Here is a 58,832-nt window from a genome sequence, read left to right as displayed (position 1 = left end):
GGATCAAGTCCCACAGTAGGCTCCCCTCAGGGAGCCTCCTTTTCTCCCTCTGCCTGTGTCTCTGCCTCTCTCTCAGTGTCTCTCATGGACAAATAAATACAATCTTAAAAAAAAAAAAAAAAAAAGGAAGCAGCTATAGCATGAGAAGGTGTCCAGACAGAAGATGAGGCATCACAAGGCCCCCCTCCCTCCTCACAGATCCCTATTTCCCGGTCTTCTTTCCTCCCTCATCCCCACTCCAGGCCACACCAGAAGAACATCAACCAGGGGCAGCACTACCTGCTTAGAAGCCTCTGGTGGCTCCTCGTCACCTTGGCTACACTTCTCAAGTCACAGGACTCAGCCTGTGGTGCCAACTCAAGGTGGCACACAGACTTAATGGCCATGCCACGTGCTGTCCTCTCTCTCTCTCCACTCATCCTCCCAGGCCAGGTGTAAATCTCCTGTCCCTATAAAGTCTGCCCTGACCCACTCCCCTGGCCCTGAAGTGTTAAATACCACTGACTGATGGAATGGGGAAACCCTTCCACTTTCCCAGGTGCAAAGACATCAAGCTCCCCTTTCGTGCTCCTGCGCCTCTTACTCCCTGGCCTGCGACAGCTGCAGCAGAGCCTGCAGCCCGACGGTACTAAGCACCGCTGTTTCCACTGCCTCTTTCTGTTCCTGTTACCTGCTCACTTACTGTAAGCAATACTGGGGTCTCCCGCGGTTACTTGTTCAACAAGCACTTCTTCATTCAACAACTGTTTGCAGAGCACTGCATTAGTTTCCGATGGATGCTCTAATGAACCACCACAAAGTCAGTAGCTTAAAACCACAGACATTTGTTCCTGTGGAGGCCGAGAAAAATTAAGACCATTGCCTTTGTCAACAGGGGCCCAGGACCCATGATTGGGTCCTGCAAAGGATCCTCTGAAAAAGGGGGGAATGTGGGACCCAGGAAATCTAACAAAAATCCTCTACCCCTGGACAAGCAGAGCAGGACTAATTCCATTTTGTGCTACACCCGCCATCTCATGTAAAACCCCCCACATGACCTGCCTGTTGCTTAAGGCGCTCCCTCACCCTAGTTTAGCTATTAAGCACACCCTTATCAGAAACCAGCACACTTAGGAATGCGGGACCTCTGACCTTTAACCAGCCAAGGAATGAAAACCCCTCTTTTGCCCGCCAAATCTGCACACCAATTCTAACCAGAATAATAGGCCAGTTCGAATAGTCACTATAGGGTGAATCGTGATTCAATTGGCCACCTGCGTGCGGACCAACATGACTGTGCAACTTTCTGCGTGTGTTACAATCTCACTGGCCGCGGGCCCCTATAACACTGCTGTGCTTCTTAGTCTCGGGGTCCAAGTCCCTGCTCTGCTGCATGGAGTATACTTGCACCCAAGCTCGAGCTTGTAAATAAACCCTCATGTGTTTGCATTGGTGTCGGCTCCTTGGTGGTTTCTCGGATTCGCAATCTTGGGCACAACAGTTCCCTCACAGTTCTGGAAGCCAGAATTTTGAAAAGAGTCTTATGGGCTAAAATCAAGGTGTGAGAAGGCCTTGCGGTCCCTTTGGATGCTCTAGGGAAGAACGAGTTTCTTTGCCTTTTCCGGCTCCCAAAACTTCATTCCTTGGCTTCTCCTGGCCCCTTCCTCCACCTTCAAAGCTGGCCGACTAGCATCTTGCTTCGATTGTCCCACTGACTTCTTTGGTTGCACCCAAAGCTCCTCTGCCTCCTTTTTATAAGGACACTGGTGATCACATCCAGGGTGCACCCAGGTAACCCAGAATAATCTCTCCATCCTGAAATCCTTAACATAATCCCATCTGCAAAGTCTCCATTCATGCCCTAGAAGGGAACTTTCACAGGTCTCGGAGATCAGGACATGGATGTTTTGGAGATGAGCACTGATGGATGTAGGGGCTGGGGATGCATCTGTGAGTCGAGCAGAAAAAATTCCCTGCCCTCGTGGAATCTGCTTACTCCTGGGGGGAGAGACAGACACAAAAATGATGAAGAAAAGAAGTAAATAAATCACATAGCACGTCAGAAAGTGAGAAGTGCTATGGAAGAAAGAAAATGTGGGGTGGGGCAGGGGGGGACTGGGAATTTACAGGGGGCCACTCGCGGTGTTATTAGGGGAGAACTTCTTGCAAATGCATCATCTGAACAGCTTGAAGGAGAACAATGTTGCAGGCAGAGGGAAAAGAGTAATAAAAGAGTATCCTCTCAAAAGACTTAAGCAATTATTTCATTAATTATTATTATATTATTTATCTACATTTATGTATTACTAGAATATATATTTATATATCTTCTATGTGTGGTTCTATATTATTTATATAATTATCCTATTTAATATAATTATTAGTCATTAGTAAAATATCACTCAACCTTGAAAAGAAAGGAAGTTACTAGTATTTTCCATAATACAGACGAAGCTCGAAACCAGTATTTTCTATAATACAGACAAAGCTTGAAACCACTGTTGTATGATTCCATTTCTATGAAATACTCCAAATCAGTGAATGCACAGGGACAAACTGGATTCAGAGTTGCCAGGGTTAGGGGAAGGGTAGAAATGACATGGCTGTTTAATGCATATGGGGTCAGTCTCCTTCGGGGATGATGAAAATGTTTCAAAACTAGATAGAGGTGAACCTACAAAATGTCACCGAACTGTATACTTTAAATGGGTTTTAACTTTATGTTATATGAATTTTGCCTCAATAAAAGAGTCGAAAATAAATCTACTTAAAGAAGAACAGTGAAGTGAAACTATGAAGAAAAGCAAGAGGCACCGACCGCGGGACAGCAGGAACTCCTGGGGGGCGGGAGTACCCCAGGCAAGTGCAGAACTGGCTAGCAACGATCAATTTCTCATCTTAAATGGCAGTGCAAACACGGCTGTGTGCTTTCCTCTTTTTTTTTTTAAGATTTTATTTATTTATTCATGAGAGATACAGAGAGAGACAGAGAGAGGCAGAGACACAGGCAGAGGGAGAAGCAGGCTCCATGCAGGGAGCCTGACGTGGGACTCTATCCCGGGTCTCCAGGATCACACCCTGGGCTGAAGGCGGCGCTAACCCACTGAGCCATCCAGGCGTCTCCCTCTTTTTTTCTCCTTTTACCCAAACATGGTGTTTTACTCTTCTATAGTGCATGATTTTGCACAATTTTTTAAAATCTCAGAAAAGGGAGAAAATGACGAGTGAGTTATAAGATAGGTATGGCGTGGACATTAACAGCATCCTAGAAGCAACACAGTGTTCCAGGAAATGCCCTGAAGAGTCAAATATCACACCGGCTCCATCCCTTCCCTCCTCCACGAAGGCAGCCCACAGAGACAGCCAGGCATCCTTCAGTATGGGTACCCTGGGAAGTTCCCCGGCCAGGCCTGGTCTCCCCATGAAGCCACTGCACCCCCCAGCCAGCTCTGGAATCATTTCACCTTCTCTCCCGGGGCAGGACCAGCCCAGGGTGGAGAAGGAGCCTGGATCAGCAAGATTCCTGAGACATGTGCTTTAATTGCAGGCTACAGGCTGAAGGAGTCTCATTGTGCCCAGCTGGAAACTGGACAGAGCAGGAGAAGGTGAAACAGAGCTGATTGTTCCAATGTTCCCTCACCCTCCTCCAGGAACACTCCTGGAGGAATCTTCCCAGCTGTCTGTTCCCTTTCTCTGGCCAGACCTGCAGGTGTTTGTTGATGAATGGTTGTGTGATAGCTGTTTGTGGACTGACTGTGTGTCCTCAGGAATCTGGTGGTTGTCTTTTTTTCCTTTTAAATAACATTATTCGAAATACAAATTTGCATTTGTATTTATACAAGAGTGATACATGTTGCATTAGAAACCTTGTCTTCAGGGATCCCTGGGTGGCTCAGTGGTTTAGCGCCTGCCTTTGGTCCAGGGTGTGATCCTGGATCCCAGGATCTAGTCTCACATCAGGCTCCCTGCATGGAACATGCTTCTCCCTCTCCCTGTGTCTCTGCCTCTCTCTCTCTCTCTCTGTCTCTCGTGAATAAAAAAATAAAATCTTAAAAAAAAAAAAAAGAAACCTTGTCTGTAGGTGCCAAAAACCTAACTCACGTTGGACTGAGAAGGAAAGAGCTACCTTTCAGCTACATTTCAGCTCCAATAACCAGAAATGTATTCCTAGCTTCAGGTCTGGCTGGATCCAGAGACTGAAATAATACGATCAGAACTCTCACCCCTCGCCTCTCCCTTGTGCTGTACTCTGTAATAATTCCATTCTCAAACACACCCCCTCACAGAGGGCTAAAGGATGATGAAGCCCCAGATGTGTATCCCATCTCTCAGCACCCCCAAAAGAAAGAAAGCCTCTCTCTTACAACCATTTAAAAAAAGAGTTATCTCATGGGCTCACATTGGACACACTTGGGTGAGCGTCTCTTCTTCTTTTGGCCAATCACTGTGGCCAAAGGGGTGAAACACTGTGACTGGCCAGATCTGGACCATATGCTTATTTCTGCATTGGAGGAATGGCCTCCTCTCCTAAAAAGCGGCATTGACAGGGAGTTAAGGAGTGATTTAACTCCAGGATCCCCACCAGGGAACTGCTATCACAAGAAGGAAGAATGTATGCTGGTTTAGTATAAACAAGAGACCTGCTTCACATTGCAGAAAATCGGAAAATTCAGAAAAGCACACAGAAGAAAATAAAGACCAGCCCTTATACCACATTGACAGGCTTCCTCGATGGATCTTCTGGCTTCTCTTTTCATACATGAGGGAACTTGATCAAGTTCAGAGGGCGCTCCAACCCAGCAACATGACAGCGATCCTAGCAAGAATATGAGAAAGAGAAGAATAGCAAAGAGGACTTTGGTGAGACAGTGAGACTAGCTACCCATGGTTCCTTGCCAACCTCCCACAGCAAGTCAGTCCCAAGTCCCCACCAACCTCAGAACAAATTGCTGCCTCCTCGAATACCTCCAGTCACCCACCCATCCATTGTCAATTCATTCATCCATTTATCCATCCATCCTACCACCCACCCATCCAACAAGCTCCAAAGCCAGACTACCTGGTCCTGGGGACTTGGTTCAAATCCAGATCCCAATAATTTCCAGCTGGGTGGCTTTGGGCAAGTACAGGACCAGTCCATGCCTCAGTCTCCTCATTTGTAAAGAGAGGCTAATAACAATTTTTACCATCTAATATTATTTTGAGGATAAAATGAGATAAAGCAGATAGTAAGTGCTTAGCTGAGGGCCAGGCTCACGAAAGATCCTCGGTAGGGTTTTCTAGTGTTAGGTTTCTGTGGTTGCTTTTTACATTAGGGATCTAATGTAAAAATGTCCCAATCGGACATTCTCCAGGCTGCCTATAGGTAGGCAGGCTAAGGTTGACCTGGGCTAAGGTCAGCCAACCACTGCCAGCTACAATTTTTCTTTCTTTGCTGCCCGAGGGGCAGTTTCTGGCTTCAAAGAACAGTGAGGACCACAGGAAAATGTCCTCGGGGACTTAGTGATAAAAGAACTGCTGTGGGCAGCCCGGGTGGATCAGCGGTTTAGTGCTGCCTTCAGCCCAGGGCCTGATCCTGGAGACCCGGGATCGAGTCCCACGTCGGGCTCCCTGCATGGAGCCTGCTTCTGTCTCTGCCTGTGTCTCTGCCTCTCTCTCTGTGTCTTTAATGAATAAATAAATAAAATCTTTAAAGAAAAGAAACTACCATATCTTGTTCCTTTTTAGAAAGAGGGGGAGAGCATGGTGTGCATTTGCAAGGGTGGGGTAGGGGGGCAGGAGGGGCAAAGGGAGAGGGGGAGAGGGAGAGAGAACTTCAGCAGGCTCCATGCCCAGCCATGAGCAGGGCTTGATCTCAGGACCCTGAAATCATGACCAGAGCAGAAATCAAGAGTTGGACACTTAACTGACTGAGTCACCCAGGCGTCCCAGAAGCTGCTCTAGCTTTAATGGGAAAAAAAAAAAAAAAAAAAGCAGTTCAGGCTTTGCAACTCCCGAGGGTTCTGAGGCAGTTGTCCAGCCCTGGCATCTGGTTTTACTGACTTAAACTTCCTGGCTTACAGCCGGACACCTGTGAATTCACCAAACTGGACCATTGGAAAACCCCTCTGTAATGTAGACCTGGGGAGAGGGACAGACAAGTGTCAGCAACCCCTTTCATATACTTGGTGGACAGTTTATGGAGATGGACAGGCTTACAGAATACCTCAGGAACCTCAGGAACCAAGAGAGTGTCCTCATTATTTCCTCCCCCTTGGGCAGAGAGAGGGGAAGATTTGGGAAGTCACTAGCTGGTTCTCCAGATGGAAAACTGTATTTGGATTTCTGGGCCAAGACTTGAGATCTTGAAATAATGTCCTAGGTCCTCACAAGTGATGGATGCAGCTCAGGAAATAGTAGGATGCTGTGGTTGCCCTGAGCCAGCCAGCTGGCTCTAGAGACTTTACACAGAGTCTGAATAAAGAGAAAAAGAACAGGATCAGAGCTTGGCAAGGGCCCCGAGTCAAGGGTCATTTCATGGCCCAACCCACAGTCAGGGTCAGGAGTCAATCTGTGGTCAGGATCAGGGTTCAACCCACATTAGGGCCAGGCCCAGTTAGTGACCAGTCTTTGCTTATCAGGTTTTGGTGGAGGCTGCTCCCTTGCTGGCAGGCATTTCTGGAGGTGCTCTTGATGTTCTCCTGGACCCTCTCTGCTACTTCCATGCCATTCCTTATTACCCCCCTCCTTTGAGGCCCTAGGCACTTGATATACCACCCTCATACATCCCTGCCTATGTCACCTCTGACATCCACCCACCCCCTAGCAAACCTATATTGCTTTGATTCATTCACATGTAAAGAGATGGGGTTCTTCTTGCCCAGCTTACGTAGATCAGACTCATCAAGTGATTCTGAATGGTCACATGCTCAGTTCTGAGCCAAGCACGGTGGCCAGAAGATGAAGCTCAACATTAGGCTGGAGGCCCAATGGAACTCACTATCCTGAACCTTGGGAACAAGCACCCCTTGAGGGCAGCTTTCCACTGGCCTCCCAATTAAGGGCTTTAGAACCCAGCTCCACAGTAGGTTTGGAGGAGCCCTAAAATGCGCTGCGCATCTCTCGGGGAGACAAGCCTTCCAGGAATGCACTTTCCAACTAGCTTCTCACATCAGGGAGTTGGAAACTATGTCCTTAGCGGTGGTGGAGGAGCAAAGGGAAAGCAGTCTACTTACCTCTGAGGACAAAGCTTTCCCTGAGGGAAGCTCCCCACTGGGCTTCTCACATAGGGGAGTTAGGCCCTACCCCAAATCACGGGGATCCCCAAAGAATGGTGGCTGCACAAACAAGCATAGATCCTCACCTTGAGCAGCTAGAATTTGAACCGTGAAGAAACCACTCAATCTGGAGACCTCCCAACTCCATGAATACCTCCATTCCAATTGCTTCCATCTCCATTCTTCTAGAGCCATCCACCCCCAAGGCCACGCCATGAACTTCCCCCCATCTGTCCACTCTTCCTATTCTGTACTCCCTCCACCCCAGCTTCTTGACCCAATCCAAATCTCCAGACACCCTCAGCCTTCCCTAGACTCCCAGCTCATCAGGCCTTGCTCCTCACTTTCTTTCCACTCTAGACCCTCTGCTCTCAAACATTTCAACCACCATCATCTTACTCTTTCCAACCTCCCAACCCTGTTCAGTTTCAATAAGAGTTCTTTCTTCGCGCTTGCGAGCTCACCACTGGGGACAGTCATGTCACTGTGTCAATCCGTCAATCGTCAATCGTACCTAGGGAGGGCAATGGGAGTTACTTAGCATAACGCTTCTAAGTCTTTGATGTGCACACAGTTCACTTACAGATCAAATTTAAAACACAACTGCTGATTTCTTAGGTCTGGAGTGAGGCTTGCAGTTCTCAGCAGCTTCCAGGTGAGGCCACTGCGGATGATCCCAAAAGTGCACTTGGGGCAGCCAGGTTTCAGAACAATTCTTTTTACTCTGCTGTTCCTCCTACTTCTCTCTGGGGAAGAACCTCCCGGGGCACTTGTTAAGTATAAAGATTATCAGGTCTCTCCTCAGGAATTTCTGATTAAGTAGGTATGAATTGAAGACCTAGGGACTTCATGATTTTAACACATTCCAAGTGCCTCTTATCTCCTGGGGAGATTGAGAAAGACTGCTGTCTCATGGTCATTTGGGTTGAATGATTCATTTCAGCTTCCAGGACTTCTGTCCTCCACAAGCTCTACACCTTCCCACCGCCCTAACCTTCAGCAGGTGAGCTGGCCCCTACCTCCCAGTGAAAACCCAGATGGGTTGGCATAAACTCTTCTGCCAGTAAGCTTTAGTTACACCCCCTCTTCTCTTTGTTCTTTTCTCTCCAGTCTTGGACAAAGAGGCATCTTGTCTACCTTAGCCCATCCCACCGGCCTGCCTCAGCCACCTTGCTCTATCCACAGCTCCCCTTCTTGCTTCTCGGCCATTCTCCTGACCCCTTCTCTGCCTGTGAAAATGCTCTTGTCCTGAAATCCCTCTCTATTCATACCCTACCTTCCTCCTTCCTTTACCATTTTGTGTGTGGGGTGGGGGTGGGGATGGTTATATCTATCTATATCCTACAATGCTATCATTTAAAAAGTGATATTTTAGTGATGCCTGGGTGGCTCAGTGGTTGATCCCTGGGTCCTGGGATCAAGTCTGCATCGGCCTCCCACAGGGAGCCTGCTTCTCCCTCTGCCTGTGTTTCTGCCTCTCAGCATCTCTCATAAATAAACAATATATTTTAAAAGATGATATTTTGTCAGGAAACATTTTTAAAAACATTTTAAAGAGAATTTTTTTAAAAAGAGAGAATTTTTATTTTAAAATCATTTTAGGGGGCATCTGGGTGAATTAGTTGGATAGGTGTCTGCCCTTGGCTCAGCTCATGATCCTGGGGTCCTGGGGTCCTGGGATCAAGGCCTGTGTGGGCTCCCTGCTCAGTGGGAAGCTTGCTTTACCCTCTCCCTCTGCCTCTGCCCCCTGCTCATGCTCGCTCTCTCTTTCTTTCTTCCTCCCTCTCAAACAAACAAATAAAATATTTTTTAAAAATCATTTCAGATTTAGAGGTGAGTCACAAAAATAGTACAGAATTCCTATATACCCTTCATTCAGCTTGCCCTAATATCAGCGCCTTACAGAACCATGGCACATTTGTCAAAACCACAAGATGGACATGGGTACCATGCTATGAGCTAAACTACAAACTGTATTCTATTTCTCCAGTTTTCCCACCAGTGTCCAAAACTAGTATATTTTTAGTTAGACAAGGCCAATCATTCCTTTAAAAATTAGGCAGTACAAATATAAAAAGAGAAAAAAAAATCATGGTCACCAAAGCCACCATCTAGACACAGCTACAGCTAACATTATATTCTTCCCCTGCCATGTTTTATCCATATAAATCTTTTTTAAAAATATTTTATTTATGTATTTACTTATTTATAAAGCAGGGAGAGGGGCACAGTGAGAGGGCAAGAGAACATCTCAAGCGGGCTCTATGCTGAGCACAGAGCCCGACATGAGGCTCAATCATACAACCCTGAGATCATGACCTGAGCTGAAATCAAGACTTGGACACTTAACTGACTGAGCCACTCAAGTGCCCCAAATCTTTATTCCTTTTTTGTAAAAATATACTCACCCTCCTCTTCAATGTATTTTTCCCACTAAATACTGTATTATAAATGGTCCTGCATGTTAGCAATGGTAGCTCCAGATCATAATTTTTATTTGATTGAAATTTTTCTTTTAACTTTTTAATAGGTAATTAATACTCATGGTTCAAAATTCAGAAGATAGAAGAAAGCATTTAGCAAAAATAAAGATACTCCATTTCCCACTCACCCAGTCCTTTCCTCTCCCAGATTATTATATAGATCACAAAATGTTGAAGGCTGAAAGCAAATTCCGGGATGAATATACCAATACTTTACTTAGTCCTTTCTGGTTTGATACATAGGCCGTTTTCAATGGTTTCTATTATAAACAATACTTTGGTTTTTTGTATGTTTTGGGTTTCTTAAAAAAGATTTTATTTATTTACTCATGAGAGACAAAGAGAGAGAGGCAGAGACATAGGCAGAGGGAGAAGCAGGCTCCATGCAGGGAGCCCGATGCAGGACTTGATCCCAGGACCCCAGGATCACAAACTGAGCTGAAGGCAGAGGCTCAACCACTGAGCCACCCAGGTCCCCTTATAAATGGGGTTGTTTGATTTAACAACCTAATAACTCTTCCTTTGCCTAGTTGTCCAATGATTTCCTTAGGATAAATTCCTAGTGGAGTGGGCAGATTGAAAAGTCAACATATTGGGGGGTGGGGAGGTCTTTTGATTTCAAATTGCCTTCTACAAGATTATGCACCACTTCCCAAAACCAAGGCCCAGCCAGGTTATCAGATGGGCCACAGCAGTGTTGCTTTAATCTGCATTTCTTTTGTAACCAGACAGGTTGGGTTGTGTCTATTGGGTATCTAGATACAGTTAAATTTCTTGGAAGATGACCTCAGATGGCTGCCTCCACTTCTCCACTCTCTGGTGACCTCAAACTCCTTACAATCTGAGATTCAACTTCATCCCTCCCACACCACAATGTTCCAGCAAAGTGGGCCACAGAAGCATCCAACCAACCGGGCCCTTCTCAGCCTCATCCTGTTTAAGTTCCCATTGTCACTGAATGGCATAGACTGGCCCATCCTTTAAAAATAAATTATGGTTGTTAGATTGAGCCTGTTTTTTTTTTTTAATCCAGCTTTGTTTATAGAATTCACAATTCTATGTATCTTTTTTTTCCAATTTTTTTTTCAATTTTTTTTTCAATTCTATGTATCTAATTCAAATTTTGACAAACATACAGTTGCAATCACCACCGTGATCATAATATAGAATACTTCCATCACTCCCAAAAGTTCCCTTGTGCTTCTTTCTAGTCAATTCCTCCCATCCCCAGTCCCTGGCAAGCAAAAATTTGTTTTTTACTACATAATTTTGCCTTTTCTTGAATTTATATATGAGTGTAATCAAATACTATTTGAGCTTTTGTTTCTGGATTTTTTTTTCACTTAGAATAACGCTTTTAAGATTCATCACTTTTGGGGCATTTGGGTGGCTCAGTCGGTTAGGTTAAGCGTGTGCCTTTGGCTCAGATCATGATCCCAGGGTCCTGGAATCGAGCCCTACATCGGGCTCCCTGCTCAGCTGGGAGCCTGCTTCTCCCTCTCCCCCTGCTTATGCTCTCTCTCTCTCTCTCTCTCTCTGTCAAATAAGTAAATAAATAAAATCTTTTTTAAAAAAAGATTCATCAGGATCCCTGGGTGGCGCAGCGGTTTGGCGCCTGCCTTTGGCCCAGGGCGCGATCCTGGAGACCCGGGATCGAATCCCACATCAGGCTCCCGGTGCATGGAGCCTGCTTCTCCCTCCGCCTGTGTCTCTGCCTCTCTCTCTCTCTCTATGACTATCATAAATTAAAAAAAAAAAAAGATTCATCAACAGTGTAGCACATATCAGTAGTTCATTCCTTTATATGTCATCCTATGGATACACCACCTTGTTTATCCGTTCCCAGGTTGATGGGCTTTTGGATTGTTTCCAATTTGGGGCTTATTTATTTATTTATTTATTTATTTATTTTAGTAATCTCTACATCCAGCGTGAGGATCAAACCCACCACCCTGAGATCTTTGACTGAACCAGCCAGGATCCCCTGGGGCTATTATGTTCCTAAGAACATTCAAATACATGCTTTTCTGTGAACATACGTTTTCCATTTCTCTTGAGCAAATTTCTAGGAGTGGAAGTGCTGGCACATTGTACTTATCTTTGTAAGACGCTGCCAATCTGTTTTTCCAATGTGACCATCCGATATTACATTCCCACCAGTGGTGTATGCAAGTTCCCATTGCACTACATCTTCACAGCACTTAGAATTGTCCGCTTTATAGCTTTAGCCATACTAGTAAAGTGATACCTCACTGTGGTTTGTTGTTGTTGTTGTTGTTTTAAAGACTATTTACTTATTTGAGAGAGAGAGAGAGAGAGAGAAAGCAAGAGATAGAGCATGAGGGGAGGGAGAGGGGCAGTGGGAGAGGGAGAAGCAGATTCCCTACTGAGCAGGGAGCTGGATGCAGGGCCTGAACCCAGGATCCCGGGATCATGATCTGAACCAAAGGCAGACGTTTCCCTGACTGAGCCACCCACGTGCCCCTCATTGTGGTTTTAATGTGCATTTCCCTAACGATGAATGAATTTGAGCATCTTTTCCACGTACTTGTTTGTTACTCATGTACCTTCTTCAGTTGAAACTTTCAACTAAAAAAAAAAAAAAAATTGGCAACACATGCCCAGGGTTTAAAAAAAAAAATTCAGAGAGTACATGAGGGAACAGTAAATCTCCTCCATGTCACTGATCATACTGTAAAGGTGACAGCTGAGGAAACAGGTAACTTTCCTCCAGTTACAAAGCTAAGGAGTGGTGGATCTGGGGTTTAAACCAAGACAGTCTGGCTCTAAGGCCACATCCTTATCCTTTTTTTACATAAATCATAGCATGTCTTGTTGTATTCTGCTTTTGACCTTTTTTCACTTCAAATATCTTGCATATTGTTCCACATTAGTACTTATTGATCTTCCTTATGTGTTTTAACAACCCCATATACGGGATCCCTGGGTGGCGCAGCGGTTTAGCGCCTGCCTTTGGCCCAGGGCACGATCCTGGAGACCCGGGATCGAATCCCACGTCGGGCTCTCGGTGCATGGAGCCTGCTTCTCCCTCTGCCTATGTCTCTGCTTCTCTCTCTCTCACTGTGTGCCTATCATAAATAAATAAAATTTAAAAAAAAAAAAAAAACAACCCCATATACTCCCCTGAAATAATGTGCCATTTGGCAACTCCCCCACTGATGGACACTTAGGTTGTTTCCAACCCTTTGCTTCCACAAATTGTGCTGCAGTGAATATCCTTGTACGTACCCCTCTGCGAGCATAGATAAGCATATCCATCCAATGGATTCCTAGAAGTGGAATTGCTAAGCCAAAGGGTGTGTGTCTTTACTCTTCTAGAGTGCCTGTTTTCCCACATCCTCTCTCGAGACAGAGTGAAACTTTCCTGTTCTTGCCAGACTGGAAGATTTTTTCAAAATGGTGCCTCTTCATTGTTTTATTGCCCATTTCTTTATGAGTGAAGGATATTTCCATGTCTTAAAAATCCAATCACAGTTCATTTCCAACAATCAAAATTCTTCTTAAAATGCCTGGTGGTATCCCATCTAGTTCCTGGTTTTGCTCTTCTTTCTCCAATTTTTCCTTCTTCCCCATCTTCTTTACTGGCTTCCCTTCCACCCTTTTCCCTCTCCAAGTGGCAGTTCTCCATGGTTTTCTCTTTGCCTCTCTATTCATTTTACTTCACACTTCCGGACTATCTTGTTCTTGCTCCTTTGTAGCAGCGGTCATCACCTCCTTATTTGCAGTTTTAATTCTATAACTTTATATGATTCTCTGGGACCTCCAGATCCACATTTTTGGTTGCCTTCTAGCCATTTCTACATCAACACCCTTCAAGCACTTCAAAAGTCCCTCTCTAAGCTCAGGGACGCCTGGATGGCTCAGTCAGTTGAGCTTCCGACTCTTGATTTCAGCTCAGGTCATGATCTCAAAGTTGTGAGATCAAGGCCTGCATTGGGCTCCATGCTCAGGGGATGGCCCCCCTCCCCACCCTCACTTGCACACACTCCCTCTCTTAAAAAAAAAAAAAAAGTTATGTTCAAAACTGAACTTGGTCCCTCTCCCTCCCTCCCCAAATATGTTCATCTTCCCAAAATGGCAGCTGGCAGCACTTCTATCTACCCAGAAAGTCAGGCAATACCGCCTGGAAATCATTCTGCCCCACCCTGATCCAATCAGTCACCAAGCCCTAAATGATAGGCAGGCTTAAAAGGAGAGTTGCCTCAGTGCATTGGACCAGAGCCATAACTTACACTTCTAAACCTGGGGACAGAGGTCTTCATCAGAGACTCTTTCAACCTCCTTTGGCCTACATTCCTCTCTCCTTGGTCCCAGGGTAGCCCTGTCATTTACCTTTTTTCCCTTGATATTTGAGACCACCTTTGATTTTGGATATTTTACTCTGAGTAAGTAGAGTTGGCGAGTGCTCAGATTTTTACCTTCTCACGGCAGCCTTAGGCCAGGCCTTACCTACAGGGGAAGCAGGCCAGGGAAAACCCAGTTACTCTGCACCACAACTCGGCCCCAGAGAAGTCTGGGAAGGCACAGGCCCAGGAAGGGGCCTTTCACCTTCTCCAGGCCGGCGCAAACCCGGGGCTCTAAGAGATAGCTGAAGCTATCCCTCCAGACTGGGGCAAAAGTTTTACTCCTCCTATCTTCCCCGAAATGCACGATAGATGATAAAAGCAAGCCTAGATGGTAATCGTTAACATTGATAAAACTTTTACTCTATGCCAGACTCTAGAGCCCATGTGCTATACTCAACAATAACTTTGTTTGGGCCCCACAGGGGCCTACGAAACCAGTCTTGTCCCCATTTTACAGAAAAGGAAATGGAGGCTCTGAGATCTTAAATAAATTTCTTTGACTGCAAAGTCCATAAGCTTAAACACTTCCTACACTCCAGGGTAGTGGCTCATGGGTCCAGAACCCCAGCCAGGGAGGACTCGGCTGCAGACGTGCTGCATTCCTCGGGCCTGGTGTTTTTTGGACAATGGCAGAGGGTCTGCCCAGTGTTCAGCCCTGGCACAGTCCTTGCCACTATCAGGCAGTTCCCCCTGCAGGCCTCCAGACCTCAGGGCACGGGCCCAGATTAGGAGAGCTCGGTTCTCTCTACCCTAGGACTTATTTTGCTCCCTGGAGCTGCAGTAAAGCCCCACCCACCAGTGTTCCACCAGTCTTGCTGACCCCCGGCCGCCATCTTTAGCCTGGTTCCCTGAAGCTGCCATTTATTCTTTCAGCGAATATTTACTAAACAATCTGTGACAGGCCCTGGGCAGGAGACAAAAACAGTGCCTAGCCCTGTGGCTCACATATACTTGACTCCCCATAAATATTTTTCGAATGAATAAATAGGCCCTGCCACGCTCTGGAGACCAAGGCTGTAGGGGAAGACACATCAGTGAACAGAGTTAAAATCCCAGGTGGTGAGGTCTGTGACAGCCGGAATACAAGAATTCCTAAGAGCACAACGTAGGGTACCCACTTGGGAGGACTTCCCGGAACATTTCCCTGAGGAAGCAGGGTTTAGGCTGAGGCCTGAAGCATGGCTTGGTGAGCCAAGCGAAGGAGGATGAGGCAAGGGGTCATGAAGTTTATCATGAGGAAAAACCACCCCACAGATGGGAAATAGGGAGGGGCCCCATTTATGGCAGGCCAGCAGCATTCAGGAATTTCCGTAAGATACAGGGAGCTTCAACCAGATTGAGGGGAGGGACTGCCAAGCCAGGCTTCATTCCAGGCAACTGAAAAGCCCATTTAAGGACCAGGTGGAAGGGGCACGAAGATCCCCATGGTCCCTGCTAGTGGCAAGCACACCAGCTAGGGACAGCGGTGGGGCCAGTGTGTGAGGGTGATGGGGGGTGGGGAGGGAACAGAATTTGATTCGGCTCATATGTCCAACCCTGTCCAAGAGATGTGCTACATTAAAAGAAGTGACCCCTGTACATGGCCCTCAGGAAGACCAGCTGGCTTTATTTAAGAAGTTGTCAATGCTCCAGTTATATCTGAAGATACAAGGGACCCCTGGGTGGCTCAGGGGTTGAGCCTCTGCCTTCAGCTCAGGGCATGAATAAATAAATTTTTAAAAATCTTTAAAAAAAAATCTGAGATACAAGAGGCCACTTTACACACAAAAGTGAAATCTTCAGTGCGTCTGTCCCAGGCTCTTTCCCTATCTCCACAGGTTGCTGACGCTTTAGCAAGCAAAGTAAAAGTACAGTAAATATAAACTTTTCCCTCCTCTCTTTGAATATTTTGATATTCAAACAGGCCGTGTAACCCATCTTATCGCCTAGCATTGAGCAAACATAGGCCTCCTCCTAAAAGAATAAACAGGAAATCATGACTGCACATCTGTAGAGATCAAGCAGGTCAAAGGGATGCTGATATGAGGGATTAGAGCAAATGTCCCAGGATAAGTTACCCTGATGGCCCAGAAGATAAAAATGTAAGGGAGAAGATCTCTAATTGGTGGTCTTGAGAGCAGAAGCTGTTGAATGTCTCAAATATATACAAATATATACATATATATATGTATATTCGTGAGACTTGAACTCACGAATCTGAGATCAAGACCTGAGCTGAGGGGCACCTGGGTGGCTCAATGGTTGAGTGCCTGCCTTCAGCTCAGGTCGTGATCCCGGGGTCCCAGGATGAGTCCTGCATCAGGCTCCCCCACAGGGAGCCTGCTTCTCCCTCTGACTGTGTCTCTGCCTCTCTCTGTGTGTCTCTCATGAATAAATTAATAAAATCTTAAAAAAAAAAAAAGATCTGAGCTGAGAGCAAGAGTCAAATGCTTAAATGAACCTCAAACAATTCTTAATAATAAAATCACTTAGAACATGACACTACTCTGGAGATGAAAAATATATCTGTTGAGTTTTAAAAGGACCCACAGACAAGTTAACAGAAGCTTGGACATTGCACAAAATCAAATCAATCAGAAGAACAGATTAGAAGCTTCTAAAATTCAGAGGAAAAGAAAATGAAGGAAAAACAAAAGATAAGCACCTAGAAGAGATTCAAGGGAAAGATGTGCATATAATTAAATCCCCAGAAGAACAGAAGAAAAAGACTCAAGAGACTCACAGAAATTGTCACTGAACAGAGGTTTCTCTCTCCCTTTCTTTCTGCCTCTCCCCTTGCTCATTCTCTCTTTCTCTAAAATAAATAAATAAGTCTTAAAAAGGAAAAAAAGAAAAGAAAAGAAAAAATCTAAAATGCAAAAGTTCAGCAAAGATACCACCCATATATACCTTTCCAAAACAAATTTCACAATGAATCTCTCCTGCCTGAGAAACAATACCAAAAAAACCCTCCCGGGGTCAGGAATGCTAACAAGCAAACACATTAGAAAAAGAGAGATAAGTAATATGGATCTAAGAAAAGATCAGGGAATTTTAACAATACCAATCATGATTCAACACCTTGATTTGTTACCTATTGCCACATAACAAATTACCCTAAAATTTAGTGACTTAGCAGCATTTCAGCTGGCCGACCAAGTAAAAGACATGGCCGTTCCCAATACGAGGGGTGCATCATCCGATCCACCAAGAACCAGAACAGGACAAGAAGACAGAGGAAGGGGAATCCACTCTCTCTGCATGACTCTCTGGGGTTTTTTTGTTTTGTTTTTTAAAAAGATTTTATTTATTTATTCATGAAAGACACAGAGGCAGAGAGAGAAGCAGAGACAGGGGAAGCAGGCTCCATGCAGGGAGCCCCATATGGGACTTGATCCCAAGACTTCGGGGTCACACCTTGAGCCGAAGGCAGACCCTCAACCACTGAGCCACCCAGGCGTCTCTACCTGACTCTCTGTTGAGAGGGGATATTGGACTTTGATATTCTCCTGTGCTTGAACTGGGACTGACATCGTGTGAAATGTGTGTGTGTGTGTGTGTGTGTGGGCGCGCGTGCACGTTATTGGTTCTGTTTCTCAGGAGACCCCTGACTATACCACAACACCATAACAGTTGTAGCCATCAAGAGAGTAGTGATGCTGAGGGACATAAGCCCAGTTCAAGCCAGCATAAGCTAAAAGAGGAATTTATTGTTTTACATAACTGAAAAATCTAGAGATAATGAATCAGATTTCAGGCATGTCTTGATCTAGACACTCAAATGATTGCATTAGGGCTGTATCTTTCCTTCAGTCCTTCAGAAAGTCTTTCTTAATTGTGGTGGACAAAATGGACTCAAGCAGTCCAAGATTCACATCCTAAAAGCTTAGCAACCCCAGAACAGAGACAGAATCTCAGGTACACAAGTGCTGGAAAGAATTCTGATTGACTTTGGTTGTGTCACGTATCCATCCTATCACCACAGTCAGGGTGGTAGGGGGCTCTGATTGACTAAGCCTGTGTGTGTTATGCATTATTTTAAAACTACATAAGTGGTATCATATCATACATATGCTAGCTTTAAAATATGTCCACAAATTCTTTGACATCCTTCCTTTGAAAAGTGGAGCCTAATTTCTCTTCCTTTAAATGTACACCAAACTTAGCAATGTATTTCTCTTTTTATTTTTTATTTTTTTTAAGATTTTTAAAATTTATTCATTTATGATAGACATAGAGAGAGAGAGGCAGAGACACAGGCAGAGGGAGAAGCAGGCTCCATGCCAGGAGCCCAAAGTGGGACTCGATCCCAGGACTCCAGGACCGCACCATGGGCCAGAGGCAGGCGCCAAACCGCTGAGCCACCCAGGGATCCCCTGTATTTCTCTTTTTAAAAAAATTTTTCGTTATTTATTTGAGAGAGCAAGAGAGAGAGAGAGAGAGAGCATGAGTAGGGGGAAAGGGTAGAGGGAAAGGGAGAAGCAGAGTTCCCGCTGAGCAGGCAGCCTGACACAGGGCTCGATCTCAGGACCCTGAGACTACCACTGGAACCAAAGGCAGATACACAACTGACTGAGCCACCCAAGCGCCCCAGTAACTTATTCCTAATAAATGAATATATAAATGGAATATGACAGAAGTAATGGCATTTGGCACCCAAAGTTAAATTATAAAAGACACTGCTGCTTCTGCCTTGTGCTTTTGTGGATCACTTGCTCTGGGGGCTAGTCAGCTGCTATATTGTAAGGAGACTCAAGCAGCCCCGTGGAGAGTCCGCGGGGGGAGGAGCTCAGGCCCCGCACAAGTAATCAGCTTGAATATGACAGCCATACAAAGAAACCACCCCAGAAATGGATCCTCCAGCCCTCCAGTCTTTGGATGACTGCAGCCCAGCTGACATCTCAGCTGCGTGAGAAGCCCTGACCTGCAACCTTCCACTTAAATTCATGTTTCACACAAAGTAGGAATATGATAAATGTTTGTGATGGTTGAAAGCCACTGATTTGGGAGATAATTTGTCACGTGACAATAGATAGCTAGTACTCTTATGTTCCTGCAACACGCTTTTTTCCTTTTCCCACTCGATGTTGTGTTTTTTCAGCTCTAGCCATACTGATGCATATAGCACAGGTGATTTATTTTGAGTTATTTTGCCTGCCACAACCACATCTTATTCAGCCATTCTCCTGCTGCTGGGTATCTAGATTGTTTCCAGGTTTGCTTTTTTTTTTTTTTTTTTTTGCCATCATTAACCACACCTCAGGGTACATGCTTCCTTATGCATGTATATAAGAGCTTTTTAGGCAACAGGCACTAAAATTTTTCTGGAGAGTGCTCACTTGTTCTCCAAAGTCAATATTCCCATATTCCCAGATGGTCTCCCACTCACAGTGTTTGAGAGCACCACATCCCCCACATCCCTGATAACACTGATACTGTCAGACTTTTGAACTTCACTCTGCCACCCTGAAGAGGGAAAAGAATCCCATTGTTTGAATTTGCATTTCTCTGGCAACCAGTGAGCATGCTTGCTCCAAGCCTCCCACTAACAGGCCTTCCTCTGCTGGCATTCTGGAAGCACACCTGGGACCAGAGTCCTCACCAACATGGGGCATAGAGCTCATCAAATCACTCTCAGAGATCTTCACGTCCCAAAGGATTTCCCATGAGCCTCCATGTCCTGGGTAAACTCTCTTCTTTGTTGCTGGCCTGTTGGAATACCTAGAAATGCCTCAGTCAACCAGACATTTCCAGGAAAGATGCGGGCTTCCGACCGAGGTCTGGAGTCACCCAGTTCCGGGGCTGGGGGCCGGTGCCACCCCCCTCCTATCCCCTCAGGAAATGGGGCAGCCTATGGCAAGGGGCAGCGGCCAGCCAGGCGCTGAGCCAGAGTACAGTCTTCCATAAAAAAAAAAAAACACCCCAGAGTTCTTCCGCTGGAGTGTGGCCCAGTAGTGCAAAGGGGACCAGGGAGGGAAGAGACATTAGCAAGCTTCCCAGGGCAGGCATCAGGCACCTGCCAGGGCCCACGGGCCTCTGCTTGTACTCTGAGGAGCCGGCCAGTGGGAACAGAAAACAGGGATCTGGCTTCAGATTTCCCTCAGAGTTGGGCTGTTCTCATGGAGCCCCAGAACCAGCCCAGACCACAGGCAGAGCCTCAGCCTGGTTCACACTACACTAGCGACCCAAGCGGCCCCCACTATGTAGTTCTTCCCCCAGCTTCAGGAACACTGTCCGGGGCATCTGCAGGAAGATGCACTCTTTATCATCATAAAGTTATTTGCAAGCACCTTCACAATTTTCGCATCCACAGGCCACTGCACAATTATAACATCCACTGACGATTTCCAATTGAAACACGTTCATTGTAAAAGGAAGCTTTCTATCCCTACCCAGCATCCATTGCCAAAAAGAAAAGGCAACTACGGAATATAATAAAAATAAACAATATTATGGGACACCTGCGTGCCTCAGTGGTTGCACATCTGCCTTCGGCTCAGGGCATAATCCTGGAGTCCTGGGATCGAGTCCTGTGTCCGGCTCCCTGCATGGAGCCTGCTTCTCCCTCTGCCTGTGTCTCTGCCTCTCTCTCTCTCTCTCTCTGTCTCTCATGAATAAATAAATAAAATCTTTTTAAAAAATAAACTAAAATATTACTTACTAAAATATTAGTAAGCTCTATTAAACACCATCATCTGCTCTCCTTATTACGAAAGAGGCTGGCAAAAACAGAGAAATGTTACAGACCTACTAGCACCAAACTGAAATCTTTCTCAGTGATTCAATCTTGTTTGATGTGTACAAGCCACTCTGTGAAAGAGACTGGTAGCTTCTCATCAAAATTTATTTTTATCTTCTTCGGCAATAGGGTAGTGGCTGTCCAAGCCTGTCTTGCAGTTTAGGGCGGCCTGGGCCCTTCTGAGTAGAATGTGAGCAGATGTGAGCTTTCTGACTACTTTCTACTGAAGATCTCAGATTCTGCAGGTGCCTCTTTCTTGCTCCTTCTAGCTCACCAGGCTGGCGAAGCTACAGGTTGAAAATGCCAGAATCACTGCTCTGAAGGACTGCGTGGGAGTTGTCCCACCTCCGTACAGCTGCCAAAGATGATCAAACGGGCAAAAAATGCATTCTTATTTCACTGGTGCCTCTACATCTGTGAGTCTGTTTGTTAGCCATTTAGCCTGCTATAATACCAAAACCTACAACCTTTGCTCTCAGTGATACTCATTCTACAAAGGGAAACAATGTATTGCAATGATTAAGTGCATGGCTCTGGATGGGGTGCCTGAGTGGTTCAGCTGGTTAAGTGTTCAACTCTTGATCCCAGCTCAGGTCTGGATCTCAGGGTTGTGAGTTCAAGCCCCACATTGGGCATGAAGCTTACTTAAAAAAAAAAAAAAAAAAAAAGAGTGTGGCATTGGATGTAGGACAGATGTGGGTTTAAACCTGGCCCTGCTACTCACCAGATGTGTGAACTTGGCATGGTCAATTAGCCTTATTGAGCCTCACGCTATAAAACAGACCTAACGATCATGTCTACCACATAAGTTTTTCTAAGAATTAAGTGTAGAAAGTGTCTCATGGATTCTATTTCTTCAGCATACCTTTGTTCTGTTTTGTTTGTTTTACATTTTAGGGTTTCTAGGTGTGTCTTTTAATGGGTGAATACGTTTAATATGATAATGTTTTCTTTTTCCTTTTTTTCCTCCTTCTCCTAGAAAGCAGTTGTTAGTTATATGAATGACGTGGGTGGCATCTTAGAAGCAAGGAAATACGTTAAGATCCCAATAAGTGTCAAAAAGAGAGTAGCTATTGTTTTTAATTATTACAGCTCTAGCAGACAGTGCTTCCAGAGTGATTCATTTGACCAATAACCCAGAGGTTGCAAACAGGACTGTCTGCCAAATTTGGCCCAAGGGCGTTTTGATTGGCCCATTTTATTGGAAGAAATTGCCAAACTGAAAATGGAAAGGTTTCATGGAGCAAACTGGATTTCTGGCTTCTTTTTAAAAAAAATTCTGAGGGCACCTGAGTGTCTTAAGTCTGTTAAGTGACTGCCTTTAGCTCAGGTCATTATCCTGAGGTCCTGGGATCAAGCCCCACATCGTGCTCCCCGCTCAGTGGGGAGTCTGATTCTCCCCCTGCCTCTGCCCTTCCCCTTGCTTGTGCATTCTCTCTCTCTCTCTCTCTCTCTCTCAAATAAATAAATAAAATCTTTTTTTTAATAAATAAAATCTTAAAGTAAAATAAAAATAAAATTCTGGAAAACCTGACTTCACTGGGCTGCATTCTGGAACATATCAGCTAGAGCTCCAAGGCAACTACTTCCTCTACAAGCCAGTTCCCCACAATCCCCACCTCTTCTTACTGCAGTAACTGACCATCTCATTTATTTCAGTACCCCACTTGGCTCCTGTTGGCATTTGACTGTGGAACCCCCGCAATAAATAGCAATTATTGAGTGAATGACATCTGCTCTTCCACCAGTTTGGTTGACTTGGGGTGGGGCGGCGTTGGGACTGCCAAATGTCAGCATCAGTGCCGTAGACCTGAAGAGTCCAGGTACTGTGGGCAGAGCCTTCCACTGTTAGCGAAGACAATGAAGAGGACATATTTCCTTAATCTCACACCTGGTGTGCAGTCACTTTTTAATGAATCTTAGTTTTCGGGGCACCTGGGGTGGCTCAGTCAGTTAAGCATCCAACTCTTGATTTCGGCTCAGGTCATGATCTCAGGCTGGTGTGATGGAGCTCTATGATGATTCTCTATCTCTCTCCCTCTTCCCTCTCTATAAATTAATTAATTAATTAATTAATTAATAATAAATAAAAATAAAAAATCTTAGTTTTCTTCTTTGAAGTATCACCTACACACAGAAAAAGAAAAGCACATCTTTTCTTTTACGGCATATCTATGCAACATGACAAATTGTCACAGAGGGAACACAACTATATGAGCAGCACCCAGCTCAAGAAAGAGAATGCCATCAGTACCCACCAGAAGTCTGCCTTTTTGTCCCCTTTCATCACTAACACTCCCCCTCTTCCCCACCCTTGCTCCACCAAGAGTAACTACTATCTTGACTTTTAACAGCATAGGCTGGTTTCTCCTGTTTCTATATTTTACATATATGTAAACATACAGTATATACTATATGACCTCTTTGCTCAGCATTAGGTTTAAGGTCATGCATGTTGTGGCATGCATTTGTAGGGGGTTCATTGTCATTGTTGATAATGTTCTCTACAGATGAATATACAATGATTTTTTTTGTGTTCTGTAAATAAGCATTTGGTAGTCTCCACTCTGGAGTAATTACAGATGGTGCCGCTCTGAATACTCTAGCACACGGCACTCGTTAAATAAATAAATAAATAAATAAATAAATAAATAAATAAATAAATAAATAAACAAATCTACCCACCTCCATTTACATGTAGATTTTTTTCCTTTGCTGGATATTTCTGCTGAAGGAGGAATTGTTGGGTCATAGAGTATGCGTAAGTCCAGTAGACTACAGTGATTTTTCCAAGTGACTGCACCAATTTCTACTCCTGCCAGCAGGGTATACGAGAGCCCTCGCTGCTCCACATCCTCATCCACTATTGGTAATTTGTATCTTTCTTTTTTTTTTAATTTATTTTTTATTGGTGTTCAATTTGCCAACATATAGCATAACACCCAGTGCTCATCCCATCAAGTGCCCCCCTCAGTGCCCGTCACCCAGTCACCCCCACCCCCTGCTCACCTCCCTTTCCACTATTTCTTGTTCTTTTCCTAGAGTTAGGAGTCTCTCATGTTCTGTCTCCCTCTCTGATATTTCCCACTCATTTTCTCTCCTTTTCCCTTTATTCCCTTTCACTATTTTTTATATTCCCCAAATGAATGAGACCGTATAATGTTTGTCCTTCTCCAATTGACTTATTTCACTCAGCATAATACCTCGGTGTCCATTGACAGATGAATGGATAAAGAAGATGTGGTCTATGTATACAATGGAATATTCCTCAGCCATTAGAAGCGACAAATACCCACCATTTGCTTCGATGTGGATGGAACTGGAGGGTAATTTGTATCTTTCATTTAAGCCATGCTGGTGGATGTATGATGGTAACTCACGGTGGTTTTAATGGATATTTCTCTGATGGCTCATGTCGTGAGCACATTTTTATATATTCATAGTCCATTCAGATACTGTCTTTTGTGGAGTGACTGTTTTTCTATTGCCTTGTTTTCTCTATTGGGTTGTCTGTCTTTTTCTTATTGATTTGTAGATCTTAGTGTATTGCACCTACAATTCCTTTGTCAGCATCTCCCCTCCCCCTGGTGCTGTTTGCCTTTTCACTTTCTTTATGGTGTTATTTGATGAACAGACAAAACCTTTTTAGTTTTAATGTAGTTCGAATTATTTATTTGGATTTTTAAATTTTGAAGTGGTGGTGGTACTTTTTGTGTTCTGATAGAAGCTTTCAGTTGTCTGTAAATATCCATTTTAAAATATGTTAACATGGGATCCCTGGGTGGCTCAGTGGTTTGACGCCTACCTTTTGGCCCCGGACGTGATCCTGGGGACCTGGGCTCCAGTCCTGCGTCAGGCTCCCAGCATGGAGCCTGCTTCTCTCTCTGCCTGTCTCTGCTTCTCTTTCCCTCTCTCTCTGTGTCTATCATGAATAAATAAATTAAGAAAATAAAATAAAATAAAAATAAAATGTTAACATGTTATTTAAATATATGCATGTTATTTAAATATGCAAACATGTCTTTTAAATATGTGAGTATGTTACTTAAATATGTAATTGTGTTGTTTAAACATGCACGTGATTTAAATGTGTAAGCACATAATTTAAATATGTAAACATGGTTGAATATGCAGATAATTTATTTAAATATGCAAATATGTCAGGTTTTTTTTTTTATATATATAAATTTATTTTTTATTGGTGTTCAATTTGCCGACATATGCCCAGTGCTCATCCCGTCAAGTGCTGAAGTCAAGTCATCCCATCAAGTGTTGAAATGAGCCTGGCTCCCTGCCTCCTTTACAGGTGAGATGAACAAATGACACAGCTCTGGCCACTGAGATATAAACATCTGCTGGGAGAGGGAGAGTTCTGGGAAGTTTATGCTCTCCTCATAAAATGAGTCAGCAGTGATTATACCTCCCCTCCCCTCCATCTTGTGCTTTGAATGCAAATGGGATGTATGGAGCTGCAGCAGCCATCTTGCCTCCATGAGGAAACGGCCAAGAGAACTGTAATGACATCAGCCCAACATAAATGAGCAGCTAAACCAACACTAGTCTCTGCTTTTCTAGACCTCTTGTTATATGATATAAATAAGCTTCTACTTATCACTTTCTGGGACTTGCAGCCACATTTTTTCCTAACTGATAACAAAACAGTCCTCTATCTCCCACTCTGCCCAGCTAATCTTTTTTTTTTTTTAAGATTTTAATTATTTATTCATGAGAGACACAGAGAGAGACACAGGCAGAGACATAAGCAGAGGGAGAAGCAGGCTCCCTACAGGGAACCTGATGTGGGACTCTATCCTAGGACCCCAGGATCATGCCCTGAGCTGAAGGCAGATAGATGCTCAACCACTGAGCAACCCAGGTACCCCTCCAGCCAAATCTTTTTAAAATCTGGCTGTGTGAGTGTTCTCCCTGCAGTCAGATGCTTTCAGTGCCCCCTCTATCCTGGCTTTCAAGGGCCTTCAAAAGCTGACCACAGCTTCTGTCTAAAACTCTATCTTCCGCTCATTTCTTTTTTAAAGAATTTATTTATTTATTTATTTATTTATTTATTTATTTATTTATTTGAAAGAGAATGAGCATGAGTGAGGGGAGAGGCAGAGGGAAAGGGAGAAGCAGTCTCCCACTAAGCAGGGAGCCCAATATGGGTCTCAGTTCTACGACCTTGAAATCATGACCTCAGCCAAAGGCAGATGCTTAATCGACTGAGCCATTCAGGCACCCTCCGTTCATCTCTGATTCACACAATTCACTCTTTCCATTTTTCATTCTCTTTACTCAATCCCATATTCCCTAGTCCCGATGCCAACATTAATAGAGTGCTAAATTCTATATCCCATTGGAATATTATTTATGTGTAAAGAGATTCAAGAGACATTATCAGGGATCCCTGGGTGGCGCAGCGGTTTGGCGCCTTCCGTTGGCCCAGGGCGCGATCCTGGAGACCCGGATCGAGTCCCACGTCGGGCTCCCGGTGCATGGAGCCTGCTTCTCCTCCCTCTGCCTGTGTCTCTGCCTCTCTCTCTCTCTGTGACTATCATAAATAAAATAAAAATAAAATTCTTTAAAAAAAAAAAGAGACATTATCAAATATGGAAGAACTCAGTTATTAGAACACTGTGACTCATTCTGGAAGAATTTACTTGAGGATGTATAATGCAGTCAACTGGAAGATAAACCAAAATGAAGAACAAATGCATGAGAATATCTAGCGTGAAAGGACTGGCATAGCACTATATGCCAATGAATGTAGAATAAAGTCTAAAGAGAATTAAAGGTAAGAAGTTAATAATTCTAGCTAACAAAGAAAGTGGAGTAATTGTTAAAAATACTGAAAGAAACATCCTCATGGTAATTGTTTAACTGTATTCAACTGGGAATATCACTTAAAAGATATGTCAAACAAAACAGATAATATTGTTTATATACAAAGAGTTCTTACAAATCAATAAGAAATATAAACAAATGAGGACATTCCAGAAAAAATTAAAATGGCTAAAAAATATACCAAAGATGTTCAACCTTATTGATGAATAAGTTTAAGTGAAAACAAATGATCATTTTTGCTCAATCTCATCTATTGAATTGGCAAAGAATAAAATCAGGTAAAACCAGTGTTTGTGAGGATGTGGAGGACGAGCAGTCTGATTGGCTCTTGGTATAAATGGGCACGACTTTTGTGGACAGCTCTTCACATTCTCTAACAAAATACAAAACATATGATGCCAGGAAGACCGCTTCAGACCTCCCCAGCCCATGCCTACCAAATAAAATCACATTTTAAAAATGTTCATAATATGATAACTGCAATCCCCAACTCTCCCAGGAAGTGCAGTCTTCCCCCACTCCCATCCTGGGCTGTCCAAGGAATGCTTTGAAGCTTCTCTTCCAGGTCCCCTGTCATCTCTTGCTCTGAACTGCTGCCCACTCAGGACTTTCCAGTTCATCTTTAGCTGTCTGTTCTGTGGTCCCCAAACCATTTAATTACAGACACAGGCTTAACCTTCACTTGAATCTCCTTTCAAAATATAACAAAGAGCGGTGCCTGGGTGGCTCACCGGTTGAGCGTCTGCTCAGGTTGTGATCCCAGGGTCCTGGGACTGAGTCCCACATCAGGCTCTTTCCATGGAGCCTGCTTCTCCCTCTGCCTGTGTCTCTGCCTCTCTCTCTTTTTCTGTCTCTCATGAATAAATAAATAAAAAAAAAGACATAAGCAGTTATTAAAAAAAAAAAAAGCATAACAAAGATGATTGAATCAAATTTAACCGAATGCTTGCAGAAAACATAGCCTAGAAATTGCCTGACATGGCCCCTCCGTGTGATTGTTCCTGGGGACCCCAAGCCCAAACCCAGCCCAACATAGGGTCTTTCTACTTCCAACAAGCTTCCATGGGGGTGAAGCGCTGCCCAGCCCCCTTCAAGCAAGATTACCCCTCCTCCCTCTTGAACAGAAGATTTTTTTTCCTGCCATGTGCAGTCCTACAAATCCTTAATTCTTTTATGATGATAATGTTTTGCTTTACGATCAGAAAAACATATACACATGTGAGAAAATTACAGAATTAAAAAACAAACCTATCCAGAAATGATAGGTGGATCCAACTAATAAATAGAGTCATGATTCTGGTAGCCAGAACAGACAGTTCAGTCAAAGAACACCCCTCCTAGAGTACACCTCATTCCTGTCTGGGTGTGCCACATGTTACACTCAATAAATGTTTATTGAATGAATAAATTAATGTTGACCGCCCCCCTTCCCATTCACCTTAGGAGATAAAGTTCAGACTCATTTGAATGGATTCCAAGTCTTCATATCCTGGCTTTAAAGTCTCATCCTTTTCTTCTTGCCACTCTACTGTATTCACTGGGTCCTTCCTGCTCAGTCTTAGTCTTCTCTCAAGGTTTAGATGGAGTCCTACCTCTCCCTGTAAAGTTGGCCCATCCTCAGACACCTCACCCCCCCCCACCCCCCCACCCCCGGCCCCATTCCTAGAGCCATCCCTCCTTCTTTGAGCTGGATTCCTGCTTCTTCTTCATCACACTCATCTTATGTCCTGGTTCTTTCTCTCTACATGTAAATCTTGTCTCCTTGAGTAGACACATCCCGGGGTGGGGGGCGGAGGTTCTTCTCCTGCTTCCATTCCTTCCACACAGCTGGTGATCAAGAAATAGTCATCGAGGGATCCCTGGGTGGCTCAGTGGTTTAGTGCCTGCCTTTGGCCCAGGGCATGATCCTGGAGTCCCGGAATTGAGTCCCACGTTGGGCTCATGGCATGAAGCCTGCTTCTCCCTCTGCCTGTGTCTCTGCCTCTCTCTGTCTCTCTATCATGAATAAATAAATTTTTAAAAATCTTAAAAAAAAAAAAAGGAAATAGTCATTGACTTTTGAATTCATTATTCTTCTCCTTCTTTTCATTGAATCATTAAATCTGTTTTAGTCTGGGTCCCCAGATCTTGGGACCTGAGACCAGGATTTCTGTGAAGGTGATTTATCAGGCGTGTGGTGGGGGGGTGGAGGTGGGGAAGAATAGGGGAGTGGAGGAGTGGGAAGGGGAGGGCAATTAAGTCGCACAGAGCTGAAAGGTGGCTCACCCTCCAGGGGAGCTTTGGGGACAGTGTGGGCCCTACCTACAATTGTCAGTTCAGGACAAAAGAGCTCGAGTATCTTCCCCTCCCTCCCCACCCCATCCTCTTTGATTTAAGGACTGTCCCCAGGGCATGAAAACTTTTAAGCATTTCTGGTTCTCTAGAACATGCAGGAAAAGCAGGTTCTGGCAGCCTCAGGGCAGCCCTCCAACAAAGGGACGAAGGTACTGGCTGTTGAGTTTGGGAATGCATAGGAACCTATGGTGCCCCCAAACCTGAAATCATCAAAAGGGCACAGACCGCTGACCACATCCACACATTCTTCCAGCAAAACACCTATATACACTCTAGACACCGTATGGAAATTGGTGAGGCAAAGCCTTAGCCCTCAGGGGTCTGGTCCTGAAGTCTTGAAGGGGTGAATGTCGCACATGATTCCATCCTTCCAGGTTCTGGAGAAGTGTGAGTGAAGAGGCAGGCAGGATCCCAGGGAGGAGGTGGGTAAACTATCCCGGGGATTCGCAGATATGACTTAGATCCTAAAGAATGAGTAAGGGGGGGAAGACGGTATTCTTAGCAAAAGAAATAGCGTGTCCAAAGCAGAGCAGCAAAAGTACACGTTTGTTTAGAAATGGGGAGTAGTTTGCTGTGGCTGGAACATAGGGTGTGGGAGAAAGGGAGCACTCTGGGAGCTCAGGTTGTTAAAGAGAGCCAAATCGAGGGGAAAGTTTTTCCACCCTGCTAGGTGGACAGTAAGATTTTTTAAGGACATCTGACTATGATCAGAGAGGTGTTTTAGGAAGAGGGTGGACGCATAAACCACATACTGGACACTGGATATTCCAACAGCCCAGCATCTGTGACCCCAAGCAGAGGATTCCATATCGTAATAGGTCCAGGACGAGCCACACAAGCCCAGGCAGGTGAATGAATCGGGTCTGGAGCTGCATGTTGGGGAGGGGTGGGGGGCTGCCGAGCAACGGACGCACCAGAAAGAGCCAAGATATGAAGACACAGAGAAGGGTTTCTGAGGACATCAGCACCTAATCCGGCAGGACACGTAAATACGAATATTCTCTGTTTATGACTGATGGTTAATTTCAGTAAATTCCCTTTTTCTGGCTTAAGCCAGTTTGAGTCACATGAGGAGTCCCTACTAATACAGAATGTATGTTTTAAATCCAAAATACCAACAACAACAACAAAAAAACCCTTCCAGATACACAACCAGAAGAACTTTGTAATAGAGGGGGAAAAAATTCTACCGATTATGTTGAACTTATAAAGGTCTCAACCTCATTACATAAGACGCTGAAAAATATTGAATAGTTTGGACCAAGTTGGAAGGAATGCCACACACAGCCCATCTGCCCCCTCCTGAGCTCCCCATAAACTGAATAATGCTCAAAGGACCTGTCACTTGCTTGTTGGGGAGAGGGTGGATGCTCAGAGAGGCTTTGGGAGGACAGGAGACATCCCACTATATCTGGTCCCTGTGATACTGACTCAGCAGAGCTGTTTGGATCAGAAGAGGGAGTCCCCACAAAGCTGTTCCATGTCTGCTACCCCAAATCTCCCTGAAAGGGAGCAGAGTAGCACCTTGGGGACCTCAGGAACATGAGTCACCCTACAGGGCTCTCGTTCGCTGGCAGACTTCACATGGCACAGATGGTTTTCTTTTTCCTTTCCATTTTTTTTTTTAAGTGGACTCCAAGTTCCACACCCAGTGAGGAGCCCAATGCAGGGCTTGAACTTGTGACACTGAGATGAAGACCTGAGCTTAGATCGAGTTGGATTGGGGCACCTGGGTGGCTCAGTCAGTTAAGCAGCTGACTCTTGGTTTCAGCTCAAGGTCCTGATCTCAGGGTCCTGGGATCAAGCCCCGCATCAGACTCCCTCCCCCTCACTCTGCCCTTCCCACCTGCTCACTGTCTCTCTTTCTTTCTCTTGCTTTCTAAAAAAAAGTAAATAAAATCTTTTAAAAATAATAGAAAAGAGTTGGGTGCTGAACCAACTAAACCACCCAGGCGGCCCCAGATGGTTTTCTAAGTACAGAGGGCTTTGCCATCTGAATGCCCATGAAGCCAACAACAGCTTCAGAGAGTGTCAATAAGGTGGTATTCAGAGGAAGCCACCTAGCCTTAAATGCTTTTACTGATAAACAAGCAATTGAAATAAGTGAGCTGTACATTCAACTCAAAAAATTGGGGAAAGTAAAATAAAAATCAAAAGAAAGCAGAGAGGGATCCCTGGGTGGCGCAGCGGTTTGGCGCCTGCCTTTGGCCCAGGGCGCGATCCGGGAGACCCTGGATCGAATCCCACGTCAGGCTCCCGGTGCATGGAGCCTGCTTCTCCCTCTGCCTGTGTCTCTGCCTCTCTCTCTCTCTCTCTCTGTAACTATCATAAATAAATTTAAAAAATTAAAAAAAAAAAGCAGAGCGAGAAAATGTACAAAATTACAAAGAGAAGTTGTGGAAAGGGAAGGAAATCGAACAATTCACAAGATCAGAAGAGCTGTTTATTTGAAAGGACTAGTCAATAAAATGATGTGAGTATGTGCGTGCACAAACTCCTTCTTTCTGACCTACTTTAAAAAATCCTATCTTTTTTTTTAAGATTTTATTTACTTATTCATGACAGACACAGAGAGAGAGAGAGAGAGAAAGAGAGAGGCAGAGACACAGGCAGAGGGAGAAGCAGGCTCTTTATAGGGAGCCAGACATGGGACTCGATCCCAGGACTCCAGGATCACACCCTGGGCTGAAGGTGGTGCTAAACCGCTGAGCCACCCAGGGATCCCCTAAAAATCCTATCTTGATGTATTTCCTATTTTGCTCCTTCCTCTCCCCATTACATTCTAGGAATAGATTGCTAATGTCATTATTATAACCACTCTTACGGTGCGACATTGGAAGAAAGCAAGGTATGGGGAGGGGGGTGGAGAGTAACAAGGTGCAGGACTGGAGTATCCGCTCAGCTGGTTGGAGGGCATTGGAGCCCCTGGAGGTAGCAGTGATTTTTTTTTTTTTTTAAGATTTTATTTATTTATTCCTGAGAGACCCACAGAGAGAGAGACAGAGGCAGAGACACAGGCAGAGGGAGAAGCAGGCTCCCTGTGGGAAGAGCCCAATGCAGGACTCAGTCCCAGGACCCCGGGATCACGCCCCGAGCCGAAGGCAGGTGCTCAACCACTGAGCCACCCAGGTGCCCCTGTCTTGGCTATTCTACATATTAATTCCTAGGTCTCCTGTGGTTTTGTTTGCTGTTGTGATTCCTTCAGCCATTCCATCATCCAAACTGGAAAACTCAGAGATATCCTAGGAGCAAACTTAAAAACTGTGCAAGACCCTTCTGAAGAAAACTGTAAAACAACACAGACAGATCTGAAGAAAGACTTTAACACATGCAAGACACATTTCTGGGTATCTTTTTCATCACTGTTTTCAAGTTAATGGTATAAAACAAGTGATTTTAAAAATATTGTGTTAATCTCCTCCCCATCATGGATCCTGTTTCTTTTCTCTTCCCAGAAGCTGTGTTTTGTATTTTCTTCTTTTTAGCTTGCCTTACTGTAATCTGAATATGTCTGGAGGATCATATGGCTGGTCTTAGAACAGCTGCATGTTCCAGAAATGTTCTTGGTAGGACAAAGTCATTTGGAAAGACTATTCCACCCTTTCCTCCCATCTTGTGAAACATCCTGAAGAGGCAGGAAGGGGATTTTAATTATGCCAACAAGTCCTTAAGGATCACTGCTACTGGGATGCCGGGGTGGCTCAGGTCATGATCCCGGGGTCCTAGGATCGAGTCCCACATTAGGCTCCCTGCATGGAGCCTGCTTATCCCTCTGCCTATGTCTCTGCCTCTCTCTGTGTGTCTCTCATGAATAAATAAAATCTTTTAAAAAATTAAAAATTCAAAAAAATTCATAGGTCTGTACGTCTGAAGAGGTGTACATTTTTAACTTTTTAATAATTTTTTAAAGATTTATTCATTCATTTTTAGAGAGAAAGAGAATTAGAGCATGTACAGGGGAAAGGGCAGAGGGAGAGGGAAAGAGAGAATCCCAAGCAGACTCCCCACTGAAGTTGGAGCCCAACATGGGGCTTGATCCCATGACCTCAAGATCATGACCCAAAACCAAGAGTCAGATGTCCAACTGACTGAGCCACCCAAGAGTCCCTTTTTATAAATTTTACTTATATGATAATTTAATAAATAAGCAAAGCAGTATGGTCTGTAGTGCAGTTCTCAACAAAGAGATAAATGAGACCAGAACCAGACCATATACATAAGGCTGTTAAAATACAAAAATACAGCTTCCCGGGAGGTGGTTTGCATAACAGTGTGAATACGCTTAGCATGACTGAACTGTATACTTTAGAATGGTCAAGATGATAGATATTATGTATTTTGCCACGATTTGTTTTAAGTGGCTTTATGTTGGTAAGTGTTGAAGTCAGGAGATAGGTATTTGCGGGATCATGATACCATTATAATACTTTTGTTTATAATTGACATTTTCCCCAATAAAAATTTTTTTCTTTAAAAACATGGCTTTTGGGCAGCCTGAGTGGCTCAGCGGTTTAGCGTTACTTTTGGCTCAGGCGTGATCCTGGAGACCCAGGATCGATCCCACTTCGGGCTCCCTGCATGGAGCCTGCTTCTCCCTCTGCCTCTCTCTCTCTCTCTCTCTCTCTCTCTCTCTGTGTGTGTGTGTGTGTGTGTGTCTCATGAATAAATAAATAGAATCTTTAAAAACAAAACAAAACATGGCTTTTCAGAATGGTGGTGAAATGCTAACAAAAGCATGGAGACACTGACTTTTTGTTTAGGAAAAATAAGATCTCACCTCAAAGAGGTGTTAGCTTCTGGGTTGCCTGGGTGGTGCAATTTGTTAAGTTTCGGGTTCTTGGTTTCGGCTTAGGCAGTGGTCTTAGGGTTGTGGGATCCAGCCCCGTGTAGAGCCTTACACTTGGCATTGAGTCTGCTTAGGAGTCTCTCTCTCTCTCCCTCTGCCCCTCCTGCTCTTTCTCTCTCTCTCTCTCTCTCTCTCTCTCTCTGTCTGTCTGTCTCTCATAAATAAATAAACCTAAAAAAAATCAGTTAAAAAAATCAATTAGGGATCCCTGGGTGGCGCAGTGGTTTAGCGCCTGCCTTTGGCCCAGGGCGTGATCCTGGAGACCCGGGATCGAGTCCCACATCGGGCTCCCGGGGCAATGAGCCTGCTTCTCCCTCTGCCTGTGGCTCTGCCTCTCTCTCTCACTGTGTGCCTATCATAAAAAAAAAAAAAAAAAAATTAAAAAAAAAAATCAATTAGCTTTTAAATTTTTACACAGGAAAAATAAAAACATGGAAGCAGAGAACAACAAGGGAGGGCAGTCTTGTGACCTGGGAGGGAAGAAGAGCTTGCAAAGCCTAGAAGGAAACCCAGAAAACATAAAAGAGGAAAAAGAGCAATGGATTTGGTGACATAACAGTTCAAACTTATGTATGGTTAAAACACCACCAACAACATAATGTTATTAAAAGCTCAGCTGTAAACTGGGGAAAACTACCTCCCCAAGGCCATGTCACCAATGATGGACTGTTCCTGGCCCCTAGAGGCCTCTGAGTTTGCTTCCTGTGGCGTAAATCTTCCTTTCAAGTCTTTATCTTTGCTCTTCAAGCTCCTAACGTAGAGACATTAGGAGCCCTACAATGCAGAGACATTAGGAGCTCATGATAATTAGGGAGGAAAACACCAAATGTAGTATGGAGTACAAAGGGAGACACCCCTGCACGGTTTTTGTTTTTTTTTTTTTAAGATTTTATTTATTTATTCATGAGAGACATACAGAGAGAGAGAGAGGCAGAGACACAGGCAGAGGGAGAAGCAGACTCCTTGCAGGGAGTCTGATGCGGGACCCAATCTGGGGTCTCCAAGATCACGCCCTGGGCTGCAGGTGGTGCTAAACCCCTGAGCCACCCGGGCTGCCCACCCCTGCTGTTGTTAATGACATCAGGCACGGACCCAGGAGAACTAAAGTGTGTATAATGGGGCTCTCCCACTGAACATCCCCAGCCTCAGTTTGTCCATCTGCACACGGGGTTGGTGATGAACCTGCTCAGCCTGGTACCCGGCAGCAGGCTAAGAACTAGAGAAGTGTTAGCTCTTCATTTTGATGGGTGACAGATGGGTTTGTGGATGATGGTGGTGGTCTGGGTGGGAATTTATTTTCTTCTGGATAGATTTCTGTGATTTCTGAGCACTAGACCATAATGAGGATTACTATTATAATCAAGAAAATGTTACTTACATTTGTCTTTTTTGTTTTTTTTAAAAGAGGTGACTCAGAGATGAACTGAGTCTCTGAAAGAGAGTTCAAAGAAGGAAAAAACCCAGAATGCTTGGGGTAGTTTGTAGTCTTTGGGAGTATGATTCCCACCCACCCCCCAGATTCCTTATCCCAAGTGCATGCAAGGGTGACTAGGGTACCTGCCCCACCTGTGAAGGTCTCTGTGAGGTGAGGGGACAGGGGGGCAGACACCTTAATACAGTACAAGGTAATGAGATTCAGGACATAGAGGAGTACAGAAAGTTGCTACCAGGGTAACTAGGGAAGGTCATCTGGAGGTGATGATATTTGAGCTGACTCTTGAAGAGTGAGGAGGTGTTCCCAAGTGGGGTTGGGGGAAGACAAGAGAGGTTCCTAGAAGAGGGAACAGCATGTGAAAATGCACACAGGCACAGAAGAGCATGGCCAAGTTGGGGTGAAGCAAGACATCCAAATAGATTCTTCCAGGAGTAGGGGAGACAACGAGGCGAGAATGGCGGGCTGATGGTTGTGAGGGTCTTCAAGGGGTTTTGACTCACCTTAAGGTGAAACAAAGCAGGAGTTTATTGGAGCAGAGAAAACTTGCGTTCATTCAATTTCACAAATATTTATTGAATGCATCCTGTATTATTATCCTTTATCCCAAGTGTTCTGTTGCTCCTGTAATAAACAACCACAAGCTTGATGGCTCAAAACAACATAGATTGATCATTTTACAGTTCTGGATGTCAGAAATCTAAAGTGGGTTTAAATGGGCTAAAGCCAAGGTGTAGGCAGGACTACGTTCATTCTGGAGGTATAGAGGAGAATTCATTTTCTTGTCTCTAGCTTCTAGACAGAGGCTGTCTGAATTCCTTGTTCAAAGCCAACAATGCCCAGTAGTCTTTCTAATGAGGTGATCTCTCTGGATCTGATGATCTCTTCTGTTTCCCTCTTTGCCATTTAAGATCACTCATAATTACACTGGACCCACCCACATAACCCAGGATAATCTCTCCCCAACTCAGGGTCAATTGATCAGCAACCTTAGTTCCATTCTCAACCTTAATTCCCTCTTGTCAGGTAACATAATGTATTCACAGGTCCCAGGGATTAAGACGTGAAATCTTTGGAAGCCATAATTCTATCACACAGACTAATCATGGTACAACGCGGAAGGGGACCACCCAAGGGCATGAATACTAGAAGGTGTGGATCATAGAGGGCTTTTGGCACACACACCCTTAGATTCCCAGCTTGAGCCCCTTGGAGTTGATAGGAGAAACACTACAGCCTCGGCTCACCTGCCAATGGAAATTAAAGCTCTCTTTGGTTTTCTAGCCATTTGTATGGTCTTCTCACAATGCTCCGTTCCCATCTTTTTTTGCCAGCTAGGCCAAGGTCCTATCCAGAGGAAGATTCTCGTGGTGCTGGGCATAAGGGTGGGGACGTTCTGGTTTCAGGCAACTATACCACAACCATCTGGTGTTTTCTCATTACACCTGGCTTCTTAAAACCAAGGACAACTGGGAAAGTCCTAATGTGACATTGCTCTTCCCATCCTTCCCTCTCATAGAGTGGGTAAATCCGTCCTTTGTTTTGCACAGTGGACAAAACAAAATAGGACACAGAAAACAGGTGGTTTTTAAGGAACATCCAATGTTTGGGACAACTAAAGTAAGAGGGTTGGAGGTGCCTGTTTCAAGGTGACAGGCTCTGGGCATCTGATTTCTCATCCTCATGCCACCGCATGAGATGTGCCCTCACGCTGAGGGACCAGAGGAATGTTTTCCACGGTCACCCTCCATTTACACTTGGCTTCCAGCTGTATTTTCAACAGGAGGGTTTCTGGTTGTGCAATAAGCATCTTAGGATGTAGAAACAGGTCAGGCAGCAGGTAAGGTCAGCTTAAGGTCATTTTCATAATTAAACTGGTTGTAGGCAACTTCTGGGCTGTTTGGTCCACACTGGGGCCCCAGCTATCAAAATAAATAAACAAATAAAAATTTTTCAATGAAAAAAAAACTAGAGCAGGGGTGACTTTGATACACTCCTTTACCCCACTGCCAGTATCCCAGATCCGTAACCAAGACCTGCTGCTTTAGTTCCCTAAATGGCCCTAGCATCTGTCTTCTCTCCGGCCTCCCTATTACTGTCTACTCCCAGATGCTGCCAACCTACCTGGACTCCAACAAGATCCTCCAGGCCAGTAGCTCTGCATCCTCTCTGCCCCTTTCTGACCCGTTGTTTTCACAGCAGCCTAAAGGTCTTTTGAACACACAAAGTGCTCATAGGTCCCCCACTCCCCCAATATAATGCCTTTCCACTGTTCTTAATCTAAGATTTCAGGGTTCACATGGCCTGCAAGACCCTTTATGGTTGAGTCTCTCTCTCCTTTGTGTTCTGTGCTTCATTTGTGGATGCCATCTTGTGGCACACACCCCAGCCTTCCCCTCACCCTCCCCACTCCAGTGTGCATCTGCTGACTTCCAACTACCAGCTTGCTCTCCCCACTCCCAAAGACTTTATTTATTTATTCATGAGAGACACAGAGAGAGACAGAGACATAGGCAGAGGGAGAAGCAGGCTCCTTGCAGGGAGCCCGATGTGGGACTCAATCCCAGGACCCCGGGATCACGACCTGAGCCGACAGCAGATGCTCAACCACTGAGCCACCCAGGCGTCCCCCTGACTTGTTCTTTTTGCCTGAGTGACTCCTCTGGTCTTTGAAGCTGCTTGCCTACTGGTCTCCCACCCCTAGCAGCCCTCAGACAATGGCTGATAAGAGCTAGGGGTGGAGGGGTGGGTAAATGCCCAGGATCCTCACCCGGGTGGATCATTCTGACGTGTATGTGCCCCAGCAGGATTAAACCTGTTGCCCTCAGTGGTCTCTGGCTTGAGAGTTGTGATGATTAATTTCATGTGTCTGCTTGGCCAGACAGCAGTGCCCAGTTAATCAATTAAGCATCGGAGCAGGGCTGTGAAGGTATTTGATAGATGTGGTTAACATCTACAATCAATTAATTTTAAGTAAGGGAATTATTCTTGATGATATAGATGGGCTTCAATCAGTTCAAGGTCTAAAAAGCAAAAACTGAGGTTTCCCAAAGTAGAAACTGCCTCGAGACTACAGAACTCCTGCCTGAGTCTCCAGCCTGCCAGTGTACCCTATAGATTTAGGACTTGCTAGGTCCATATTCATGAGTTCATTCCTTCATAGGAATATTTTTATTTTTATATCTATCGTCCTATCTATCATCTATCTATCTATCATCATCATCTATCTATCTATCATCTATCTATCATCTATCTCTCTATCCCCTATGGGTTGTATTTCTCTGGAAAATACTGATATAAGAGTATACCCTTGATTGGTACACTCTTGCCTTCCCTTGCACCTGAATCCTCTTCCCAGGGTCTGCTTCTGAGGGCACTCACCCTTAAGAACCTCCTTCAGTATCCTAAAGGTGCCATGCAAGGCGACCAACCCATCCCAGTTTGCCCATGGGTTTCCCAATATTAGTTATGAGGGTCCTCTCCCCCCCGCCCCCGAACACCCCATCCCTGGGGAACTGGAATGCTTTGTCCAGAACTGTCCCACTCTCCAAACTGGAAATCTGGTGCCTGCAACCCCCCTCAGCCGCCCACTCAGCTTCAGACAAGCGGGCTGGCTCGTAACGCTACCCACTGTCTCCCGTTGTGACGCCTCTGCACATGCTGTTCCCTCTGCCTGAGAAAACTTCCTCCACGTCTCTGGTTCATTTCCACCGATCATCCTTTCAGATCTCCCCCTCGTGTCATCTCCCCAAGGAGACCCAATCTGATCCACCCAAGCCAAGTCTCCCTTGCATCATTTGCGGACATGGCAGATCTTATCCACGTCTGTCTCATGCACTAGAGTACACATTCCCATGGAGGAAGCTCTGATGTGATGGATGGGTAGTCCGGTGTGGCCATAAGAGGGAACACAGGAGAGGCTTGTGAAAACAGGTTTTATTCTGTCCCAAGTCCTAGAAATCGCAGCCATGCCATGGCACGCCAGGCTAAACGAGGAAACCTCGCCTTGGTCAGGACAGAGACAGGAGCAAGGCCAAGTCTGGCCAGGATTGGCTAAACAATTTGGGTGGGCTCTTAGCTATCGTCCTGGCTCCTAGTTGCATGGTATCCAGCCCTGAGGTGACTAAGGCCAAGGAATATTGCTTCCTGGAGTCTATGGGCCAGATATAGCAGGTATGGCTTTGGATTCATTAGTTTGCATCTCAAAGGCATGCTTTGGGCTGGGCCCTCTGCTATCTGCAAGAATTGTCTAGATCCAGGAAAGACAGTTTATCCGCAAACAGAAAGGCTTTTAAGATATCAAAACATAAAAAAAAAAAAAGATATCAAAACATCATAATTTACCAAAAATAAAAATATATAAAGCATACAAAGCTGTATTGGGGTTACTCTTCATTGATTCCTGGCTCATAGTAGGCATGCAAAAAATATGTGTTAAATGAATGCATTTCCAGGACAGTAAAAGGTCTAATCCATGTAAATTCCTTCCCATGGCTATCCTGTGGAGGGTATTTATGATCTGGGTGGAGAAATGGAATCAGAAGTAAATACATGGGAAAGACCTCAGGAGGCAGAGGGGAGACAGTTTAGGAGGACATTTAAAAAAAAAAATATTTGTTGTTATACAGGGGATGTTTCAGGTAAACAAAAGAGAGAAATTATCCAATCTGATTGAGAGAAAATAAACTGAAAAAAAAAAAAGACAGCACTTGAAGAAAATTAATACCAATTCTACATAATCTCTTCTAAAAAGTATAGGAGGAAGGAAGGTTTCCCAATTAATTTTATGAAGCTAGTATTACCCTGATACCAAAACCAGAGAGACACCACAATGAAAGAGAACTTCATACTATTATCCCTCATGAATATAGGTTCAAAAATCTTTAACAAAATAATAGCAAAAAAATTCAGCAATATATAAAAATAGGTATGCACTATGAAGAAATGGGGTTTGTTTCAGAGATGCAGTAGTGATTCAATATTTAAAAATCAATGTAGGGATCCCTGGGTGGCGCAGCAGTTTGGCGCCTGCCTTTGGCCCAGGGCGTGATCCTGGAGACCGGGGATCGAATCCCACATCAGGCTCCTGGTGCATGGAGCCTGCTTCTCCCTCCGCCTGTGTCTCTGCCTTTCTCTCTGTGACTATCATAAATAAATAAAAAATTTAAAAAAAATTTAAAAAAAATAAATAAAAATCAATGTAATCTACCATATAAACAGACTAAAGAAGTAAAAATCATGTGATTATGTCAATTGATACAGAAAAAGCATTTGTAAAATTCAACACCCATTCATGATAAAATCTCAGAAAACTAGAAATACAGGGGAAATTTCCCAACTTGATAAAAGACATCTACAAAAACCCATAGCTGTCATTAAACTTAATGGTGAAAGGCTGAATGCTTTCCCCTGAGACCAAGAATAAGACAAAGATGTCAGAATCACCAGTGTCATTCAACATAGTAAGTTCTAGATAGTGCAATAAGGCAAGAAAAGGAAATAACATCTCTAAAGGGGACACAAGGGATTCTTGTGGTGATGGGAATATTCTTTATCTTTTTTTGGCAGGGGGTATTCTTTATCTTGATGGCATCAATGTCAATATCTTAGTTGAGATATTGTAATATAGTTTTGTAAGATATTACCATCAAGGGGAAAACAGAGTTTCTCTGTATTATTTATTACAGCTACATGTGAATATACAATGATCTTCAAGTTAAAATTTTATTTTTTTTAATATTTTATTTATTTATTCATGAGAGACACACAGAGAAAGAGAGGCAGAGACACAGGCTGAAGGAAAAGCAGGCTCTATGCAGGGAGCCCAATGTGGGACTCGATCCCAGGGCTCTGGGATCATGCTCTGAGCTGAAGGCAGATGCTCAACAGCTGTGCCACCCAGGCGTCCTTTCAAGTTAAATTTTTAATTTAACTTAAAGAAATACTAGTACCTGGGTCCTAGCTCAAACCAGTGGAATTAGAATCTCCGGCTATGGTTCCTAGGCATTGACTTTTTAAAAGTTTTTCAAGTGATTCCAATATACAGCCAGGACTGAGAGCCACTGATTTAATGACACATGATCAATATCTTTCCAGGTCAGATACTTCTACCTCATAATTTTCCCTGGTGACATTGCATTTCAGTATGCACCAGAGTCCATTTAAACAATACTCTGCTATTTGACAAATAGGTTGTATTGCTATGATAGATAAATATCCTTCTAGATTAAAGTTTGGACACACCTATCATTTCCTTTACTAAAGCATGAATATCTTTAAAGTTTTCTGTTATCTTGCCAAACTGCCAGCCAGAAAGTCTGAACAATCCCACTAGTTTCTGTGTGTATTTTTTCCCAAATACTTGACAATAGAAGGTGGCATCATTCTTTAAAATCCATGCTAAATTAAAAATGTATTTCTGATGCTTTAATTTACACTTTTGAGGTAGATTTTTTTTTCATGTGTTTATTGCCTGCTTTGTGAATTACCTTTGTGAGTTACCAGTTCATATACTTTTCTCATTTTTCTGCCATAGTATGCCTCTTCTCTTATTTATCAGAGCCCTTAGAGGGACGCCTGGGTGTCTCAGCTGTTGAGCATCTGCCTTTGGCTCAGGGCAAGATCCTGGGGTCCTGGGATTGAGTCCCACACCGGGCTCCCTGTAAGGAGCCTCCTTCTCCCTCTGCCTGTGTCTTTGCCTCTCTCTCTGTGTCTTTCAAAATAAATAAATAAATCTTAAAAAAAAGAAGAAGAAGAAAAAGAATAAGAGCCCTTACAAAGAGTAATGGAAAGATATTAACCTTTTTTTTAATCATTTATGCTAGAAATATTTACCCCAGTTTTTCAATAGCTCCTTAGTTGTGATAGTGGTACTTTTTCCCTGTGAGGGGTTTGTAATTTTTATGAAGATGAATCTATCAGTATTTCCCACAAATGTCCACACACAAATTTTTTATGGCTTACTAGCAAAAATGTACAGGAAATCTTTTTTTTAACTAAGAAATTTTATTGAGAAGGATCGAGATTTTTGTTTTTAAAGATTTTATTTATTTTTTCATTAAAGACACAGAGAGAGGCAGAGACATAGGCAGAGGGAGAAGCAGGCTCCCTGAAGGGACCCTGATGTGGGACTCCATCCCAGGACCCCGGGATCACGACCTGAGCCAAAGGCAGATGCTCAACCACTGAGCCACCCAGGGGCCCCAAGATATTTTTTTAAAGTAATCTCTATGCCCAACATGGGGCTTGAATTCACAACCCTGAGATCAAGAGTCACATGCTCTACCAACTGAGCCAGCCAGCCAGGCACCTCTGAGAAGAATCAAATAATGCTTGATGGAGAAACAGTCCGTCTTGAGAATAGGAACACAAGAATTCTCAAAACATCCACACTGTACAAACAAAGTTATGCCAAACAAAACTCCAAAAGAATGCTTATTTCAGAGCCATAAGGATTTGGATTTGACCAAGAATTCAAAGTTCATTTGGAAGACCAAAATGATCAGCATGGACTAGAACACTCTAGAAAATAAAAGTTGTGAAAGGGGCTTTGCCCTTTAGTAAAAAACCTAATATTAACCACGATAATTCAATGGTGTGCTTTAGTACCGAAATAAAATTCAGTGTAACAGAGCAGGTGGCCCAGAAACAGACACAAGTAGATTTAGGAAGGTATTATATGATCAAGAGGAGGTGAAGAAGGATCCCTGGGTGGCGCAGCGGTTTGGCGCCTGCCTTTGGCCCAGGGCGCGATCCTGGAGACCCGGGATCGAATCCCACGTCAGGCTCCCGGTGCATGAAGCCTGCTTCTCCCTCTGCCTATGTCTCTGCCTCTCTCTCTCTCTCTGTGTGTGACTATCATAAATAAATAAAAATTTAAAAAAAAAAGAGGAGGTGAAGAATCAGAGGACAAGACTATGTGATATATATGCAGTGGAATATTATTCAGCCATGAGAAAGAAGGAAACCTGATCCAAGTTCCCATGGCTAGTAATTGGGGCAGCAGTCTTGCCCCAAAGTCTGTACTTCCTACCCCAGGAGGTGGTGTTGAGGCTGAGAGGTCTCTCTTCATCGGGAGCACATCTGGGCCACTGCTCTTGGCCAGACTCAAAGCCTGGGAGAACTACAGGACCTCCAGAGCTTCGTGGCCAGCTGGCCCTGGAATGTTTGTGACCTCCATTTATTAAAGCATTATGGCCAGGCATGGGGGCTAGATGCTTCCTGGACATGACCTCGTCCCACGTTCACTCCTCACAGCCGCCCCTTGAGGAACATACTGTTAATTACCCACATTTTCCAGAGGAAGAAGTTGAGGTTCAAAGGGATTAGGGAACTTGTCCAGAGTCTCACAGTAGGAAAGGGATCGAGCCAGGACAATTGTCCAGATCAGTTCCCTGGAGCCCCGAATTTTCATACATTTGTGGTCTTTTGTGTTTTTCCTTGTCTTCCACCCCTGGTAAACCTTTTGTGATTGTTGTGGTCTTATGCTTGGTAGGTTCTCTTGAAGAACTGTCTCCCCTTGGGTGTCTACCCATGTTCAGGGCATTATTTTACATGGAGTCATAAATGGAATCATGTTGTGCATTTTTGGTGCATCTTTTCTGTTATTTTTCTTGGTGCTCTTATCCTCTCTAATTCTCCTCTTCCTTCAGGTCCTTCCCTGGTAACCTATGAAAACCAGCTGTGTGACCTTCTACTGTTTTCTTCATTCTCAAATAATCCTCTCTCTCTCTCTCTCTCTCTCTCTCTCTCTCCATGCATGTGCACACATGCACACACACCCCTCTCTCCCTCCACCCTGCTTCTCCCTGCAATAGCACCTCTACTTCTCTCATCTTGACTCTCCCACCTCTCTCTTATAAGGATTCTGGTGCTAACATTGAACACCCCCCTCCTGCCCCAATAATCCAAGATAATCTCTCCTGTCAAGATCCTTAACTAAATTACATCTCTAAAGTCCTTTTTGCTGTGTAAGGTAACAGATTCTGGGAATTAGGATGTGGATATCTTGGGGAGGGGGAGCCATTATTCAGCCCACCACATGGTATAAACCAGTAAAAGCTAAATACCCCCGCTTCCCAACTGCCAGGTCTCTACTCCCTACCCCTCCACCCCTGCACTGTTTCCAGTTTTCAGATGTGTTCTTCTGAAGATATCTTATGCAAATTCCAATATACTTTATCCATTTTATTTTTTTCACAAATGATTGTATATTATATACCCACCCCTTTTCATACCCCGATTTCTTTTGGCCAACAACATATCTTGGTGATTGCCTCATTGCCAGCGCCTCAGTATGCAACTAGGAAAGTTACAGGACTTGAGAGGAAATCCAGTCCAGCAGAAAGGAATGTGACTTCCACAAGGCAGACAGTAGGCATGAGAAAACCAGGCAGTGTCAGGGATCCTGACAGGTGGGTGGAGGCCCAGGCCTGGGAACGGTGGCAACATGGGGAATTCCAGGAGGCGGGCCAGCTTCAGGGCCTGTGTCATCTGGGAGCCCCAGCTACTGGACTGGTTCAGAGGCAGGTCCCAGGTGTCAGGAGAGGAGACTGGCAAGATGCAGGAGGAATCCCAGTCCTGGGCAACTTACCAAAATAGGCATTCAGGAACAGAGGACTCAACAACTATAAAGCAATTCCACAAATATTGACTTAGTGGCTGCAACAAGCCAGGTGCTGAACTGAATGGCAGCTCACACCGAGAACGAGACAGGCATGGTCCGTCCCTTCCCACAGCTCATGGTCAGGTGAAGAGACAGCCAGGTGAGAGGCTGTTGCTATTCAATCTGCTAAGTGCTATGGTGGGAGGTTAAGAAATCTATGAGAGAACTGGGGTGAGGAGGAAAGAACAATGCATCCAGCTGCATTTATCAGGGTAGGCTAACTGCTGTAATACCCCTAAGTCTCAGTGACTTACATCATACCTCAATACAATCAGGTTTATTTCTCACTCACATTACAATTAAACGCTGGTTGGAGAGACAGCCGGCGAGGCTCTGCTCCACACAGTCGTTCAGGGATCCAGGCTCCTTTTATCTCATGGTTTCATCACACTCCTGTGAGGTGTCAGAGTTCTCCATGGGGTCCCCCTGCATCTGCCAGGCAGAGGAAGAAAAGAGAGACTGAAGAGGGGAAGGTGACATAGGAGGTTTTTATTGATTAGGATTTGAATAGGTGTTCAAGCCATGGCCATGAGTCACATGGCCCCACCATCTGCATGGGAGCCTGGGAGGTAGAGTCCAGCTATGAGCCCAAGAAGTAAAAACACCCCAGTTGAGTGAATATGTAGCAGTCTGTGCTGCGCCAGACCTGGGAAGATGGGGTAAACTTCCTGGAGGGCTGGTTTTCAAGCTGATATCTGGTGAGTACCTAAGAGCTAGCAAGTGAAGGGAAGAAATGGAGAAATCAAGAAGGGCAATGTTGCAGACAAGTATCACTCTCAGCAAAATGCAGAGCCTGGTTGGCTTAGTCAGAGGAGCATGTAACTCTTGATCTCAGGATCATGAGTTCAAGCCCCACATTGGGTGTCAAAATTATTAAAAATAAATAAATAAATGAACTTTTATTTATTTATTTATTTTTTAAAAGCTTTTTATTTTTATTTTTTAAGATTTTATTTATTTATTCATGAGAGACAGAGAGAGAGAGAGAGAGAGAGAGAGAGGCAGAGACACAGGCAGAGGAGAAGCAGGCTCCATGCAGGGAGCCTGATGTGGGACTCGATCCCAGGTCTCCAGGATCACACCCTGGACTGAAGGTGGCACTAAACTGCTGAGCCACCTGGGCTGCCCATAAAAGAACTTTTAATAGAAAAAGAAGAAAAGAAGGAAGGAAGGATGAAAGACATAAGTCTTATCTTCTTTTAAGAATATATAGCATTGGGGCATCTGGGGGGCTCAGTGGTTGAGCATCTGCCTTCAGCTCAGGGTGTGATCCCAGAGTGGTAGGATCGAGTCCCACATCAGGCTTCCTGCAGGCAGCCTGCTTCTCCCTCTGCCTATGTCTCTGTCTCTCTCTGTGTCTCTCATGAATAGATAAATCAATAAAATCTTAAAAAAAAAAAAGAATGTATAGCATTGACAATCATGGCAGGTTGAAGGAAAGAAAGGTCTGCTTATCTAGAGGGGAAAAGGCAAGCTGTGGTGGCAGAGGAGCTGCTGGGGCTGGATCAGGTTGGCCACGATAAGTAGGGTTAAGGAATTTATCCCATGAGTAATCAAAGCCATGGAAGGTTTTTCAAGTGAGGATCAAGTTTGCATTCTAGAAAAATCTCTCTGGTTTCTGTGTGGAGAAGAGATTGGAAGGGGACCAGAAAAGATGCCATAAGAGCAGCGGTCTGAGAAAAGATGGCAATGTGAGCTACGGGAGTGTCTGTAGGAAGAAGTGGGATTTCTAGAATTTGTGATGGATTAGATGTGCAACTAAGCAAAAGACAGGAGTTGAGGACAAAGGCTGGGTTTCTATCTTGGATGAGTGAATGATTGGTGATTCCATGATTCCATTTGCCAGGAAGGGCAACCCTGGCTGTTCTTTTTTTTTTTTTTTTTTTTTTTTTTAAGATTTTATTTATCTATTCATGAGAGACACACAGAGAGAGGCAGAGACACAGGAAGAAGGAGAAGCAGGCTCCGTGCAGGGAGCCCGAGACGGGACTCGATCCCGGGTCTCCAGGATCACGCCATGAGCTGAAGGCAGATGTTCAACTGCTGAGCCATCCAGGCGTCCCCCTGGCTGTTCTTAAACATTGGATTTGTTGAATTTTGGTGCCTAGGGGACAGATAGAGAGGGCTCCCCTGCAGGCAATTATAATTGGGTCTGCAGACTAAGAGAAGGATTTGGGCTGAGGAGGTAGTCATGGAAGTCAATTAACTCACTTTAGGTGAAGAGGGGGGAGAAGAGAAGAGAAGAAGAGAAGAGAAGAGAAGAGAAGAGAAGAGAAGAGAAGAGAAGAGAAGAGAAGAGAAGAGAAGAGAAGAGAAGAGAAGAGAAGAGAAGAGAAGAGAAGAGAAGAGGAGAAGAGAAGAGAGAAGAGAAGAGGAGAGGAGAGGAGAGGAGAGGAGAAGAGAAGAGAAGAAGAGAGGAGAGGAGAGGAGAGGAGAGGAGAGGAGAGGAGAGGAGAGGAGAGGAGAGGAGAGGAGAGGAGAGAAGAAGGGAGGAGAGGAGAGGGGAGGGGAGGAGAAGAGAGAAGAAGGAGGCTTGGCAGGAACCCCTGTGAGGTGCCAACATTTCAGGACCAAGCAGAAGTGGAACTCACACAGGCATCTGACAAGAAACAGCCGGGTTCATAGCATGAAAGTAAAGAGCTGAAAGCCATCCATCCATCAGGGAAGCTGGTGACATTCATGACAGCCAGAGGACTGACGAGAAGGAGGGGAGCTGGAGGCAGATGGGCGCTGTGAAGGGGAGAAGGGATCCAGGACAGCGTTGGAGGGCCACTTGAGATGTCAGCAGAAGGCATTCTTCACTTTCAGAAGGAAGGAAGGAATACACCTTTCCTTGATATCTTGGTGCTTTTTAAGTTCTTTGGAACTAAAACACTATCCTGGGGAAAAAGAGTGGTGAACCCCAACTTCATTAATGTAACAAATATTTATTAAGCACTTACTATGTGACAAGCAAGCACCTGCGGAGGGTTAGGCAAATATGAATACCTGAGCCACCCAGGGATCCCCCAGGGCAGTACTTCTAAGATCTGTTTCTACTCCCAGTACTTCTGACACCAAGTGCATGGGAGTTTTTTCCTCACATCAACGCATTTTCTGAGTCTCTGGATACCAACTGGCTGTCCTATGATTTCATTCAATTTAGCCATAAGCTACCTGGAATTAGCACAGACCCCACAGGTTAAGGACTCACTCCCACAAGGCTGCCCCACGTCAGGCACCATAAGCGATGGGTGCCCACGGTGCTCACATTTCTGTCCAACTTGACTACAAAGTTGGGGGATTCGTACAACCACCTGTCAGGTTTGATAATGTCCTGGAAGAGCTCACAAAACTCAGGGAAACATTTTCTGTCCATTTACTGGTTTATTATAAAGGATACAACTCTGAAACAGATGAAAGGAAGAAATGCATAGGGCAAGCATTGGGGGAGAACACTTGGAGCTTCCATATCCTCTCAGAAGGTGCTAACTGCAGGGGTGCCTGGGTGGCTCAGCGGTTGAGCGTCTGCCTTTGGCTCAGGTCCTGGTCCCAGGGTCCTGGGATCGAGTCCCACATCAGGCTCCCCGCAGGGATCCTGCTTCTCCCTCTGCCTGTGTCTCTGCCTCTCTCTGTGTGTCTCTCATGAAGAAATAAATAAAAACTTAAAAAAAAAAAAGAATGTGCTAACTGCACCCCTCCCCCAGCACCTCTATGTGTTCACCATCCCAGAAGCTCTCCAAACCCCACATTTGCTCACATTTTTTAGGCACGATTTATTAAATCATTGGCCAATGGAAGTTAACCCTATCTCCATCCCTTGTCTCTTCTCAGTAGAGCAGGAAGTTCCAATCCTCTAATCCCAGGGTTGGTTTTCCTGGCAACCAGTAGTCTGAAGCTACCTAGGAGTCCACCAAGAGTCACCTCATTAGCATAAACTCAGGTCTGGTTGGAAAAGGCTAATTATGAATAAGAAAGAAAACAAAAAACCAGCACCCGCTCCTCTTACCACATCACGCTGGGAAATTCCGGTGAGGTGACGGAGAAGACACAAGAGCAGGGTTGGGAAGAAAATGCTGGCGTCCAGTTTTGGGTGATTATTCATTTGGAGATGCCTATTGAACATCCCTGCGAGACTGTCAAGAAGACAGACAGATGTGCGCTAGGATTTCAGGGAGGATGCTGGAGATACCTGTTTGGGAGTCTTCAGCCTACAGCTGATCTTTAGACTTGCAACTGGCGATGAAGTTTCTGCTTCCTGGAAGAAGAAGCCAGAGAAAGAAATCACATTGTTAACAGAAAAGCAAACAATCTTAGGTGTTTCCCATCCCAGTTTGTGGAATGAAATTCATACCTGTTCCATTAGAATGGGTCGCGGTTCTTTAAACCCATCCAGGCATGACAGATCCGGAGCCAGGCAGGGTTGGGCTTGCTGGGGGGCCCAGGAAGGCTGCAGAGCTTCCAGCCCTCTCCAGGGCTTCTGCGCAGCGCCTGCGAATCAACAGCCGCAGACCGGGCGTCTTTAATTGGGCTGTCGTGCCTGCTAGCGTGGTTCTTGCCCTGCTGAGGCTTGTCGGTTGAAAAGCCAGAAGGAGCGCATCTGGTTGTTAGAGGAGCAAAACATTGCCAAACTAAGGCACACAGGATTTATTTATTTATTTATTTATTTATTTATTTATTTATTTATTTATTTAAATTGGGTTTTTTGGGGGGGACAAAGTATTTAGAATTGGAGGGTCATGGGTAATGAACCACGTTATCAACAAATGGCACTAACAACTAATAATGAAGCCCTTCCTGGGTGCCTGGTGCTAAAAGCTTTGAAGATTTTTTTTTTTTAATTTACTCATGGGAGACACAGAGAGAGAAAGAGGCAGAGACACAGGCAGAGAGAGAAGCAGGCTCCATGCAGGGAGCTCGATGTGGGACTTGATGTGGGACTCGATGTGGGACTCGATCCTGGGACTCCAAGACCACACCCTGGGCCCAAGGCAGGCACTAAAACGCTGAGCCACCCAAGGAGCCCCAAGAGCTTTGTATTCATCAACTCACTCTAACATTAAGCCTGTGAAGTATTCTTACTATCCCCAGGTTTTCATGTGTAAATAAGCACAGAGAGGGTAAGTGATTTGCAGGAGGTGACACAGCAAGTAATTCAAGGAGGAGCAAACACAAATGTGTCCGACTCCAAAGTCCTGTGCTTTGGAGGAATAAAACCAGGAAATGTCAGAAGCCTCCCATTCCACCACTCTGCACTTGGTGGCTACAGAAGGTGTGCAGGTCTGGGTCCCCAGGCCAACACCAGCCTCTCCCCAGCCCTTAGCACAGTGATCAGCGATCAGCATACAACTGGTGTCCAGAGCTTGCTGGATGAATGAATGATCGAATGAACAAGCACACAGAAAGAATGATTAGCCACCACATTGCAACGTGCTTAGCAATTAGCAAGCCTGTCTCTCCAGCTAAGCTGTGAGCTACCAGAGGGGAGAGACACATTTTTACCTATTATAACAAATGGAGTCTAACATACTGGGAGTTTAGATACAGGTTAAAGGTCATAGGCTCTGAAGGCACCTCGCTCAGGTTCCGGCCATGCCTCCTCGACCCTGAGCAAGTTATTCAAACTATCTGTGCTTTTACTTCGTCCTCTGAAAAATGGGGAGAATAATAATACCTATACTATAATGATATATATTAAGATTTTATTTATTTATTCATGAGACACACACAGAGAGAGGCAGAGACACAGGCAGAGGGAGAGGCAGGCTCCCTGCTGCAGGGAACCCGATGCGGGACTCGATCCCAGGACCCCAGGATCACGTCCTGAGCCAAAGGCAGATGCTCAACCACTGAGCCATCCAGGTACCTCGAAATTTATCAAGATTAAACAAGCTTGAGATTAAACATCTTAAATAGGAAGATGCTCAAAAAACACCAGCTGTGTGTCTATGGAGCCAGACAGAAAGAAGTCCCTGGTTGTCCCCTGGTGGGGTCAGGTACCGTTTGAACCCCGTAGCCTAGAATAAGTAGTATTTTTAAAGGTGTGTTAAGTTCCAGGGACTGAGCTAAGCACCTGATAGGTATCACTGCATTTAATCCTTGCACCAATAACACGAGATGGGTACTATTATTATTCTATATTCCTGATAAGGAAGGTGGGGGTTGAGAGAGATGAAATAATTTGCTACGAGTCACAAAGCAAGTGAATGCAGATAGGAATCAGTCCATGCTCCGGGAGGTTAGGAGCCTGGTGTATTGTATCAGAAAAACAGAAACTATTCTGGGGCTTTCGAGAAGAGGGAAGTTCACACACGGAATGAATTACACAAATGAGCCAGCCGCTGAGAAGGCAAGGAGGGGATGGTGGAGCAACCCTGGGCTTAGTAAGAGCAAGAGCGGGAAGCTGCCGTCATGGCCCGGGCACAGAGAGCAGGTGGTGTCCCTCTCTGGGGGGACAGGTGAGAAGCTACACCAGAGAGGAGACTCAGCCTCTGCTGAAAAATGCTCTCCTAAATTGAGAAGAGGGGAACGTGGCAATGTGGTGGCTAATCCTAATTCCTCCCTTTGTCCCACCACCCAATCTCCTGCCAGTCCCTCTTTTTGCCTCCATTTAGCTGGAAGTCAGCTGGCCAGCTGGCAGTGACACCGCAGAAATTTCATTTGCAAAAGATCAGGCAATGGGGCCAGCTGGGTGGCTCGGGTCGTGATCCCGGAGTTCCCAGATCAAGTCCCTCATCAGGCTCCCCATGGGGACACTGCCTCTGCCTATGTCTCTGCCTCTCTCTCTCCGTGCTCTCTCTCTCTGTCTCTCAGGAACAAATAAATAAAATCTTTTTTTTTTAAAGATCGAGGAATGAATCTAAGATCAAACAGGCCAATGCCTCACATATTGTTTTATTTACCATTGAAACCCCAGCAGCCCACATAATGGGCAGTGCATAGGAGACGTTTCATAAATATGAAGGAAAGACAGAAGGAGGGGAGGACAGCAGGCTGTTCTGCTCCCGGACGGAGCAACCTCAAATGCCTAGAGAATCCAGGCAGCTTACATAAAGGCATGGCGCAAACTGGTTGCAGGGAGTGGTGAGGATTGTGTCAAACTGGAGGACCGTGCACGCCCTTTCAATATGGGGTAGGCCTACTAGGCTGCAGCCAATTTCTGCCAACCTGGAACATAGATGCTGCTTTCCCAGATCGGCTGACTTCTCAGGAAAAACTGAGTATCTTCATTTGCCAGTTAAATCTACCACTTTCTAAATGTTGGCAAAGAAATCAAATCCAGGTGAGCCTGGGACACCTTACTGGCCCAGAAAGCAAAGGAGCTTATCAAAGACTATTCACGATCATGATCAAGTCAAGAGGACACAGAGCCAGACTGACAGGGCTCCCACCTGATACAATGACGTCATTTTGAAGCATCAAAAAGAAAGAATGAATGAGAGATCTTAGAATGGATCCTGGAAGAGAAAAAGGACATTAGTGGAAAAACTGAAGTCTAAATAAAACTCTGGTGTTAAGATAATAGTAATGTATCAGGGCACCTGGCTGGCTCAGTCAATAAAGTGTGTGACTCTTGATCTCAGGGTTGTGAGTTTGAGCCCCAAATTGGAAGTAGAAATTACTCAAAAATAAAATCTTTTAAAAAAAAGATAATAGTGGGGTGCCTGGGTGGCTCAGTCAGTTTATTGTCTGCCTTTGGCTTGGGTCATGATCCCGGGGTCCTGGAATCGAACCCTTTGTCAGGCTCCTTGCTCACTGGGGAGTCTGCTTCTCCCTCTGCCCCTCCTCTTCACTCCTCTCTCTCTCTCTTTCTCTCTCAAATAAATAAGTAAATCTCTTAAAAAAGATAATAGTAATATATCAATATTGATTTCTCAGTTTCTTTCAAAGGAACCACGGTAATGTAAGATGTTATTGTTAGGGTACCTGGGTAAGAGCATATGGGTGCTGTCTGTACTATCTTTGCTATTTTCTATGAATCAAATTATTCCAGAATTCAAAGGTTATTTTAAAAAAATAATGAATATGACTGAATGAAACACCTTGATAGTATTTTCAAAAATCACTGAGTTCATAATGATACTGAGAGAGAGAGAATAAGAATTTGTCACCATGGGAAGTGGCTATTGGATGAAATCCTTACTCTGAAAAACAGTCATTGAAGGGAAAGAATTTTTTTTTTTTTTAAGTAGGCTCCACGCCCAACATGGGGCTTGAACACACAGCCCTGAGATCAAGAGTCGGAAGCTCCACTAACAGAGCCACCCAAAGACTTTATTCTGCCCTCGTCAACAAGGGGAGGAAGCTCTTCTTTACAGAACAATGTCCCCTCATAAATGATGAAGGAAGGATAGCACTAGAATTTTACAACCCCAGATGAAATAATTGACTCAGGCAACATCACCATTGGATGCTGAAACCATGAGGTGAAAGGGTCAAGGAAGGTTGAGTAGTCACGTGGTGCCAAATCATCAGCCTACAGAGCTCTTACTGGTTGCAAGTGAAGAAATAACCCTACAATGTAAGGGATCGGCTTTTCACCGCCTGAACCCACTAATCAATCTTAGCTTCTCTAATGAGACAGCCAGTGACTCGGAGCCTTCTAGTGTGACGCAACAGGACACTCATAGCACCACCTAGAAAGGATTCTTGCCAAAAATGTCTGACCAAAATCTGATCAGACCTTCAGATCTAGCTTCTGATGTACCGGAAACACAGGAGCAAAAGGGTCAAGTTAAGTACATCGCAAGTAAGCCATCAGACCAAGCCAAGAAGGGAGGGCATTCTACTAGTAAGACAATGGGCTTCGGCTCTCCAACAAGTCAGTGACCTAGAAAAAAGGGAGGAGAAGAGAGAGGAGAGGCCGTTCTAGACTTAAAGAGATTTATGAGGTATGATCAAACACAATTTGTGGACCTTGACTGGGTCCTGGTTCGAATCAAGTGTACAAAACGTTTGGGGGAAAATGTGGATATGGAGAAATTCGATGGGAACACAGATTTGGGGTTCATTTGGTTAGATGTTACAATGGTACCGTGGCTAAGTAAAGAAGGATCTGATTTTTCTTAAAGGATGCAGACTGAAGTATTTAGGGATGAAATGGCACATTGACTATAAATACTTTAATAAAATACTTCAGCCAAAAAAGAAAAAGCAGATAAAGCCAATATGGCAAAATGTACACAACTGTTTTATCTAAATGATGTATGTATGGATGTTCATTATATGATTCTCTCTACTTTTTGGTGTGTTTGAAATTATTCATAATAAACAACAAAAGACAAGTGCAGGCTGAATAAGCATTCATTTTTCTCACAAATATTTATTGAGCACCTGCTATGTACCAGGCACTGATCTAGGCATTGGGGCTAGATTGAAGAATTTTTAAGTCCTTGTCTGCCTTCCTGGAATTACATCCAGTTGGAGAAGAAAGACAAGCAAGTATAATGTATGACAAGTGCTACAGAGAGAAACAAGGGCAAAAAAATAAGGACAAGAAGAAAATCTATATTGGGTAGATATTGCTATTTCATGTGGGATAATCTAGGAAGACCTTTCTGAAGGGTTGACATTTGAGCAGAGACCTAAAAGAAGTGAGAAAAACAGCCATTGGGATACTTGGTAGAGGAGCAAAGGTTTAAAGCCAAAGGAACGGCAAGTGCAAAGGCCCTGAGGTAGGAGTAAGCTTCAGGGTATTCAAGAAGCAACAAGGAGGCCAATGAGGGTCACATGGAATGACAGGAGGGAGAATGGTAGGAGATGAGCTCAGAGAAGGTAGTGAAGAGGAAGGAGGATCAGAGATTATGGGGAAACCTACAGGCCATTCCAGCTCTTACTCTGAGTAAGACAGAAAACATTAAAGGACGGACATGATTGGACCTAGGAGTTTTTATTATTTTTTTAATGGAATATCTTAACATATAAAGGTAGAGAGAATAGTATATGAACACTCACATACCCATCACAAGCTTCATCACTGATTCATGCTGAGTCATCCATATCTTTCTCACCACCTGTACAGATTATTTTGAAGTAAATCCCAGGCATCTTATCTTTTCATCTATCCATATGTTTATATCTTTAAAACATAAGGTTCATTTTAGAAAACCCACAACAAAACCATCATCACACCTATAAAAATGAACAATAAGTCCTGAATATTGTAAATCATTTAGTGTCCAGTTGTCCCAAGTGTCTAATCAATAATTTTCCTAGAGTCTATATGAATCAGCATCCAAATAAGAATAAAGATTCACAGTTGTTAAAAGAGCTCTTAAATCTATTTTACTCTCTAGGATTCTCCTTTTTCTCTTTCACTTTTATTGAGATACAACTGACATATAGGATAGTTTGAATTTACACAAAGTGTAAATTCACTATGCACAGCATAGTGATTTGACTTACATAAATTGTGAACTAATTACCACAATGAATTTAGTTAACATCCACCACCATGAAACTCCCCATATAGATACAAAAAAAAAAGAGAGAGAGAGAGAGAAAGAGAGAGAGAGAGAGGAGAGAAAAGAAAGAAAGAAAAGAAAAGAAGGAAGTTTTTTTTTTTGTGATAAGAACTTTTAAGATCTACTCTCTTAGGACCTTTCAAATATACCCACAGCGGTGGTAACTATAATCATCATGTTGTACATTACATCCTCGGTATTTATTTATCTTATAATTGGAAGTTTGTACCTCTTGACCACCTTCTTCTATTTCCCCTACCCTCCACCCACCGCCTTATAACCACAAATCTGATCCCTTTTTCTATGAGTTTGGTTTGTTTTTTATTTAAGATTCCAGATATAAGTGAAATCATACAGTTTTTGTCTTTTTCTCTCTGGCCTATTTACTTAGCCTAATGCTCTCAAGATCCATCTTGTTGTTGCAAATGGCAGGATTTCCTTTTTTTAATGGCTATATTAAATATTTATTTATTTATTTATTTATTTATTTATTTATTTATTTATATACCACAACTTCTTTATCCATTCATCTGTCAATGGACACTTAGCTTGTTTCCGAGTCCTGGCTTTGTAAGTAATGCTACAATGAATATAGGAATTTGGAGTGTAGATATCTCTTTGATATAGTAATTTCATTTCCTTTGGATTTTTTTTTAAAGATTTTATTTATTTATTCATGAGAGACAGAGAGTGAGAGAGGCAGAGACACAGGCAGAGGGAGAAGCAGGCTCCACATAGGGAGCCTGATGTGGGACTCGATCCCAGGACCCCAGGATCACACCCTGGGCGGAAGGCAGGCGCTAAACCCCTGAGCCACCCGGGCATCCCACATTTCCTTTGGATTTATACCCAGTAGTGTAATTTCTGGATCACATGGTAGTTCCACTTTTAATTGTTTAAGGATCCAGGATTCTCCTATTCTCATATTTATTTTTGTTTTATTTTTCTATTGACAAAAATGGGTCATTTGTCCCATAGAGTTTCCCACCATCTGAATTTTGCCACTTATATCCCTATGGTATTGTTTAACATGTTCCTCTAGATTTTTTTTTTAAGTTGGTAGTTATATCCAGAGACATGATCAGATTCAAATTTACTTTTTTTGGCAAGATTATTTCATTGATAAAGTTGGGCACTTTTGTTAGAAGATACATAATGTTTGACTATCCCTCATGTCATTGTATAAGCAGCCACAAATGATTTTTACCTAGATCTGTTAATTCTTTAGAAGTTTTGAAACTTTGGAAGTATATATATATTTTTTTCCTTTACAAATTTTCAAAACACTGAATTAATTCCCTCGTCCATTCCTTTTCTATTGCCGTGTGACAAATTGCCAGTATAGTGGCTTAAAACAATGCATGTTTATGATCTCACAGTTTCTGTGGCTGAGGAATCCCAGCCTGGTTAGCTGGGTCCTCTGCTGCGGTCTCTCACCAGGCTGTAGTGAAGATGTTGGTGGGCACTGTGGTCTCATAGAAAGGCTTGACTGGGGAAAGATTTGGTTCTGAGCTCACTCTCATGGCTGGGGAGGGGATTACACAAGGGTGTTAACCCTAAGAGGCAACCTTTGGGGGCCACCCTACAGTTGTCCTGCCACACCCAGCATCCTCTGGAGGTGACTGCTGAGTTTCATTTATTTGTTTGCTTAGTATGACTTGGATTATTTAAATCTTTTTTTTTTTAAGTAGGCTCCACGCCCAACATGAGACTTGAACTCACGACCCTGAGGTCAAGAGTCTCATGCTCTACTGACTGAGCCAGCCAGGCGCCCCAGTATGACCCAGATTATTAAAACATAAAAGGATTATTCCTGGTTGCTATGTGGAAACTATAGGGCAGGGGAATATGCTGTAAGCATCCCCACAGCCTCATCATTTGCTACCTTAATATTAAGTAATATGACTTAAACACCATAATGAGACAGAGACTGTAGGAACAAGCCCCAAATGAAAAACGTTATGCACCTGTATCGCTTTCTGTTTGCCTTTATTGTAAAACTGCATCTCCTACAGAGCACAACCTGTATGCATATTGGCAGGGAGTGGGATTGTGAGCTGGAACTTTCTCTGAATAAGTGGAGGCTCTGTCCTGTTCCACAAACTAGCCTGACCATTCTGGTGGTTCTGTCTTCTTTCAGCTGGTGCTGGAGCCCCAGTAAAGCCTGTGCCTTTGATTTGGGGGTCTGGCCTCATTTCTGTCATTGTGGGGCCCCCCAAATCTGACTCTAGTTAACAGTTCTCTGTAAGAGAAGACAGTTGGCTGCTGCCATTTAATTGTTGCTGAGATGGTTATTGTTACATATGTGATTAAACTCTAGTGTTTTTTTTTTAAGATTTTATTTATTTATTCATGAGAGACACACACACACAGAGAAGAGAGAGGCAGAGACACAGGCAGAGGGAGAAGCAGGCTCCATGCAGGGAGCCCGATGTGGGACTCGATCCCAGGACTCCAGGATCAGGCCAGGCCCTGGGCCGAAGGCAGTACTAAACTGCTGAGCCACCCAGGCTGCCCCAAACTCTAATTTTTAAAAAAGATTTTAAAAATTAATGCATTTGACAGAGAGCACAAGCAGGGGGGAGGAGCAGACTTCCCACTGAGCAGGAGCCTGATGCGGGGCTCCATCCCAGGACTCTGGGATCATGACCTGGGCCACCCAGGCTCCTAAACTCTAATTTTTAAAGCTGCATAATTGCTGACTTTTTAAAGGCTGCCCAGCAATGACCCCACACTAGCCAGAAGGGTTTTACCTCTCCGTAGACTGACCCGAATGAAGGTCCCCTCCTTCCCAGCATGAACTAGTGATTTCAGGCCACTTCGGTAGCAATTAAGTAGCTTCAAAAGTAATTCTGGCTCAATAAACACTCAGTTGTCTGAGGGGACCTGGTCCTATTTTAGTATATGTGCTGCCGAAGCAAGCACGGTGACCTGGTCCTAAATTAAATCGGCTCCTCCTATTCTTTTTAAAAGTGTAAACGGTGTTTATTAGGGCTTTTCAAGTTTTTAATTACATATGTGATATATGAAATGCTACTTTAAAAAAAAAAAAAAAAGAAATGCTACTTTTTAAGGGGATCTTTGGGTGGCTTAGTGGTTTGGTGCCTGTCTTTGGCCCAGGGCACAATCTTGGAGTCCTGGGATCGAGTCCCCGCATCGGGCTCCCTGCATAGAGCCTGCTTCTCCCTCTGCCTGTGTCTCTGCCTCCCTCTCTCTCTATGCCTATCGTGAATAAATAAATACAATCTTTTTTTAAAAAAAAGATTTATTCATTTGAGAGAGAGAGAAGAAGAAAGAACCTCAAATAGACTCTGTGCCCCTCGTAGAGCCCAAAGCGGGGCTCAATGCTGTGACCCTAAGGTCGTGACCTGAGCCAAAAACCAAGAAATGGATGCTCAGTTGACTGGGCCACTCAATGCCCCTATGAAATACTTGTTTTTTAAAAAATGTAATAGAGCTAAAGATAAAAT

General features: G+C 44.3%; 1 long non-coding RNA gene and 1 other non-coding gene across 2 annotated transcripts; both read right to left on the bottom strand.

Annotated features, from left to right (window-relative positions):
• Positions 1–45,182: 45,182 nt before the first annotated feature.
• On the bottom strand, positions 45,183–49,168 carry LOC140598133 (uncharacterized). The gene is made up of 2 exons (XR_012000258.1): positions 48,909–49,168; positions 45,183–45,352 (listed from the first exon to the last, which is right to left on the bottom strand). It is a non-coding gene; the product is annotated as an uncharacterized lncRNA (long non-coding RNA).
• A 7,891-nt stretch (positions 49,169–57,059) lies between these two features.
• TRNAK-CUU (transfer RNA lysine (anticodon CUU)) lies at positions 57,060–57,132 on the bottom strand. The gene has a single exon. It is a non-coding gene; the product is annotated as a tRNA-Lys (tRNA).
• Positions 57,133–58,832: the final 1,700 nt, after the last annotated feature.

Source organism: Vulpes vulpes, chromosome 3 (assembly GCF_048418805.1).
Source record: "Vulpes vulpes isolate BD-2025 chromosome 3, VulVul3, whole genome shotgun sequence".
Classification (NCBI taxonomy): domain Eukaryota; kingdom Metazoa; phylum Chordata; class Mammalia; order Carnivora; family Canidae; genus Vulpes; species Vulpes vulpes.
The sequence above is the reverse complement of the archived record's forward strand: the minus strand, read 5'-3'. Positions and strand labels throughout refer to the sequence as shown.